This window comes from Dioscorea cayenensis, chromosome 13, assembly GCF_009730915.1.
Source record: "Dioscorea cayenensis subsp. rotundata cultivar TDr96_F1 chromosome 13, TDr96_F1_v2_PseudoChromosome.rev07_lg8_w22 25.fasta, whole genome shotgun sequence".
Taxonomy (NCBI): domain Eukaryota; kingdom Viridiplantae; phylum Streptophyta; class Magnoliopsida; order Dioscoreales; family Dioscoreaceae; genus Dioscorea; species Dioscorea cayenensis.
In genome coordinates, this window is record NC_052483.1 from 2,683,471 (window position 1) to 2,741,899 (window position 58,429).

General features: G+C 35.6%; 8 protein-coding genes and 1 non-coding gene across 10 annotated transcripts; 4 read left to right on the forward strand and 5 right to left on the reverse strand.

Annotated features, from left to right (window-relative positions):
- Nucleotides 1-6,845: 6,845 nt before the first annotated feature.
- LOC120274946 (heptahelical transmembrane protein 4-like) lies at nt 6,846-8,241 on the forward strand. Its single transcript, XM_039281484.1, has 2 exons — nt 6,846-7,105; nt 7,202-8,241. The coding sequence occupies exons 1-2, from the start codon at nt 6,846-6,848 to the stop codon at nt 8,016-8,018; spliced, it is 1,077 nt and encodes a 358-aa protein (XP_039137418.1). The 3' UTR covers nt 8,019-8,241.
- Nucleotides 8,242-9,620: 1,379 nt separating this feature from the next.
- Nucleotides 9,621-10,636, forward strand: LOC120274947 (heptahelical transmembrane protein 4-like). Its single transcript, XM_039281485.1, has 3 exons — nt 9,621-9,773; nt 9,864-9,918; nt 9,998-10,636. The coding sequence occupies exons 2-3, from the start codon at nt 9,880-9,882 to the stop codon at nt 10,634-10,636; spliced, it is 678 nt and encodes a 225-aa protein (XP_039137419.1). The 5' UTR covers nt 9,621-9,773; nt 9,864-9,879.
- Nucleotides 10,637-12,348: 1,712 nt separating this feature from the next.
- LOC120274533 (heptahelical transmembrane protein 4-like) lies at nt 12,349-12,953 on the forward strand. The gene has a single exon (XM_039281075.1). The coding sequence runs from the start codon at nt 12,382-12,384 to the stop codon at nt 12,946-12,948; it is 567 nt and encodes a 188-aa protein (XP_039137009.1). The 5' UTR covers nt 12,349-12,381; the 3' UTR covers nt 12,949-12,953.
- A 115-nt stretch (nt 12,954-13,068) lies between these two features.
- LOC120274948 (heptahelical transmembrane protein ADIPOR3-like) lies at nt 13,069-13,353 on the reverse strand. Its single transcript, XM_039281486.1, has one exon. It carries the CDS (start codon nt 13,351-13,353, stop codon nt 13,069-13,071), a length of 285 nt encoding a protein of 94 aa, XP_039137420.1.
- Nucleotides 13,354-14,459: 1,106 nt separating this feature from the next.
- On the reverse strand, nt 14,460-15,155 carry LOC120274950. Its single transcript, XM_039281488.1, has one exon. The coding sequence runs from the start codon at nt 15,153-15,155 to the stop codon at nt 14,460-14,462; it is 696 nt and encodes a 231-aa protein (XP_039137422.1).
- A 120-nt stretch (nt 15,156-15,275) lies between these two features.
- Nucleotides 15,276-16,510, reverse strand: LOC120274532 (heptahelical transmembrane protein 4-like). Its single transcript, XM_039281074.1, has 3 exons — nt 16,272-16,510; nt 15,984-16,158; nt 15,276-15,884 (listed from the first exon to the last, which is right to left on the reverse strand). The coding sequence occupies exons 1-3, from the start codon at nt 16,457-16,459 to the stop codon at nt 15,645-15,647; spliced, it is 603 nt and encodes a 200-aa protein (XP_039137008.1). The 5' UTR covers nt 16,460-16,510; the 3' UTR covers nt 15,276-15,644.
- Nucleotides 16,511-27,191: 10,681 nt separating this feature from the next.
- LOC120274823 (heptahelical transmembrane protein 4-like) lies at nt 27,192-55,530 on the reverse strand. Of its 2 annotated transcripts, XM_039281357.1 has the most exons (3): nt 28,221-28,421; nt 27,930-28,104; nt 27,192-27,830 (listed from the first exon to the last, which is right to left on the reverse strand). In XM_039281357.1, exons 1-3 carry the CDS (start codon nt 28,403-28,405, stop codon nt 27,192-27,194), a joined length of 999 nt encoding a protein of 332 aa, XP_039137291.1. In that variant the 5' UTR covers nt 28,406-28,421. The 2 variants fall into 2 exon arrangements, with proteins under 2 accessions (XP_039137291.1, XP_039137292.1); XM_039281358.1 differs by lacking the exons at nt 27,930-28,104; nt 28,221-28,421 and adding an exon at nt 55,479-55,530.
- On the forward strand, nt 41,404-42,288 carry LOC120274951 (clustered mitochondria protein-like). Its single transcript, XM_039281489.1, is given in 1 exon segment — nt 41,404-42,288. A coding segment is annotated over 1 exon segment (885 nt).
- Nucleotides 48,388-48,494, reverse strand: LOC120275025. The gene has a single exon (XR_005541051.1). It is a non-coding gene; the product is annotated as a small nucleolar RNA R71 (small nucleolar RNA).
- Nucleotides 55,531-58,429: the final 2,899 nt, after the last annotated feature.

The window sequence follows — 58,429 nt, forward strand, 5'->3', positions numbered from 1 at the left end:
TCCCTATTTATTCTATCAAGTCTTCCAATTCTACCATTTTATTACATGTTCACTATCTCCAATTTACTATTCTTTCCATTCCCAAATATATACTATTTAAGGATTTTACATAAGAATTAAAAATAACATTAATTTTTTTATAATTAAGAGATAAAATGAATCAAATTACTAACAACCCATTTTTTTTTTTTGGAACTATATTTTTTTTCCTTATATTATGAATATGAGTCTACAATTATATGACTAAAAAAAAGATAAAATTAAAAAAAAACAAATAAATATTATTTTGGTATTACAAAATAATAACTATTTTACAAAACAAATTCTCAAAATGACTTATATTTCAAAATGAAGAAATATTTATTATTCCATAACTTCCCTAATATTGAATGTTTTAGCTGATTAGATAAAAGGATGGTGGCAAACCCTTAACCTTACGAGTCACTATCGTTTAATTAATGAGTATTGTAAATATTTCAGTTTTATACAGTCATCATGATAATCTTATATATATATATATATATATATATATATATGAGTTTCGTCCTGGATCCTCACCTAATTTTTGTTGGTGTTATTAACATCACCAAAGTTTATTATTAATGCACAAATGCTTCACAGTTGCTCGAATATTAGAAAAGGCATAATATAATGGCAAGTTCTTGAGTTTACATGACTATGGCCTTTTATGAGTAATATGTAAATATTTCAGCTCTATAGGGTCATCATAATAATTACACATACATGAGAGTTTTGTCAGTCAGCCACCTGATTTTTGCTTGTGTTTGAAACGTCACCAAACCTTATTAATAGTGCAAGAATGTTTTCTTGCTGATAGAATAGAAAAGGCATGATGGCAAATGGCGCAAATCCTTGAGCTTACGCATCACCATGGCATTTCATAGATAATTTATAAATATTTTAATTCTGTAGGGACATCATAGTAATTATACATACAGTGGTTATGTCAAATATCTACCTAAAATATGCTTCTTTTAGAAACATCATCAAATTTTATTATTAATACACATACCATTTTTCACTTTATTGCCAAATCTTTCGGTGAGGTTTGGTTGATCACGAGAAAATATAACCCAAAAATATTAATTAGGTAACAATATCCTGTTTGCTTATTTAAAATGAGAATATCTTATTGTGATAACTTCACCAATATTATTGAGAATGTAATTACTGTTTGAAGATGTGGTAATATCACATTTTATAGGAATTATGACTTTTTTTTTTATTATACTCCTCAAATTTAATATATATCTAAAATTTCGTAGGGATTGTGATTTGAACACCCGATCTCAAGTGCAAGATTCCCAAGTCTTAATTATCAGGCTATAGCATTGCTGACAAAAATCCCCGTGTCATTGGGTGAGGGTGTATAGGCAAATGTTTAATTCTTGATCGACATTTAAGCTACTGTGACAATTACGTTTGCTATTGTTTAGATTAATTGAATAAGTTAGATTTAATTGTTACTTTTTAAAAATAATTAACAATTGAACTCTTCACCTTTTATATGGGAGTCAAATGTCTTACTGTTCGGCTATTGTGGTAATTACATTTGTCATTGTTTAGATTAATTGAATAAAGATAATGATGATTTTTTAATTACGTGTACCAGTTTTCTTTAAAGATCAAAATTATTTTTGATTTTTTTTTAATGGATGAATGAAGTCGAGTAACAATAAAATTTTGTTGAATTAAATTGTTAATCTATGAACGTTTTAAGATCAACCTTAACTTGGATTTTTAAAAGCAAATGTACTTTTAAAATTTGAACCTCTTTTTTCTTTTACCCTAGTTAACGTTTTTAAACCATGGCCATTTTCTGCCGTTAAATGAGAAGAATTATGCTTTTTTAACCCTTCACTATTACAGAGTCATGTATGACATTTTATATTATTTTTACCACAAATGTCTAGTGAGAAATTTATGTAGTCTATAATATATTCCTTCCGTGTTTTTTTATTTATCGTGGTTAACCGAATCTTATATAGCAAGTAATTTAATTATATCACAAAGTTTTATAAAAAATCAGTTATCTTATCAAAATCACCCCTAATGTATATCTCATATTTCACTCTCTTATTTAATTCCAACAAGAGAGTTGAATATTAATGTTAGGGGTAATTTTGGAAAAAATAATAATAAATGCTTCTTGATATTAGAAAATGACAGATAAAAAAAAATGGAGGGAGTATTATAAACATATCAACCATGTATGCCATGTCACCATATATATCTAAAAAAAACTAAATGAATATCTAATATATAAAAGAGAGGTTGTGTCATCTAAGACTTCTATTTAACTGTTAGCGTCTTTTATACAGAATATTAAACAATACTTAATAGTATTAAAGCATAATACTAACAATAATTCTGCACACACTACTATAAATTAATAATAAATGTTAAATCATGATTAAGAACGTTGGGCTAGCCCAATGGTAACTACCCATGGTTGTAAGTGAGAGGTCTCGAGTGCGAACCTCTCAGCTTACAATCCATATTTAGGGTTCCTTGTGGGAGTCCTGTATGAGGATTACCTCTCGTTCTCCCTCCAGGGTTGCATGGCGGGGGAATGTTAAATCATGATTTAATCATTATTATCAAAAATCCTTAGATTTCTAAAAATTAAGAAAACCTTCACAAAACATACAAATTAGTTTGAATCCATATGCTATATATATAATTGATGGTTCCGGTGGGGGTGTGATGTATTAAGTTCACTCAAAAACTCACTCAAGGATTAAACATTCACACACAATCAAAGCAAGATAAAGGAGACAAGCAAATTGGTAACCCAGTTCGGCACAACCTTGCCTACATCTGGGGGGCCAGGCCCGGAAAAACAATCCACTAAAATAGGTATAGGAACAAGGAGTACAACACTCACTCACTCTTTTAATACAAAGAATATCCTCTCAAGATTGCCCGACTGCCACACACTCAACTCTCACCGAAGAGTCTCTTATTTGTTGGCTCCATCCTAAATCTTCGAGCAGGATGTCTTATATAGACGCACCGACGTCTACAAAGTTACCTCTTTTAGAATTTTCCGCGGCTTCCTAACTTGGACACCTTCTAAAGTTAGATGTTGCAACACCCAGTTGCAACATGGCCCACCTTACTGAACATGACTGAGTTCTAGCCAGATGCACCCGAATCTGCGACCTTCAACCTCCCGGTTCCTTCAATCCGCCTCGTAGCAGTTAACTCGACCCGAGCTCCTCCTGCTTGCAGCTGTTTCCTTCCTCACATCACTTCAGAAGTCTCCCTCTCCTGAGGGACGTGCCCACCAAGGCACACGTGACCATCCTACCGAAGATAGCCACCGAAGATCTCCCGATCTTACTTTCCAAACTTGGCCCAAGTTTGGTTTTCCAAATGATTTTCGTTTGACTCATGGAAATATTGTTACTAAACTTGATCTTGTCTTCATCCAAGTTTAGCCTTCAATATCTTTAAGCATGATCTTTAATCATCCATGCTTGGATCTTCAAATCTCTAATCATATCTTATGCAATCTTCAATCAATCTCCTCATATGACTAGTCTCCATAAATAGTTCCGCCCATAGATAGCTCTTGAATCTTCCTTCAATATAGTAATGCTAAATATGGTCTTGATAATCTCCTTGGTATGTCTTTACTTTATTTAGTTTGTGTCTTCAAATAGCTTCACACCAAACTAAATCTTTGTGTCTTCAAATAGCTTCATACCAAGTTTAACTTGTGTCTTCTAATAGTTTCACATAATCTTTATGATCTTGAACTCTTGCCAATAATAGAATATTCCTCTCTCTTCAAATAGATCTTTCTAAAAAAGAGCTCTATCAAAGATATGAATAATCATCCCAGATCTTACCAAGGATAGATAATCACATCAAAAATAAAACTTGCCTTTCTAGAAAAGATCCTATAGTCTTGATGTACTTTCCAAAAATAGTTTATCATCACATGATTGTATTGAGTGAAATATCTATAAAATCTTCAATATAGATCTTAATCAAATCTCCACCTTGATCTCCATTAAATGTCATGATAACATCTTTTGCCACATCATCATCCTAGTCATCTTTTCCTATGATGAGTCACCACATGCCACGTCATCATTCTCTTGCCATATCACCACTTGGCTTGTCATATAATGTCAATCCTACGTCATCAGACTTAACAATAATTATTTAAAGAGTTGTGATTATTATTAAGGATTTTTTTCCTTTAATTGGCCGCTCTCCAATGTCATTTATTTATTTATTTATCTTCAAGCCACTTGACAATAAGCCAAACTATATAAATATTAAAAACTCAAATAATAATTTCTTTTGAAAGAAATAATTTTGTGAATAGGTCTAATCAATTGCATTCTATATCCCTATTGTAAATTTTTTAATTAAAAAATGGGGTTTTTTGCTCATAAAAAATTTGATATATAGACCACCATTACAATAGACGACAGTGCGATTAACTGATATAAAAAAATTAAAGGTTCAATTCTTTTTTAAAATATGATTTAAAATTAAGAATTAACGTGTGGCATTACTTGTCTACCGTGTGTGTGTGTGTATATATATATAAAATTTTTAAAAAAAAAACCTTGAAGTAGTCCTCCGTCAATGATATACAAACAATGAGGCCATTATAAAATTGCTAAGAATCCATCAAAGGTTCATAGTGTGAGCATAGTTTTGTTAACTTGTTCTCATTCAATTTTAGGCTATCTTTGAATTAATTAACAATTAGATTAAAAATACACGAGAGAGCTTTTTTTATTACCGTGTTCTTTCTTTCACATGTTTAAAAATCACAATAAGCAATAGGTATATATCACCATATCACCATAGACTAACTACTCTCTAATTGCACCTTTGTCAAAGAAAACTCAGTAATTGCACAAATAAATATCAATATTAATGTGCTATAAAATATATATAGATTTATATATATATATATATATATATATATATATATATATATATATATATATATATATATATATATATATATATATATATATATATAAATCTCATTATTTGGACTATATGCTACAAAAATCTTACCTCATAATGAAGAATGAAAACGAACAAATTTATAATATATGACTTTGACTATAACTTTTTTTTGTTATATATATATTATTATCAAAATAAGTGGTTATATAAAATACAAAAATTTCATATAATTTAGTGGGAAGAAAATATAATTAATAATTTTCGTCATTGACATTTCTCATTCAAAATTCAAGATTCAAAAAATAAGAAACTTTATTTTTGATGAAATAATAGGGCAACTGGCTCCACAAATCTATATTGGAAATCTTTTAGACTAGAATACTTGAATATGGCTTGTTTCTTTGAAAACATGGGCATTTACCATAGAAATTTATGGCGTTGGACATTGAGCAATTATTTGATAATATTCCAAATAATAATAACGACTTTAGGACATTTATATTGAGGCTTGACTCCAAAAACCTCATCATGTAAAAACTTATCTTTTGTTCATTATTAGATACAGAAATCTTCGGTCTTGCATTAGCGCATGAATGATGCGTGGGGCTAAGGTTTAGCCTTTTAGGTACTTTAATCTTTTTTTTTTATTTCCATAAACTTAACCAACATCATTTTCACCCTATTTTAAATAGAAAATATATCTTTTTTTTTTTTACTTTATTAATTGCAATAAAAGGAATAGAAACTACGGAAAAAGTTTTTTTTAATCTATATTTTTGACTATATCTCTATTTAAAATTTCAGTGGCACCACCAAACTTGTTAGGCAAAGACTTGATTTACTATTTTTTTCTTTTCAGTTTTTTTGATGTTTAATTCTTTTTATTTAACCATTAATTCATATAACTTCTTATGACTTTCATATCAGTTCTATTTTCTAATTATCATGAATTCTATATGAAAAATAATTTTTTTATATGGAATATATGGCTTGGCTGCAAGGGGTGAATTTTTAATTATCTAGTGCTCTTAACTAATACGATCATCTTGAAAATCACTTTATGGTGGTTGTATGTAGTTCTAGAGAAAAAAAAAAAGGTGGAGGGTTTGATTAACTCAATAGAATACAGTTTTAATTTTTTAGGGTCTTGTGAATTGTGAAGGAAATGGGTATATCTTAGGAAGCATAGGTCAAATCAGAGTTCTCACTAGTCACATCATTCATATTTCTTCAAAAAATTCTGGTAGCGGGTATCTTTTTATTTACTATCAAAAGACTCCAATTTCTAATGGATCTTTGTTTTTTTGTTTTATTTTATATATTCTACCTCCATAGTTAATGAACATCTTTTATATTTCTTTTTGTGCTCTATTTACATATTGTTATATTGTATTACATACTTTTTTAGTAATTTATGTGGTTTATCCACCTTCTCAGAACATAAAAAATTAAAAATAAAAAAATAAATGAGTTTGTGTTATGGATTTGTGGAATAAACTTTGTATATATATGATTAATTAGTCACATCTTTGACAAACAAATACACCAAAGATTAACCACTAAAAAATCACTTCACTTTAAAGACTATTTCATAGCCTTGCCGAAAAAATATAGTCAAAACCAAACAAATCATGCATTGATTTTGATTTTTAAGAGTGCAACTTGATTTGGCCTCACTACAGTTGACCATAGACTAGTTCAGTGCCTCCCACCTTCTCACTATAGAACACACTACTACAAAGTCCTCCATTCAAACTTGAGACCTTTTCTTTGTGTGAACACCTTGCAAAGCCTCTCCTTTGTGCTTATAAATAAGAACCCAATTCAACCTTATGTTCTCCATCTTCTTTTCCATCCATTCAAACAACTCATTGATCACCATGGAAAAAACCTCCTTCTTCATCACAGAGAGAGATAATAAAAAATGTTGTTCTTCATCATGTAAAGAAATAAAGATTAAAAAGAAGAGGAGATCACCAAGCAAAGAAGCCAACAAGTATGATCTTGTGGACTATGCCTCCCTCCCTACCTTCTTGAAGCACAATGAGTTCATCCTTAGCTATTACCGTTCCGAATGGCCGATAAAACAAACCATTCTTAGCGTTTTCTCCATTCACAACGAAACTCTGAACATATGGACGTAAGTTCACCAAACTCTTCCGATAAACTCCGTCAAACTACTCATCTTTTATACATGCATGTTACTTATATATTTTGCTTTTGTATTTGATTTCAGGCATCTCGTTGGCTTCTTCATCTTCCTCGTTCTCACCAATTATGTCATCAACTCTTCTCCGATGATCAACACAACCACAACCTCTTCTCTAACTCATCAAGTCATTCTTCACAACAACTTACAAATCATTCACTCAAATGATTCTCAAGTATCACAAACTTCATTGCATGTCAACCAAACCACAACCATGATCAAGAACCAAGAAACATCTGAACCGACAACAAGGTGGCCGTTCTATGCATACATGTGTGGAGCTATGTTTTGCTTGCTGATGAGCAGTGCTTGCCATCTTCTCTCTTGTCATTCCGAGCACACATGCTACCTAATGCTCCGGCTAGACTACGCCGGAATCTCCGGTCTCATCGTCACATCATTCTATCCACTTGTCTACTATTCTTTTACATGTCACCCATTTATACGTAACGTATACCTCACTGCTATCACTGTCTTCGGCATCGCCACCATTATCGTGTCGCTTTTTCCGGTCTTTGAGACGCCGGAGTACCGATCAATGCGTGCCGGGCTCTTTGTTTGCATGGCATTGTCTGGGTTGGTGCCTATCATGCATAAGTTGATGGCTTTTGGTGACCGGCCGGAGGCGGTGGTGACGGCAGGGTACGAGATGATTATGGGAGCTTTCTATGCTCTCGGTGTTATCGTTTATGCGGCGAGGGTGCCGGAGAGGTGGATGCCAGGGAGGTTTGACCTTGCAGGCCATAGTCATCAATTGTTTCATGTTCTTGTGATCGCCGGAGCTTATACACACTATCTCGCCGGATTGGTATATCTTAGATGGAGAGAGATTGAAGGGTGCTAATCTCGAGGCAATGATTTGAACGATTTGAGTGTTTCTGGCCGTCCATTTGTCGGTCAATGTCCAAAAGATTTGTGCATTGACTGAGAGTGTATGGTTTGTTGTTGCCGCCCTCATAAGAAAGTCAAACCGCGGGATAATTGTTTTATAATGATGGTTGGCTTTTGTTTCCATTTTTATTTTTTATTTTTATTTTTATTTTTTTTGGGGTCTTTTGTTTATATAGATGAAAATGTACAAGTTGTTCATTAAGAGAAGCATAGCTTTAAATGTAAAGCTCCAAAAGAAATGCCTAAGTCACATTTATCTTTTATCACTTCATCCAGAAAAATCATTTACCTGAACTGATTTTTGTTTTATATAAAATTTTGTGTTTTTAATAAATAGAGACAAATGGCTGATTCAAACTTTGGATTAACCTTTGAATTAAGAAATAAAAAAAAAACATCTTATGTTTTAAAAACTAATATCAGTAAGATAAAATAAATAACATAAAACTTGTGAATAACTTAAAATGTATAAAGAATCAACCTATTTTTTTGTTTTGTCGTTAATTAGTCTTTTATGTATTACCCATTGTGTCTCAGCTGATCTTTTTTATTTAAAAAAAAAATGATTTATCGATTTTTTTAAGATGAAAAGATATTAATTGTTTGGAGTGTATTTTGCTAATCAAAACTATATATTTCAAAATTAATATAAAATAATTTAAAATAATTAATTAAGAGATATTCAAAGGTTGTTACATTTTGTTTGAAAAAAAATATAAAAAAAACCAATACTGTGAAGTTTCTAGGAAATCTTTGTTTGAAAGAAATTCTCAAAATAATAATATAATAATTTATCTATTCAACAAAATAATTGAACCATTCAACTCAAATACTGTATTATTCATTATTAAACTTTTGAGTACTATTTATTTATTTATTTATTTATTTTTTGCGTTTTCTAAAATTGGAATTTTTGAATTTTAACAAAAATAATCCTACAAACCCATTACTACTTAACTAGTTAATGAAATTATCTACTTAATGAATAATCTTAATCTAATAATTGGCAAGCCCTTGAATGTTTTCAAAGGCACACAACCAAAAATAATTGAGATTTAATGGGTGTATGAAAGTGCGAAAAATAACTAATATGAACTCGGATCCTAACACACCGACTTCCAACGGTCAACCAATCGTTCAGCCCAAATTACCTACCACCGGCCCGCCCTAAAAGACCATTCACTACACGTGGCAACATCTAAACCTTTAAATCCAAAATAAACGGCTAAGATGCATGAGTCCAAGATGGAACACCAACCCTAATTAATACCTCTCTCTGACTTCAACCTACCATGCAAAAAGTCCAAACAATGTTCTTGACCCTTCCCATGTTTTCCTTTTCATTTTTCCACATTGTCAACGCCCACTTCACCATCTAAAACCCTAAAAAGGTCTTCCTTATTCATCTCCTCTGTTTACATTTAACTACTTATTGACACAAGGCTTTCTTTCTCTATAAAAGTACATCAAAAGAGCTTGAAAACACTCATGACTTACAAACAATGACTTTTAAGAGCACCACACTGGTTTCCACTCTCATCCATGAAGGCAAAGATGAGGCTAAGTATGAGTTGGTAGGGTTTGATTCATTGCCAGAGTACCTTAAAGACAATGAGTTCATCCTTGGTTCCTACCGTTCTGAATGGCCATGGAAACAAACCATAGTTAGTCTCTTTTCCATTCACAATGAGACCCTTAACATCTGGACGTACGTAAGAACTAATCAAACTTCTCATGAACTCTAGTTCATATTCCCATTCTTTTCATCTCTCACTCTTTGTGCAACTCTTTCTTTCAGGCATTTGTTAGGGTTCATGTTCTTCCTTCCATGCACTATCATCATTTTTCAAGTGGTAAACATTCGAAGTTAATCAAATTCTACCCAAGTATAGATATCAAAGGAGTTTAATCAATTCCCTTTGTGCATTGCAGGGTATTCAAGAGTGTATAACTACACGTTGGCCACTCTATGCATACTTATTTGGAGTTATGTTTTGCTTGCTAACAAGCAGTGCATGCCACCTTCTATCATGCCACTCAGAGCACTGTGCATACACCATGCTAAGGCTAGACTACACTGGAATCTCAACCCTAATTGTTACTTCTTTCTACCCTCTTGTTTACTACACCTTCATGTGTGACCCTTTTTTCAGAAACCTCTATATTGGCTTCATTACTGTCTTCGGTGTTGCCGCTGTTTTGGCTTCGCTTGTGCCGGTGTTTCAGACACCGGAGTTTAGGTCTGTACGTGCATTACTCTTCTTCTGCATGGGTGTATCAGGGCTTGTGCCTATCATACACAAGCTGATGGTTTTTGGGAAGGAGCCCGTGGCGGTGATGACGGCAGTGTACGAGCTTGTGATGGGTAGTTTCTATGGGCTTGGAGTTGTTGTTTATGCGGTAAGAGTGCCGGAGAGATGGATGCCGGGGAAGTTTGACATTGTAGGCCATAGCCATCAAATATTTCATGTTCTTGTTATTGCTGGGGCATATACACATTTTCTTGCAAGTTTGATGTACATGAATTGGAGAGAAATGGATGGCTGCTTTGTTATGCCTCTCTCTAATTAATTAACAACCATTTTGATCAAGTTCAAAGTTTTGACTTTCATCTTATTGTATCCATGATTTAAATCAATTGGAAAAGAAGTTTTTTGGTTTATGTTATATTTTGTTTAAGCTTTGTTGATAATCTATTAAACTTAATTAATTTCTCGTTGACTTGGAAGTGTTCTGTTACGTTAATTTCCCTATCAACTTACATGTGTAATATCACATCACCTTAATTATGGCGGAGGACAAAGAATTAGTCTTGGATCATACCACCAAATTAATAATTTAACCCTTTTTTTTTTAATGTTGGATATAACCAATGCAAGTAAAAGATCTTATAACCAATTAAATCAAACCTTGAATTTCATTTAAGAAGCCAAAAAATTTCAGTTATAATATTATGTCATTAGAAGACTAAACAGTTGTCCATTATTCAAAAATTCTCTTTCCCTCAATTTCTTCATCATTCTCAATAACAAAAATGCTTCTTGGAACAAACCCTAAACATAACAGTCCCCTCCAAATCCTCTTCTTGGAATTCCCAAAAGATGGCGTTCATTACTTGGATAAAACCTTGTCTCATGCTATGTATTGCTACACATATATATATAAGTTTAAGCATCCACTGAACCCAAATTATCCAAACTCTGCTGCAGCTAATTATAGATGGCTATCAGTACTAAAGATGAGAAGATTAAAAGTTCATGCAATGAATTAGTTAAGTGCAAGCTGATAGATTATTACTCTTTGCCTTCTTATCTGAAGGACAATGAGTTCATCTTGAACTACTACCGTTGTGAATGGCCACTAAAGCAGACCATTTTCAGCATCTTCTCCATTCACAATGAGACGCTCAACATCTGGACGTAAGTATTCATGCATGTATGTATTAATATTATTTACGTCATGTTACTGTAATATATTACCCAAGTCCTTATATTATTAGGTATTCGATCAGGCATGACAAATGCATTAGCACAAGAGGAAAATGACACAACAAGAGTCTATTATATTAGAATTAAAATTTAAAAGTGAATATATTCTATTGATAATCAAAAATAGATTTACATTAATAGATTTGTAAGTATGATAAAAAGAATTCAATTAATGAACTCAAAAACAGTTAGAAGTGGATTAAAAGCTACATTAAAAAATGGAATGATTATTTGTAAAAAAAAAAAAAAAGCTTAAATTTTTTAAAAACATGTTGACTATAGTTCAAGCTATTTAATGATCATTTCTATCTAAATTAACGAATCATATTAGCTTGGATACAACTCAATTAATGATTATATGCCAAGAATTATGGTGAACTTCTAATTGAAGTTGGTGTTTTGTGAAGTATATGTTTTTTTTCGGTTGTGAAGTATAGATGTATATACACAAATATATATAAACTTATTATAATAGAGGCGCATATATCCTAATATCTCATCCTCAAAGTTCACCATGAAATGCAAAATCACTGAATGGTTCTTCTTGTAATCAGCCACTTGGTAGGGTTCTTCATCTTCCTTTCTCTGATGTTTTGCACAATGACGATAATCACCGAAGAACCAAGCTTCAACCTATGGCATGATCATCTCCCATCAAACCATTTGGTATATATAATTAGTATGTATTTTTTCTCATGTTTAATTAGTTACTAATTTTCAACTTTAAAATTATATACATGTTGCATGTCGATGAATTAGGGTTTTACCAAATCATCAACAAAAGAAACGGTCACACGTTGGCCCTTGTATGCATTTCTTTGTGGAGCTATGTTATGTTTGTTTACAAGCAGTGTATGTCATCTCATGTTCTGCCACTCTCAATCATGTTCCTATATCATGCTTCGCCTCGACTACACCGGTATTGCCGTTCTCATCGTCACCTCCTTCTACCCATTAGTCTACTACTCCTTCATATGTCACCAATTCATTCGAACCACATACATAAGTTTCATCACGGCATTTGGTGTGGCAATGGCAATGGTCTCCCTTCTGCCTGTTTTCCAAACCCCCGGCTTTCGGCCGTTTCGATCATCCTTGTTCTTCTGCATGGGAGTGTCAGGGATAGTGCCAATCATACACAAGGTGATGATGTTCAGTGATCAACATCCTAATGCAATGGTAACAACTGTGTATGAGTTGTTGATGGGGGTGTTCTACATTGTTGGAGTGATTATCTATGTTGTTAGAATTCCTGAGAGATGGATGCCAGGTATGTTTGATCTTGTGGGGAATAGCCATCAATTGTTTCATCTGATGGTAATTGCAGGTGCATACACACATTATCTTGCCACCCTTGTTTACCTCCAATGGAGAGACTCAGAATATTCTTGTTAGCTTTCCAATAAACCAAACTTTGTATTTAACAAGTAGAACTAATATACAGAACAAATTGAAGCTTTACATTTTGAATGAATCAAAGAATTATACACATTGTCAAGTATTTATTTGCTAAATTTAATAACACTGGTCCATTTCTCTCCAATTCAAGTACATCACACTTGCAAGATAGTGTGTGTAAGCTCCGGCAATAACAAGAACATGGAAGAGCTGATGGCTATGTCCCACAAGATCAAACTTCCCTGGCATCCACCTCTCCGGAACCCTCGTCGCATAAACAACAACCCCAAGCCCATAGAAACCACCCATCGCAAGCTCATACACTGCCGTCATCACTGCCACCGGTTCCTCGCTGAAAACCAACAGCTTGTGTATGATAGGCACAATTCCTGATACACCCATGCAAAAGAAGAGCAATGCACGTACATGTTAGAAAAAAAAATTTCTTGATTGATAAAACCGAGACCTCCTCTCCGTCTCTTCATCCTCATTTTATTTTTTTCATACTTAGTGCTGTTACATCACACATATTCAGTACAATAATTAAGTGCACTAAATGCACTACTAGACAAACAACATTCAAACATAATATCTGCTTTTACAAACTTCAAAAAAACACAAACATGCTGGCCACTCTCATACTGCCATACTAGCTATACTAACATACCACTTCTTAATAGGACAACCATGCTACTGCAGATACATCTTTGACATGGGCTTCAAACTCCCAATGTTCAGATGGTCGTATCTTTGATGCCAGAGCTTTGTGTTTTCATGACTCTTCACTGTGAAACTAAAATTTTGTATATCTGATACATCAAAAGGAAACATATTGTCTGTAGTTTTGTGAATAGAAATCATCTGTTTCCCTGTCTTCTTATCAACAATTGTGTAGGCTGAATCATCAAAAATGACAGTATAACCAGAATTTAACAGTTGGCCCACACTAAGCAAATTGTGTGCAAGACTTGGAACAAATTGAACATTGTGTAATAATTTAACTTCACCCTGTGTGGTCTTGAGAGAAATTGTACCCTTATCTTCAACTTTTAACTCTTTGTTATCTCCAAGTTTTACAGAATGTTTCTGTGTTTCATCTAAGTCTTTAAACTGAGTCTTTTGGCCTGTCATGTGATTTGAACATCCACTATCCACTAGCCAAACTGAAGTTGCTTCATTTTGTGCTTCAAGCTTAGCCATGAAAAGGTTTGAAGTTCCTTGCTCTTCCACCACATTAGCACTTCTATCCTTGAACCAACAGTCAGCTTTAACATGTCCAAATTTCTTGCAATTATGACACTGAATATGGCTTTTAGAAAACCTGTGATCTCCGTGAGCTTGTCTTTGGCCAGTGTGATCCATTAAAGTTGATCTCTGACCTGAATATCTACCTATGCCTCTGTTATAACTTCTTCCTCTCCAAACTGCTCTACCTCTGCCTCTGAATGATGAAGATTCCTCTCTGTTTGAAGTCTTGGTTTCCTGCTTCACTGAAGAACTCTCAATCTTCACTGCAAGAGCTTACTTTCAGTTTTATCATCCTGACTAATCATCAAAGACTCATGTGCTTGGAGAGAACCACTTAACTCATCCATGGTTAATTTAGTGAGATCTTTGGCTTCACCTATAGCTGCAACCAAATGATTGTATTTAGGCCCCAAACTTCTCAAAATCTTTCCAACAGCTAGCTGTTCAGGCATAGTGTCTCCTAATCCTCTCATCTGATTTGCAAGATCATTCACCCTTGAAATATAGAATTGTACACTTTCATTTTCCTTCCTATGCAGGTTCTCAAAAACTTGCCTCAGTGACTGAATTTTCACTGCCATGATCTTAGGGCTTCCTAAGAATTGTGTTTTCAATCTTTCCCAAGCCTCATTAGCTGTATTTGCAGAAGATATTCTGGAAAATAAAGCTGGATGTACAGCTTGTTGAAGGATGTACAAAGCCTTTGCATCCCTCTTCTTGTTCTCCTTCGCCTTAGCTTCTTCCTCATCCTTTGCATCCTTCCTTTTGCTCTCTTTCATCTTAGCTTCTTCCTCATCCTTTGCATCACTCTCAACAAAGCCTTTTTCTACAAGATCCCACAGATCTTGAGATCTGAAATACGTCTTCATTTTTATACACCAGTGTTCATATCCTTCACCATCAAACACTGGAACTCCAAGCTGAATAATACATCCAGGATTTGAGCTGGTGGCCATGGTATATATATTATATTTTTGTGTGTGTGATTTTTGATGGAAGAACCGAAGCGAAAAAAAAACCTCTCAGTCTCTGATACCAGTGTTAGAAAAAAAAATTTCTTGATTGATAAAACCGAGACCTCCTCTCCGTCTCTTCATCCTCATTTTATTTTTTTCATACTTAGTGCCGTTACATCACACATATTCAGTACAATAATTAAGTGCACTAAATGCACTACTAGACAAACAGCATTCAAACATACATAATATCTGCTTTTACAAACTTCAAAAAAACACAAACATGCTGCCCACTCTCATACTGCCATACTAGCTATACTAACATACCACTTCTTAATAGGACAACCATGCTACTGCAGATACATCTTTGACATGGGCTTCAATCACTGCCAACAGTACAGACCTAAACTCTGGCGTTTGAAACACCGGCACAAGCGAAGCCAAAATAGCCGCAACACCAAAGATGGTAATGAAGCCAATGTAGAGGTTTCAAACAAAGGGGTCACACATGAAGGTATAGTAAACTAGAGGGTAGAAAGAGGTGACAATTAAGGTTGAGATTCCAGTGTAGTCTAGTCTGAGCATGGTGTTTGCACAGTGCTCTGAGTGGCATGATAGAAGGTGGCACACACTGCTTGTTAACAAGCAAAACATGGCTCCAAACAAGTATGCATAGAATGGCCAACGTGTAATCATACTCTCAAGCACATCATCATCTTTCATAATACTCTGCATTGATATAAAGAGAATCTTATTAAGTGCATATTATAATTAGCATTAATTTTGTAACAAATTCATCAAAATTAAAGAGAGAATATAAATATATACCAGGAGATTAATGATGTTGGTTTGGTAGGCTGGAACTTGAGCTCTGAATACTGTGGCAGAAGTAGTATTCAAGATCATAACTTTATCTGATGAGCTCTGACTGAAGGTTAATGGAGCAAAGGCATGCATTGTGCATAAGGTGAGAGTGAGGAAGATGATGAATCCTATCAAATGCCTGAAAAACAAAACAGGTTCATGTTAGACAGAGAAATTTATATTAGATGAAGCTTGAAAGTTTCATATATATATATATATATATGTATGTATGTGTAGAATAATGTTGCTTACGTCCAGATGTTGAGGGTTTCATTGTGAATTGAGAAGATGCTGAGAATGGTTTGCTTCCATGGCCATTCAGAACGGTAGTAGTTCAAGATGAACTCATTGTCTTTGAGGAAAGTTGGGAGAGAATCAAATCCCATAAGCTCACACTTTGCAGATTCTTTGCACTGAAAAGAGCATGTCTTTATTCCCATTGTGGATGATCAAGAAATTTCTCTTTTTCTCTTCTCAAAGCTTGAAGGAATATTGATTACTGAAGTTTAGTATGGAAGTGGGAATGGTTTCAGTTCTTATTTGTAGACTAGAAAATGTTCTTTGATTTCCTGGAGGTTGCTTGTAGCTGAACTGGTCCCTCAGCGTTTGTTCCTTTCAAGACAAGATAGTAGTAGGACTTGGTCATCAAATAGCTGCTGATCTACTTGTTATTTGACTATATGTATATATATATATAGATATTATGAAGTCGTGTTGAATTTAGAGTAAATGTGCTCAGTGGCTGACTGTTAAGAGGATCTGGTCAAGAGAACCATATATACTGTGTCTGAATGGTTATGAATGTCAACGAAGTATGTATATATATATATATATATATATATAAAGCTTTTTGTTTGAGTTCATGAAGGTCAAGTCAAGCATGAAATATGCATCTGTCTCATATGAGTGAGGTTTTAGGTAGAGCTAGTTAGAAGGATTATTTAATGGAAGTGGCTAAATCATGTGTTGTGTTATGTACTAAAATAAAGAGATATATAATACATTTAAAAGGGGAAGAAAAAAAAGAAAGGAAGAAAGAAAGGAAGAATAAAAAAACAGAAGAGATAAATGTAGAAGAAAATTTGAAATTTCACTTTAGCTTTTTGAGTCTTTTAATTTTTTTAAAATAGTAGTTTCTTATCACTACTCTCATTGTTAAAAAATAATAATAATTTATAATTGATTGCTAAACTATAATTAATTATTTTTTAGATTTTTATTTCAGAAAATATAAATTATTTTAATTTTATTTTAAATTAAATATAGGACTTTGTTTTAATCTTTAATTATATAAATATTTTTATTTTTATTTTTATTTTTTAATAACACAAATATGTTAATAAAATCACTTGAAACCCTTGGTTTTTTTTAAAGGACCAATTAATCCCCCAACTTTTAAAAAGAACATTTCAATCAAGAAAAATTAAAGATATATAATCAATGACCAAATTTTCTTTATTCTATAACTAGTTAGTGAACTTTTCTTTCCAATAAACTCTCCCTCTGCCTATTGAGAGTTAAGAGACGTTTTCCTTAAAAAAAAAAAAAATTTAAATTAAATTAAAACAAAAAAACAGAAAAAAATGTTAATCAAGCTCATGCATGACTCATCTCGGGGTGGAGGCAAGCTTAAGGGTGAACTTGCTTATGGTCGAGCAAGCTTGTCTCCACCATTACAAGTTGTGACGAGCTCACCTGGCCACTAGGAGCTTGCTTGGGGGTTGGGTGAGCTCATGTGGCTAAAAATAAAAAAATAGTTGATTGGATATATAATTGGTTGGAATTCAAAAATTCTTTGCAAGAAAATCTCCATGCTCTTTTTCAAAACTTGGAAGAATAATTAGTTTTTCTTAAAAATAAAAAAATACATCATTTTAACTCATTCATGAACATATCAATTAAATTAAAACTTAAAAAATGTATACAGATAAACAAACTATATTTCCATCATGGAAGACAATAAGACCAAAATTACAAATACTTGAACATGTATATATTTTCAACCAAATTTTTTTAAAATTATGAAAAATGGTATTTGAAGAAAATCTGTATATATAAATCCCATCAGTTGAAAGTTCAGCATCAGCCAAGTCTTCTCTACTCACGACACCCAATCCTCATCACCTTTTTCTCAACTTTTTTTTTTTAAATTCAAAATAAGTATAAACAAAATTGGAACTTTTATTATATATAAATTTGTAGAAAAACCTTGAAAACAGAGCTCATTCTTCACTAATTTTGCTTAACAATCTCCATTCCAGCAGCAGCAATCATCCCACAAGGTTCTTCAGATCAATCACAGTGAGAAATCACAAAGATACAAGGAAGAGATCAAGAAGAGAAGGAATTGAGAGAAGAAAGGAGCAATGGTTGTTATTCAAAAAGGAATTCAAGGTTTTTCTTCAATCTTACAATGAGCTCAAGGCTCTGTTATATAGGAAAGAAGATACTGAGCTGCCACTAGTTGTAACTAATTGACAGTTGTTGTAACAAACACGGCAACTGGATTACAGTGTAATAGAGTATGCCATGTGGGCAAATGATGTAACAGACTATAATGGTCACATGAAAAAGTTCCTCAGTTCTTCTTCTTCTTCTTCAAGCCTTCAATGCTTTAATCTTCTCTTCTCCTCTTATCCAATAAAATTAATTCATTAAAGCTTTAGCATATCTCCAACACCCCCCCTCTCTCTCTCTCTCTCTCTCTCTCTCTCTCTCTCTCTCTCTCTCTCTCAAGTTGGACGGTGGAAAGGAACTAAATAACCCCCAACTTGGAAAGTAATAGGTGATGTTGAGGACCAGACATAGCCTTAGGGAAGATGTCTGCAAGTTGAAGCTGTGTAGGTATGTTACAATGTGATTTGCCCTGCTTGCAATTGTTCCCTGACAAAATGGCAATCAAGTTCAATGTGTTTGGTTCTCTCATGGAAAACATGATTTTGAGCAATATGAATAGCCGCTTGACTATCACATTTCAAAGGCACTGGAATTACTAAAGGTACAGTAAGCTCATCAAGTAATCTAGTTAGCCAAGCTAACTCTGAACACACCCTTTGCATAGATCTGTATTCGGCTTTAGCTGATAAAAGTGAAATTGCCCTTTGCTTCTTTAATTTCCAAGAGATTGGAGAATGTCCCAACATTATATAGAAGCCACTTACTGATTGTCTCATTTGTGTACAAGCTGCCCAATCCGAGTCGCAATAAGCTTGAAGAACAAAGGAAGATTCTAAATTCATCAAGAGTCCCTTGTTTGGATTTGTCTTTAAGTATTTCATACATGAATTGTTGCTTCCATGTGTGATGAATGAGGAGCATGAATGAGGAGCTGACATAAATTAGCTTAAATGTTGTAATGCAAAAGTCAAATCTGGTCCAGTGTTTGTAAGATAATTGAGTTTCCCAATTAGTCTTCTATAAAGACTAGCATCTTCAAGAGGTTCATCCATATTGACAGTCAATTTTAAGCTAGGATTCAATGGACTAGATGCTCCAGCAAGATTACTACAGTTGAATTCAGTCAAGAAGTCTAATGTAAACTTCCTTTGAGTTAAAATAAGATTTTGCCCCTCTTGAATGTCTTCTATTCCTAGTAAATAGTGTAGCTTTCCTAGATCTTTGATTTTAAATTGTTGATCAAGAAAAATCTTCAAACTACCCATCTCTGATTCATCATCTCCTGTCATTAAAATATCATCTATGTATATGGCCAAAAAGGTTTTTCCAGAAACTGTCCTTTTGTAAAAGAGTGAATAATCATTTCTAGAATTTTGATAGCTTCTTGTTCTCAATGCTTCTAACATCTTAGAGTACCATTGTCTTGAAGCTTGTTTGAGCCCATACAATGATTTCTTAAGTTTTCACACAAGCTTATCATCTTGTACTGTTAGACTAGGAGGAATTTTCAAGTAAATATCTTCATGTAGGTCTCCATGGAGGAACGCATTATTAACATCTAGCTGCAGCAATTTCCATTGCTTCTTCACTGTCACAACAATTAAGCTTCTAATTGTAATTATTTTCACCACAGGGAAAAAGGTTTTTGTGTAGTCAATTCCCTTTTTTTTTGTGTATCTTTCAACTTCTCTAGCAGCATTATACTTTATTTTGTAAACCTGCTTGGAACTTATTGGTTTCTTTCCTTTGGGAAGAGGAACTAATTCCCATGTATGATTTTCTTCCAAAGCCTCAAATTCATTTTGCATAGCCTTGTCCCATGCAGGATTACCAAATGCCTCCTTATAAGTTTGTGGTTCATGCAATGTGGACATTAGAGTAAGCATTTTTTGGTTTTGATGCTGTAAAGTAGAGAAACAGATATGTTTGTTTGGCAAACAAGTGTTTGTAATAGTGTGAATACAGTTTTCAGGACATGCAAAAGAACATTGTGTATTGTTGGTTCTGGCACTATTATAAATATAATCACTCAAGTAACTTGGAGCATTGTGTGTTCTAGAAGATCTCCTTGTGACAGGATGATCAGAAGAAGAAGAAGGGGTAGGAATTGGATACAAAGAACATGAATTTTGTATAGACTCCAAAGGTGTTGTAAAAATAGTATTTCTATGAAGAGTAGAAGAACCATAGTCTGTAGCCATAAAAGAATTCACTTGAACAGAATTTGGTAAAAGATTTGAAAATAGGGTATCTTGTGGGAACGAATAGAAAGGAAAAATGTTTTCATGAAAGATAACATCTCGGGTAATTGTAATTTCAAAGGAATCAAGAAACAAGACTTTATATCCCTTTTTATCAAAATGGTAGCCAAGAAAACACAAGGTTTAGCTCTAGGATGAAACTTATCTTTGAATTTATTTACATTTGTTGCATTTCAAAGACAACCGAAAGGTTTAAGATGAGAGTAATTTGGAGGAGAATTAAAGAGAATTTCAAAGGGTGTTTTATTGTTTAAGATTCTAGAGGGAAACCTATTTATCAAATATATTACTGTTAGAACACAATCCCCCCAATATTTAAGAGAATCTTGAGACTGAAATAGAAGAGCCCGAGAAGTCTTTAATAAGTGTTTATGTTTCCTTTTAACTACTCCATTTTGTTGAGGAGTATGAACACAAGAGGTTTGATGGACAATGCCTCTTTCAACAAAGAATGCCCTTAGTTCTAAACTTCCACCTAGCTCTAGTGCATTATCTGACCTAAATTGTTTTAATCTAATTTTAAATTGTGTCTCAATCATTTGAATGAAAATTTTCAGACTAACAGAAGCATCCTTTTTAGTTGTCAGTAAGTATGTCCACGTGGCTCTGCTAAAATCATCCACAATAGTAAGAAAATATCTATATCTTTCATGAGTTTCAGCTTGATATGGTCCCCAAATATCAATGTGTATTAACTGAAACATTGAGGAAGAATGTATATGGCTATTAGGAAATGGCAAGCTGTGTTGTCTTGATTGTGGACAAATGTTGCAAATGATATAGGATTCAAATAAGCCACTAGAATTCAGAAATTCAAGCTATTTCATTTTGTTAAAAGGGAGATGGCCAATTCTATTATGCCACAGAATGAAAGATGTACAATTATTGACTGAATGAAAAATATTTGGAAAAAAAGAACAAGTAGAATGTGAACATTGTTCACTGCTAACAGAATCAGAATTCAAAGTTGGTTTGTGTGTTGAATGTGCTCCTTGAGTGAATAATAGGTACAAGCAATTTTCCAACGGAAAGCAAGTTATAATGGAAACTGGGAACAAAAAGAACATATGAAACCAAGAAGTCATATGCTAAAAGTACAGTACTAGAAAAGGAAACAGTTATTTCTTGACCTGTAGGAAGAGTAATTGGGAAAGGTTTAGGCAAAGGTTTCAAGTTTTCAAAGTAGGATTTATCATAACACATGTGGTCTGAGGCTCCACTATCAAGAATCTATGAATTTGAGGAATTTAAACACTCGCTACTATTGCTAAACATGTATGAACAATTTGTATTAAAGAGGAGATCAAAAGGTGTACCTGCCATAGGAACTGAAGAAGAGGAAGCTAAATTTGCACTCCTAGTAGCATTGGACTTATCAGTAACTTCACCTTGTATTACAGCCTTTGATGAATCATTCAACATCATTAACAGTTTGTTAAGCTGAGTAGTCAATTCTGTTAAATGAGTACCTTCTAAAATATGTGAAGTTGGGATACAGTTTGAGATACCTCCTTGAATAGAAGTAGTAAACCTTTTGTCCTTGTTAAATTTTTGATGATTTTGAAACCCATGTAACTTGTAGCATCTTTCTTTTGTATGTCCTGTTTTTCTGCAACAGTCACAGAACAATTTTCTATATTCTATTCTGTCCTTATTTGAACCTTGAGTATTGTTCTTATTACAATGAGTGTTGTGGTTGCTAGAAAAACCAGTATTGAAAGATACAACATCTGAAGTAAATTATCCGCCTGAACCTATTTCCCTTTGATTCTCTTCTTGTATCAGTAAAGTATAAGCCTTTCTAACTGATGGCAATGGCTTCATCATCAGAATTGTTCCTCTAACAGCAGTATAGCTCTCATTTAATCCCATAAGAAATTGCATCAGTTTCTGACCTTCTTCTAGCTTGTGTAATTCCTGTGAAGCTCCACAAGAACATTGTGGTAAATTGCATAAAGTTTGGATTTCATCCCAAAAACCCTTGATCTTGGTGTAATAGGTGATGATATTACTTGAACCCTGAGAGATTTGACTCAATTCTTTCTGGATCTGAAACAGTTGAGGACCATTGAGTTTACCAAATCTTTCTATCAGTTCAAGCCATATTTCACTAGCAGAATTCATATACACAATACTGCCTACAATCTCACTAGACAAAGCATTCAAAATCTAAGAAATAACCATGCTATTACACCTCTCCCAGTTTTGATATTCAGATGAATCTTATTCAAGTTTCTTCAAAGTACCATTTACAAACCCTAGTTTGTTTTTGGCTGTCAAAGCAATCTCCATAGCTCTTTTCCATGAGCCAAAACCCAACCCATTAAAGGGCTTAGAAACCAAGATCATGCTTGGATTGTCCAAGGGTTGAAAGTAACAAGGATGTTGAGGATCATTCGATCCTTTTCCCCTAATTGAAGAACTATCAACCATTAAAAACTTGCTAACAAGATCAAGAACCAGAATAGATCACAAGATTCAAATAAAAACTCAAGAAAACCAGCAGATCTAATAGATCCAATCAAGAACAATGCTAGATCACAAGAACTTCACAAAAGAAAACTAACAAGATCGCTAGCTCTGATACCATGTAGAAAAACCTTGAAAATAGAGCTCACTCTTCACCGATTCTACTTCACAATCTCTAGTCAAGTAGCAGCAATCCTCCCACAAGGTTCTTCAGATCAATCACAGTGAGAAATCACAAAGATACAAGGAAGAGATCAAGTAGAGAAGGAATTGGGAGAAGAAAGGGGCATTGGTTTTCATTCAAAAAGGAATTCAAGGTTTTTCTTCAATCTTACAATGAGCTCAAGGCTCTGTTATATAGGAAAGAAGATACTGAGCTGGCACTAGCTGTAACTAATTGACAGTTGTCATAACAAATACGCCAGATGGATTACAATGTAATAGAGTATGCCATGTGGGCAAATGATGTAACAGACTATAATGGTCAAATGAAAAAGTTCCTCAATTCTTCTTCTTCTTCTTCTTCATCAAGAATTCAATGCTTAATCTTCTCTTCTCCTCTTATCCAATAAAATTAATTCATTAAAACTTTAGCATATCTCCAACACCCCCCTCAAGTTGGACGGTGGAGAGGAACTAAGTAACCCCCAACATGGAAAGTAATAGGTGATTTTGAGGACCAGACAAAGCCTTAGTGAAGATGTCTGCAAGTTGAAGCTGTGTAGGTACATGTTGCAATGTGATTTGCCCTGCTTGCAATTGCTCCCTGACAAAATGGCAATCTTTAATGTGTTTGGTTCTCTCATGGAAAACAGGATTTTGAGCAATATGAATAGCCGCTTGACTATCACATTTCAAAGGCACTGGAATTACTGAAGGTACAGTAAGCTCATCAAGTAATGTAGTTAGCCAAGCTATCTCTGAACACACCCTTCGCATATATCTGTATTCGGCTTTAGCTAAAGAAAGTGAAACTGTCCCTTGCTTCTTTGATTTCCAAGAGATTGGAGAATGTCCCAACATTATATAAAAGCCACTTACTGATTGTCTAGTTTGTGTATAAGCTGCCCCATCTGAGTCGCAATAAGCTTGAAGAACAAAGGAAGATTCTGAATTCATCAAGAGTCCTTGGTTTGGATTTGTCTTTAAGTATATACCAACTTTGAGCTAAAAAAGAGAATACATATATAATTATGCAATATATATATATATATGTATATATATATATATATATATATATATATATATATATATATATATATATATATAACACCTTAGATCCTTATATGAAGAAGTTCAAATGGGTGCCAGCTTTACAAGTATATAAAAGTAAATTCAATTGTAAGGCATGCACAATGATGTAGAACTTACCATGAACATACACATGAACACATAATCTATATATATATGTATGTATTTTCATGTGAAACCATAAAAAATAAAAAAATAGTAAAAGAAACATGGTTTCTTGCAGGTTTACTTTAACACCAATCATGGTTCAAAAACTCCGCAAAGCTTGGGTTTCTAAAGAATGAAAAACATAAACAACTGTAGGTTTTTTGAGCAAGTATAAGTCCACATAAACAATAAAAAATGGTGCAACTCTTCATGCAAACATAATCATAAAAACAAACAAGTTCTCATACAACAATGCCATGAATGGAGAGTTATGCTTTCCATCAAGGTGGACAATCATCGGTAACTACCTTTAGGTTTACTGATAAGTTGGCAATGATGAGCTGCTCTCCGGCTTAATCACTGTCACTACTATGCTCCGGCAATGTTCCTCACCCTTGAAGCTCCTAGTGGAGAAGCAATGGTAACCAAGGAGAGGAAAGAAGCAAAAGAGTGGGGAAGAAAGCAAATGGAGAAGAAGAGCATCAATGGAGAAGATGGAGAAGTAGGAGAACCATGGATTTAAAGACTTGGCCAAGTGGAAGACAAGGATGTGATGGAGCCAGAATTTCCTTCGGGAATTCATCATCCCAGCTAAACACCCAAAGCATGGAGATAAAGAAAGTGGGATTAAGGACAAATCAATAGCTTAGCATCCTAAGCATACTTTAATGCATGGGTGGGGTCCACATCATCACCTCCTTCTACCCATTAGCTACTACTCCTTCATGTGTCACCAATTCATTCAAACCATATACATAAGTTTCATCACAGCATTCAGTATGGCAATGGCAATGGTCTTCCTTCTGGCTGTTTTCAGAACCCCTAGCTCTCGAATGTTCCGATCATCCTTGTTATTTTGCATGGGAGTGTCAGTGATAGTGGCAATCATACACAAGGTGATGATGTTCAGTGATCGACATCCTAATGCAATGGTAACAACTGTGTATGAGTTGTTGGTGGAGGTTTTCTACATTATTGGAGTGGTTATCTATGTTGTAAGGATTCCTAAGAGATGGATGCCAAGGATGTTTTATCTTGTGGGGAATAGCCATCAATTGTTTCATTTAATGGCAATTGCAGGTGCATGCATGCACACATTATCTGGCTATTGTGATGGTGGATAAGGCATTAGCGCCAAAGTCATTTGATTCTCCAGCAAAGCACGTGCGACGGAGCACATCCAGTGAATTGGCAAGTTTTAAAGATGCCATATTAACTAATAGAGGGACTTAATAGTGGCCAGGTGGACAAAGGAGCAGAAGGAAAAGAAGAATGAATTCCAGGCTCGTGGGTTATGTTAAACCTATGAGTGTGGCAGAGGGAAATAATGTGAGTGGTGGAATGAAGGAGTTAGTTATGTTCTAGCCCAATGAGAGTATAATGGCAACTGATAAGAACGAAGAATACGTGTCGATCACGTAATAATAGTGTGTGTAAAGCAAAGTGTCGGTCCAGAAGAAAGAAAGAGAATACTAGTAATAGCCCTAATTCTGAAAATTAGCCTAATCGATCGAATGATGTGTGTGTGAACAATAGAGAGTAAAAACAAGAAATACGAAAATAAAGCCAGAGAGAAATTAGGGGAAGAAATGATTTCCGGGCATAGTCTTCTTCTAGTGTTATGAAGTACAAGACAAAGATTTCTAAGTATGCAATCTTATTTGAACGGAGAGGTTTCCAGAATTATACTAAACCCCCCTTTCGAGGGTGAAGAGTAACTTAATCAGTGTAGAGTTGATTCAGACATCCACATAATCACATTAACACTTTATGAAACCTCACTGTGAGGTAATGATATCTCTTAAATAAATAATCTCCTTTGTGAAAAGAGATTATCGCTAATCTGAATACAAAGTAGAGATGTGATTTATTCTAAAATCTACTCCACATGATTGCAAAGAGCACGTAGATAATCATTAACTCAATCGGGAGAATTAAGGAAGACAGAGTCTTCAAAATACCCTATACCCAGACTTACTAACAATTCCTTTTAATCACGGCATGTCTATGCTAAGTGGGTATTTTTACTCGTCACAAAGCACACCAAGTATGATAGTTAGGGCTTTCACCTCGTTAAAAATCAAGCATTCAAACACGCGATTAGATTTAAATAGAATGAATTATAATAGGGAAACAATTAAATTATGAATATGTAACAACCAATGTCAAAAAGTAAACTCTAGAGTTCAACTATGCCCAAACATCTAACAAATTAGCCCTCCATTAATGGAGAGCAAGCATATAAGATATAAGACACGAAAAGAAATATAAAAAATATGGAAACCCCCTTCTTAATCGTTCCGTACAAGAATCGCCAGAGAAACCCTAATAAAGCTTCCATGCACGCCACCAAGATGAGCTTGACAACTACAATCTTCAATTCCCTTGAATATGGATCCAAATCTCCCTTAGAATCACCCCTTGAGCCCTGGAGATTCGTCATCTGATGGTAATTACAGGTGCATACACACATTATCTTGCCACCCTTGTTTACCTCCAATGGAGAGACTCAGAATATTTTTGTTAGCTTTTCAATAAACCAAACTTTGTATTTAACAAGTAGAACTAATATACAGAACAAATTGAAGCTTTACATTTTGAATGAATCAAAGAATTATACACATTTCCAAGTGATTATTTGCTAAATCTAATAACACCGGTCCATTTCTCTCCAATTCAAGTACATCACACTTGCAAGATAGTGTGTGTAAGCTCCGGCGATAACAAGAACATGGAAGAGCTGATGGCTATGTCCCACAAGATCAAACTTCCCTGGCATCCACCTCTCCGGAACCCTCGTTGCATAAACAACAACCCCAAGCCCATAGAAACCACCCATCGCAAGCTCATACACTGCCGTCATCACTGCCACCGGTTCCTCGCTGAAAACCAACAGCTTGTGTATGATAGGCACAATTCCTGATACACCCATGCAAAAGAAGAGCAATGCACGTACAGACCTAAACTCTGGCGTCTGAAACACCGGCACAAGCGAAGCCAAAATACTCGCAACACCAAAGATGGTAATGAAACCAATGTAGAGGTTTCGAACAAAGGGGTCACACATGAAGGTATAGTAAACTAGAGGGTAGAAAGAGGTGACAATTAAGGTTGAGATTCCAGTGTAATCTAGTCTGAGCATGGTGTATGCACAGTGCTCTGAGTGGCATGATAGAAGGTGGCACACACTGCTTGTTAACAAGCAAAACATGGCTCCAAACAAGTATGCATAGAATGGCCAACGTGTAATCATACTCTCAAGCACATCATCATCTTTCATAATACTCTGCATTGATATAAAGAGAATCTTATTAAGTGCATATTATAATTAGCATTAATTTTGTAACAAATTCATCAAAATTAAAGAGAGAATATAAATATATACCAGGAGATTAATGATGTTGGTTTGGTTGGCTGGAACTAGAGCTCTGATTACTGTGGCAGAAGTAGTATTCAAGATCATGACTTTATCTGATGAGCTCTGACTGAAGGTTAATGGAGCAAAGGCATGCATTGTGCATAAGGTGAGAGTGAGGAAGATGATGAATCCTATCAAATGCCTGAAAAACAAGACAGGTTCATGTTAGACAGAGAAATATATATATTAGATGAAGCTTGAAAGTTTCATATATATATATATATATATATATGTATGTATGTGTAGAATGTTGCTTACGTCCAGATGTTGAGGGTTTCATTGTGAATTGAGAAGATGCTGAGAATGGTTTGCTTCCATGGCCATTCAGAACGGTAGTAGTTCAAGATGAACTCATTATCTTTGAGGAAAGTTGGGAGAGATTCAAATCCCACAAGCTCACACTTTGCAGCCTCTTTGCACTGAAAAGAGCATGTCTTTCCCATTGCAGATGAGCAAGAAATTCTCTTTCTCTCTTCTCAAAGCTTGAAGGAATATATTGATTATTGAGGTTTAGTTTGAAGAAGTATGGAAATGGGAATGGTTTCAGTTCTTATTTATAGACTTGAGAATTTTCATCGATTTCCTGGAGGTTGCTTGAGCTGAACTGGTCTCTTTTTTTGACCTTTTAAGACAGGATAGCATAGTGGGGCTCGTCATCAATTAGCTTCTGATATATATATATATATATATATATATTATGAAGTGTCGTTGAATTTGGAGTTAATGTGCTCAGTGCCTGACAGTTGAATGGATCTTGTCAAGAGAAGCATACTGTGTCTGAATGGATGCGTATGTCAACCAAGCTTTTATATATATATATATAGGTTTGTTTGAGTTCATGAAGGTCAAGTCAAGCATGAAAATATGCATGTCTCATATGAGTGACCTTTTAATTAGGTAGAGTTAGAAGGGTTGTTTAATGGAAGTGTGGACCCCACCCTTTATACCTAATAGTAATATTATTATATTTATTATTTGTTTTAATTTAAAACTTTTAATTAACTTTGAATTTAAATTTTAAATTTTAAAAAAAATCATTACAGTTGCCGAAGGGTATGTGACCTAGCGGTACCCTAGGTCTGTTTGGGAGAAACGCGAGTTCGATTTCCCCCTGACCGTGCTTCCTAGTTTCAAAAGAGTGAGGACATGTGATAATTCCCCTATTTGACGTATACCCCTGAAAGTTGGTGATTGTCACCCTACCTAAAAAAAACTTGAGACCAAACCTATCTTCCTCTTCTTATTACATGGTGATGCCGGTGGTGACGATAAGAAGACTTTCCCTACATCGAAAGCTCAATTTTTATCGTCGAAATAGGTTGCTTGCATCCTTTCTATCAATTTATTTAAATCAGGGTAAATTTGTTGGTGAGATTCATAATTGAATTCTAATAGAATTTTGTGATAACTGTTGTCTACTGGCTGGGTTGGCGTTATTGTTAGGGTATATATTGTAGATCAATAGTTGGTATATGATCAGTATACATGCATTTAAACTTTGTATCCAAACACATTTTTATATAGTGTATGTTCTGTATGATTTGTTGATGTCATTCAAGCCATATCTGTTACCAGCTTATGTGTTAGCATCATATTAGAAGTACTATGATTGTTTTTCATCACGTGTTGGATATTACTGTTGGGATGTTATCAAGTCTTTCCTTTGCTTGAGCTGAAGATATCTTCATGAATATTTAATGCAAATTCTTATCATTGGAGAAGAAATGTTATATAAGAAAAAAAAGATATATTTATATATATATATATATATACAGAGAGAGAGGTTATGTACTCTAAGAACCTCCGTTTTTAAATCTACTAACTTAAACAAAAACACACCCACTTTCAAATTATTAGCACCAACGGATATAAGAAAAAAGGAATATATTTATATATATAGAGAGAGGATGTATACTCTAAGAACATCCATAGATTTTGAATCTACGAATATAAACAAAAACACATCCACTATTAAACTGTTAGCAAATGCGGATACCTACGAGCCCCCACAAAATCCTTTTATATATATATATATATATATATATATATATATATATATATATATATATATAAAAGTTGGCATGATGTGGAATGGATTAGTGCTTTAATGAAGTTGGGGTTTTAGTAAAATCTCACTGTACAACACTTCCGAGTATAAGATATCACATTTTCTGATTACCTAATTCCCCATACTTTTGTATGTATGTGTACCTATGTAATTTGTAGTATTTTTTCTAAGTTCTAAGTATTAACCATAAATTATGGTTATAAGTTTATAGATGGTAGAGCTACATAGTTTGAAATGGAGTTAGGTTATTTTATCATCAGTTCTATGTTTGAGTTGAATTTATGTCTATAGGTCTTTTTTACGGAGGGTTGATTGAGTTCGATTTGGGTTTAAAAATTTTAGTGGGTACCAAGTAAATAACCACATATAAATCTTAGCATATATATATGGTTATAAAATTTTAGTTTTTCTGTATTTCCAAATTTTTCGGTCTACCTAATCTTATTAATTTATTTTTATCATTTATATATCATATATTGGTCATTTAATTATTATTTAAATTATTCCTTAAAAGTTCTGATTATTATATATAGTTACATATTTGATTATTCAACTAGCTATTTGTTATTTTATAAATTATTTGTTAATGTTTGAACTACTATGTTTATAAATTGTTTTAAATATTACTGGATTATTTTTACTACAAAGAAATGTGATATTGTGTATATTTGTATGTTTGCTCGACAAATTATTTAGCAAATTCTGTTCTGCACTGACCTATCTGGAATCCTGATATTCTGTTTGATTTTCAGATAATAAGTTATTTTGACATAAATCTATTCAGTCTCCAATTAACTATACACTAACCCTATCTTTGGGGATTAAACACTGACTATGTTGTCAGTGAAAGAATAACAGTTTCTGATAATCTGACTCGGGTCACAAGGGTAAACAAATGAGCTTTGAAAATCTGACTCGGGTTACTGAGTTTAAATAAATTATCTCTGATATTTTGTTTTGTCCTTAGTGATTGGGAGACATATATTTTTGTCTGTTATTAAATTGTATTTTGTTGATCCACTTTGATTTTATAAACTTTATTTTTGATAAATATTTGTAGTATCTGATATAGTTTGTTTTGTTTCTAAATTGTTAAAATTTCACATGATCCCAATATGTTTAGTAGGTTACTTACTGGCCGAGCTATCAAGCTCATAATTTAGTTGTTAATTTTTTTTTTTAGATTAAGAGTATATAGCTTAGTGGGAGTAAACAAGTAGCAGATCTGTCCTTGGTCTAGTTGGAGACCAAATTTTTGTCTGTATCGAAACTTTGAGATTTGGATTTTGTAAATTTTGTATATTTTGGATTTTGGGTTTTGAAATTTATAGTTCTATTAGATTGTATGTTTTGTCTTGAGGTAGGTTCTAAGTGTTAGGTAATATCGCAAAAATTAAATAGTATCATCAAAAGCATGCAGAAGCAATAATAAATTTGTGATATATTCTAATTGTTTTAATGAACACCGTAATTTAATTAAAAGGCATAGAAAATTAACTTTTAATGATTTTCCTTTGATGTGCCGAATTTGTCCCTCGGATTGTCGTTGATCTCTTAGCGCCCAACGAAAGTTCCACGTCTCTAGATCACACGCCAGAATAGAGAAGCAATCTCCTCTTCTTCTCCAAATAGTGGCTAGGGTTAGAGAGGAAGAGAAAACTTGGGCATTTTTCTCACTAGAGAATTAATTGATTGATTCTATGGTTAGAGATGAGTCATATTTATAGAGACTTTATAAAACATGATAAACATATTCAATTATGAGTTCTATTCGAAATATGAACCTTCATAATATGATAAACATCATTCAGTTATGAAGTCCTATTCAAAATATGAACCTTCATAATATGATAAATATTATTATAGAAGTTCTATTAGAAATATGAGTCCTAATGTAAACCACTTTTGTCTTTGAGTTCATATAATTTTGATTATATATCTATTTGACTCCATCGAATTTAAATCAAAATTTAAACTTAAGACAAAAACCCTAGACCAATTTATAATTTCACTCATCCCATGAAGTAATTATAAATTGACAATTTTACCCATGCACTCAAAATAAGACTGATTTGTTATCCCTTTAAGGGTGACTCCCTAAGTTCATTCTGATTGGCAATGAGAGGATACCAAAGAACATGGGTGACACCTAGCCAGCCCTGTGGCCCCACGTTGTAACCCAATTGAACATGAATTAGTAGATCATTACGAACCTTTCCGATTATGATTACCTTATGTGTATAAACCCTTCGTTCTTGTATTACAACCGAATGAGAGCCATGGTAATTGTCAAACTCACTGAACTCGATCGTATGCTAATAAATATAGTAGAGTAAGATTACCAAACTAACCTTCGCGTCCCACACGATTAGTTTGACTACTTTGGCCACGGCCTTCTAATCTCACATACTTATAATCACATAGGATACTAACTTGTTTACTTCCGAGATAACAAATTCCTTCTTGGTGGTCACTCACAATTTCTACTTGCCCAACATAGTCGCACTTCGAGGTCGACCCTACCAAAAGGTAAACTGAGCCTAACAACTTTAGTAACAGACTAAACGTCACAAGTACATTGTGATCATGAAACCTCAGGTCTACGGTCCACTCATATGATCATAATCAACAATCTCAATCATTGACTGTCAAAGAGTAAATCCTATGTGATTAGATTGTTGCAAGTCATATTTGAATACACCAATCCCAATGATGTATTTATGACATATGCTCCCACTATTCTATAGTGTTCAACTAGCACTCTTTGTCAAAGTATATGTCATACAAATCCTTACGAACTTTTAACGCCCAATTAAAGATTGTCCGATTTGCAAACTATTTAAGTGTATAAGTACCAAACCCTTCTAGTGCTCTCTTCTTTATCTCACAAAGAGTAGAAGGTTTAACTTAATACACATGGACTATGATATTCAAAACTAATTATAATGCCATTACAAGATTTATAAGAACATAAAAAATAAATGCCTATTAATAATAATAATAATGTATAATATAAATGAAATGCCCTAATACAAGTATTCTCGTTGGCATGAGGGCATAATCCTAATACTGAGTCCTTGTATGCCTATTGTGCTATGTACTATGAGTGTGTGGCCGTTTGTTGGCGCATCGGGTGTGACAAGCAAGGTTCAGGGCGTGACAGGAAGTGGCTAATTCATGTGTTGTGTTATGTACTAAAATAAAGAGAGAAATAATATATTTAAAAGGAAAAGGAAAGAAAAAAAAAGAATTAAAAAACAAGTAACACTATTTAGGTCGAATTGATAGTTCGAATGACATGAATGTGATTTAATTGAAAAAAAAATAATTTTTTCTTTATAATTTAATCCCTAATACCCAAAAATTTTAAACCCAAATATTATAAAATCTTATATCTAAAATTCGAAAAACCTAAACCCTAAACCCTAAACCTTAAGGTTTGTAATTTATCGTTTAGGGACGTAAGGGGTTTCTAGGTTACAATTTACACTAAAGTTTAGATGATAAAAAGAATTAAGCTTTTTTTATTAAAAAAAAATAGAGAGAGAATGATGTGGATGATGATATTAATGCCAACTTGGCATCACGTCATTCGGACTACTAATTCATCCTAATTTTATCATTTAGGGACGTAAGGGGTAATTTATCATTTAGGGACATAAGGGGTTTCTAGGTCACAGTTTGCACTAAAGTTTAGATGATAAAAAAAAAATTAAGCTTTTTTTTATAAAAAAAATAGAGAGAAAGAATGATGATATCGATGCCAACTTGGCATCACATCATTTGGACTACTAATTCATCCTAAATATCATTATTGTTAAAAAAACAAATGAGAGAACTGTTGAAGAAAATTTGAAATTCCACTTTAACTTTTAAGTCCTTATTTTTTAAACAATAGTTTATTATCACTGCTCTCATTGTTAAAAAATGATAATAATTTATAATTGATTGCTAAACTATAATTAAATATTTATTTGGATCTTTTAATTTCAAAAAATATAAATTATGTTAATTTTTTTAAAATTAAATATAAGGTTTTTTTATCTTTAAATTAAATAAATATTTTTATTTTTATTTTTATTTTTGACTAGCATAAATATGTTAATAAAATTACTTTAACCAATTTTATTTTTTTTTAAAGAACCATTTAATCCTCAACTTTCGAAAATAACATTTAAAACAAGAAAAATTAAAAATATAGTAAATGATTAGATTTTCTCTCTGCTATAACATGTCAAATTCCCTTTCCAACAACCTGACACTCGGTCTATAGAAGGTCTTGAACTCGTAAATTCCGAAGATGTTTTCTTTAAAAAAAAAACAAAAACAAAATGTTGATTCCAAACAAGCTCATGCATGACTCACAGGGCAAAGGCAAGCTTAAGGGTGTCCTTGATTATGGTCGAGTAAGTTCATCTCCACCACTACAAGTTGAGATGAACTCGTCTGTCCACTAACAACTTGCTCATGGCTAGGTGAGCTTGTAAGGCCAAAAATAAAAAAATTAGTTGATTAGATATCAACTGATTGGGATATAAAAATTCGTTGAAAAACAAGTTTCTATGCCCGTTTTCAAAAAATTGGAAGGATAATAAGTTTTTTTCAAAATTGCAAAAAGAAAAAAAAATCACATGTTATTTGGCCATAAACCATGAAATGCATCATTTTAGCCCTTTCATGAACAATATCAGTTAAATATAAATATATATATATATATATATATATATATATGTCACTACAAAAAAAAAAAGTGTTTTTGAGGCGGTTTTCAAGCCCTATAGAGGCGGTTTGTATCAAGCCGGCTCTACACTTTAGAGCCGGTTTGTACCAACCGTTGGGGTAAATTTTATCTACGGAAGCGGTTTTTAATAACAAGATTAGAGGCGGTTATAACCGCCTCTATAACTACTAAGTTTTCATAGTTTTAGAGGCGGTTATAACCGCCTCTATAATATAAGTTTTCATTACTATTTAATAGTTTTTAGAGGCGGTTATAACCGCCTCTAAAAAAATTTATTAGTAGAGGCGGTTATAACCGCCTCAATAACTATTAAATTTTTCATTAATCCTCAATAGTTTTTAGAGGTGGTTATAACCACCTCTAAAAAAATTATAAATGGTAAAAGGCGGTTATAACCGCCTCTATTGTTTATAATTTCTTGCATGTTCATACTTTTAGAGGTGGTTATAACCACCTCTAAATTTGTTCATTTAATTAAATTGAATTTTATTTTTTTCCACTATTAATAATAAATAAATTTGCTTAACCTGTAAATCAAAAACATAAATTTTCATTACATTCAAAAATATACTAAATTTAATTTCATTGAACATTATTGACATGTTATGAATTAAACTGTAATGTATTTTGAGTACTAGCAAAATGTAAGAATTTTACACTATTTGTGTACTTTCATTACAAAATATTTTTTGAGTTAATTACACAAAGTAAAAAAAGCTTCATGTATACATTTTCACCTAAGATTTTTTAAAAATTATGAAAATAATATTTTGAAGAAAATCTGTATAATCCATCAGTTGAAAGTTCAACATCAGCCAACAACCAGTACACCCGCCCTGCCAAGTCTTCTCTACTCACGACATCCCAATCGCCATCACTTTTTTCTCAATTTTTTTAAAAATTCAAAATAAGTATAAATAAAATTGGAATTTTTAATTATTATATAAATATATTTGGACTGAATGGGAAATATTATGAAGTGTGAGATGTGGAGCAATATATCTATTTGGTCAATGACATTTAACGCACCCATGTCCAAAGACTACAAATTTGGAAACAGCCATATTAATATGTTCGGAGGACCAAAGACTTGTAACTCATTTGAAGCATGTGTAACAGTGCATGGATTTGTCTTTTTCACCTCATTTGATGTAATTTTTTTTACCATAAAATGATATCATAAAAATTAAATTATCACATAATATATAATTTATTTTTTCGAACAATTACTGATATCATAATCAAGTTTTTTTTTTTTGAAAAATGGATACTAATGCATTGCAAAAAAACTAAAAAGCAACAAACAACAAATTTCCTTTTTCATGCCTTCTTTAAAATTTTTTAATTATATAATATATATACATACATTTTTCTGCTTAAAGTTATCACCTTCAAAATGATTAAAAGATTCAAATATAAAATACTAAAGATAATAAAATAGAAGATAAAAGAAAAAAAATGACCCAAAACAATCTGCACAGGGATCAAGCTCAATTAGCAGGGATCATGGTCTTATAGTTCTTGGTGAATGCTAAATGAATTGTCCTTATTTATTATTTATTATTATTATTATTATTATTATTATTATTATTATTATTATTATTATTATTATCATTGTTTTATTTTTATGGAGGTAAAAAGTTAATTGTTAAAATTAGCTTCATCACGGGTGCACCTACGTGGGACTCGCTTGGTATAATGAAACACAAACAGTTGCATGCACTCATGCGACTAGTTTATGCATTAATGTTTTTACATATGTAGCAAGATAAAGGTCAGTGGCTATATATATATATATATATGAATAAATCTTTATAACAATTTAAGTACATTAACTTGCATACATTGAGGAAATCCTATTTAATGTGTTTAATCAAAGAGATGTGTGACCATTATATGGTACTATGATTTAAGATTAATTCCATCGTTAAGTCATAAATCTATAAACTAATTTTACCGTAATACCAAAATAAAAATGCGATATTAAATGGAAAAAAAAATAGAAGAACATATATATTTACAATATTTAATAAGTCTATTCATTTCTCAAAATTACAGAATAAAAAAAAAATACTTTACATCTAAAAAAAATCACATTATTTTTTTGTAGGTTTGCTTTAACACCAGTCATGGTTCAAAAACTCCACAAAGCTTGGGTTTCTAAAGAGCACTCAGTCTGGAGAGCATAAGCAGCTTCAAGGAGTGCAGTTTCATCCTAGGTTTGGCCCATAATGATCTTAGTATAGGGTAATTACTGACCAAGGGGTATTCTGTTGTGTTTAAGGGTGACATATGCATCATTAATGATGATCATACGAAGGCCCAAGTCATCTCAATTCAAAGGTCGAAGAACAATATGCTTCCACTCAATGTGACTCATATTGGGAGGTTGAATATTGCAGTAAGAAGCCAATCTCAAACTGAACTCGAGCACCTATGGTATGGACATTTAAATTATATGAGCTTGAAACTCTTGCTCAAAAGAAAATGGTGCATGGAATGCCTAAAATGAAGGATAGTACTTAGTGTGAAGGGTGCACTTTGTCCATGCAAACAAGAGCTAGTTTTCTTTTTGGTGCATCACGAAGAGCCACTGATTATCTTCAATTGGTGCACATGGATCTCTATGGACGCATGAGTGAAGAAACTCTGGGAGGAAACATGTATTTTTATGTGATTGTTGATGATTTAAGCAAGTGGTGTGGGGTATTCTTTCAAGAGCAAGTCTGAAGCTTTCAAGAACTTTCGATACTTCCATGCTCTTGTGGAAAGACAAATTGGGAAGAAAGTCAAAGCAGTAAGGAGCGATCGTGGTGGGGAGTTCTCCCCACTAGAGTTCCAGAAGTACTGTGAGAATCTCGACATTAGAAAGGAATTCACAACACCCTATACGCCACAGAATCTCGGCGTGGTGGAGCGCAATAATAGGGCATTGGTCGAGATGGCTCAAAGCTTACTCAAGTGCGGCAATCATCCACTCAAGTTCTGGGGAAAGGTGGTTTCAACAGCCATATACATCATCAACAGATCACTGACTCAGGCAGTGAGTAACAAAACTCCATACGAGGCTTGGAATGGAGTTAAACCAACTGTGAGTCATCTCAGAGTATTTGGGTGTGTTGTGTTTGCTCTTATACCTTCTCACAAGCATCAAAAACTTAATGAGAAGTCTGAGAAATGTCTGTTTATTGGTTATTGTTCAGAATCTAAGGCCTGTAAACTATTTAATCCAACCACTGGCAAGGTGATTATTAGTAGAGATGTTATTTTTCATTAAGGTAGTTGCTGGAAGTAGGAGACGGGCAATGAGATTGAGCCATAAATTGCGGTAGAAGGTGTGTTGGAAGACTCTATGATCAGCACCAGAAATTCATATGGCAATGGCGGTACGAGTGATGAGGCAAGATGTAAATTATCTCATAGTCACAAATCAACTGAAAAAAGTTCAGTCCCTAAAGTAGCACCAACTAATGGTTCACCACCAAGGAAGATCTAACTGCTGTCGGATGTCTATAATACATGCTCATTTGTATTGCATGTTGCTGACCCTGTGGATTTCAGTGAAGTTGTAAAGGTGAAAGAATGGTAAGAGGCCATGGATGCAAAGATTGCATCAATTACAAGCAACAACACATGGGAATTATGTGAGCTTGATGAGTATACAACATTCATATATTTTATATCACTTTGTACATTCATTTGGCATGAATTAGAGTCATATTGTGGAATTTAATGCTAAATATAGTGTGGTTCACATTCTCAGGCTTACAGTAGCATTTCAGGATGAGGGAAAGCTAAAAGAAGCATCTTAGATCTTAAACGATGAAGTTGGAGCTCTCTCGACATCATTTGAACAAAGACAAGGCAAACTGGGTGGCCTACGGGAATCTTCTGGCTAACCTAACAACTGTAAGTCAATTCCAGAGAACCTTGGGGGCATGGTTATATATGCTCATAAGAGAGATCTAGAGCCAAATTAGAGAACCTTACGGGTAAGGCTTACGCCCGTAAGGATGCCCGTAAGTACCATCCAAAGGAGTTTAGGACCACAGCTTACGACAGTAAGGGCAGTCACAAGAAGCAACAAAGTGAAGTTAACGATTCAGTGCTTACGGCCATAAGCTGGACCGTAACACAAATAGAAGACCTTATGGACATGGCTTACGATCGTAAGTGGTCCCGTAAGGCTTGCGACTATCTTCTCTAGCTCCCTTACAGGTGTTTATGTAAAAAAATTGCATGTCGTGACTCAAATCGAATAAAAAAATTATTACATACAAATCATAATCGAATTAAGACAACATATGGTTCAAATAAATAAATTTCATTATATTTGGATATATTCAAGATAAGTCTAAAAGACATTTTAGAGATAATCTAAAACATTCAAATGATAAGATCAACCGAGAGCACAAATCTCGAGGTGATCTAAAATATTTAAATCACAAGATCAGCCGAGAGCACAGATCTCAAGGCGATCTAAATCATAAGATCAGCCGAGAGCACAGATCTCAAGGCGATCTAAAATATTCAAATCACAAAATCAACCGAGAGCACAGATCTCGAGGCGATCTAAAATATTTAAATCACAAGATCAGCCGAGAGCACAGATCTCGAGGCAAAAATACCAAATTACAAAATTGCCTTTGAGAACATATCTCAAGGCATAAATGCAAAAATACAAAATATATATATATATATATATATATCCTTGAGGACATATCTCGAGGTAAAATGAAAATTTAAAAAGAGAAAATTTTTAAAGAAAAAAAATTGCCATTGAGAACATATCTCGTGGCATAAATGCAAAATTACATAATTGCCCTTGAGAGCATATGTCGAGGCATAAATGCAAATTATAAAATTGCCCTTGAGAGCACATATCTCGAGGCAATCGCAGATTTTAGGATAGCCAAACATATATCCCGAGGCAATCCTAAATTTCATAAAGCCTGAAAACATATCTCGAGGCGATTTGAGAAAGTACAAATACCGAGACATCCAAACACATATCCCGAGGCAAATTGGATTTCAAAATAAATAAATAAATAATAATAATAAATAATGATAATAATAATTAAAATAATAATAATAGTAATAAAAAATAATTTTAACAAAAAATTAAAATTAAAATTAAAATTTATATTTTTAAAATAAAATCTTATCCTCTTCTGATTTAGTCCAGGTTATGATTATGAGGGGATCTCGCGTGAAAGAAGGGGGACAAACAAAAAAAAAATAAAAAATAAAAAAATTTATATTTCAAATTTCGAATTTGAAATTAATTAAAAAAAACAATAAAATAAAACGAAATAACAAAAAAAATAATATAATAAATAAAAATAATAATAAAAAAATTAAAAATAAAAAAATACAAAAATTAAATAAAATAAATAAATAATAATAATATTTAATTAATTTTTTTTAAAAAAAATTATTAAAATAAATGTTAAAAAGAAAAAAAATTTGAATTTCAAATTTCAAATTTGAAATTAATTAAATAATAATAATAATAATAAAATAAAACAAAATAAGGAAAAAAAATAAAAATAAATAAATAAAAGATAAAAAATAAATAATAATAATGATAAAATTTTCTTAATTAATTAAAAAAAATTAATTAATTAATTAAAATTTATACATATAAATTTAAATTTAAAAAAAAATGAAAATCTTATCCTATTTCGATCCGCTGCACGGGTTTGATTTGCTGGGATTTCATGGGAGGTTAGGGTAAGAACGAGATGATCGGGGGATAATGATAAGAAGGGAAAAAATTCTTTTAAAAGGGGGAAAGAAAAGAAAAAAACTGAGATCGCTCTTAAAAAAAAAAGCTTGAAGGTTCTTATCTTTTCCCCTATGCTACCACATATAGAGATATATATATATATATAAAAATATTAAAAAGGAGAAGAGAATTTTTCATGTCGCTCGCGATCGATGTCGCTCACTGCCGCCTATCAAAGAGGTCGCGGACATGGTTGAATAGCTGAAATAATGCTGCCAACCATGTCCAATATTCACTAATTCTTACTGCCTGCCGTCGCCGCCGCTTGATGATGTTGTCGCTTGATACTATTGTCACTGCATTACCTGTAGCCGCCGCTCACAATCATGGTGGCCGTGCCGCCGTTGAGAAGACGCAGGAGTTGCAGATCATAGGAGCTATCACATGAACCTGGAGAGAAGAGGAGGCTAGGGAGATTGGCAAAAAAAAAATAAAATAAAATAAAAGAGAAGATTTTAAAAAAAAATCAATCTGAAAAAAAAAGAAGGAAACGAGGACAAAAAAAAAGTAAGAAGAAAAGTTGATGTTACTGCCGTTGATGTTGCCAACAGTGCATGATGTTGCTGCTGCTTCTTCGTCATGCCTCCCCGTTTCTCTCAACCCAGATTGTTGACAGAAGGGATAATGTTGTGTTGCATTCAGACCTTGTTGGATGGACACCAGAGTCCTAATGGTGAAGATATTGAAGCCTTGTGCAAATTGATGAGTATTATTGGTGATAAGATAGACCATCACAGAACGAAGAAACGTCTTGATGCATATTTTGTCATTATGGAACAGTTGTCAACTAGTCAAAAGTGATCTCATCGGATTAGATTTATGTTCCCACTACGCAAGAGATCTCATGGATACAGGAAAAGCTCGATTGGCTGAAGGAATGTTAAGTGAAGCATATGTCCTATTCTCCGAAGCCTTTGCACTATTTCAACAAGTTACTGGACCCATGCATCGAGAAGTCGCTAGTTGTTGTAGATATCTTGCTATGGTTCTCTATCATGCGGGTGACATTGATGGGGCCATCATGCAACAGCACAAAGAGCTAATCATAAACGAACGCTGTCTCGGTCTTGACCACCTTGACACTGCACACAGCTATGGAAACATGGCTCTATTTTATCATGGCCTCAATCAAATAGAATTAGTGCTGCGGCACATGTCTCGCACATTACTATTACTTAGCCTATCGTCTGGACCTGATCATCCTGATGTTGCAGCGACTTTTATAAACGTTGCTATGATGTACCAGGATATCGGGAAAATGGATACTACACTCAGGTACTTGCAAGAAGCACTGAAAAAGAATGAACGGCTTCTTAGCTCAAAGCATATTCAAACTGCAGTTTGCTATCATGCTCTTGCAATTGCATTCAACTGTATGGGTACCTACAAACTCTCTCTCCAGAATGAAAAGAAAACTTACGATATACTTGTTAAGCAACTTGGAGAAGAGGATTCAAGGACTCGTGACTCAGAAAACTGGATAAAGACATTTCAACTCCGAGAGCGAGAGGCAAATGTCCGTAGGCGAAAAGGGCAGGCGGTGAATGCAGCTTCTGCTCAAGAAGCCGTAGATTTCTTGAGGGCTCATCCCGAGCTTGTATAGGCATTCTAGGCTGCGTCTCTGGGTTCTGGAAGGCCCAATAGGTCATCAGTCAACCAATCCATTAATTCATCTATGATCAACAAGGCTCTTCCCCGTGGAAGGGGAGTCGATGAACAGGGCGACTAGAGTCGCAGAGACAAGTACTGAAAGAAAGCGAGCAAGAGGCCACCAAATGCGCCCAACTGTTCCTACCCAAGCTTTGCCACAACTTGCACATCCGCTCAACATTATCAACCCGGGAGCGAGCACAACCCAAGCTCAACCGAACGAACATGACAAGGAACCTAGTACTCGGATCGGGATCGGGATCTACATCAAATGGTACTCGTGCCGACAAATGAATCAGTCAATAGTGCACGTGTAGGTTTAGGGACCGGCTTGGCATCACTCGGACTCCAAAGCGTAAAAATGAAAACCAAAGGCTAACACCTAAAAAGCAATTGAATAATAAAAGCCTGCAGTTTTTGATCATAAGAACCGTCTTGCGGTTATACCGGTAGATGTCATCAAAGAATTAGTAGATGACAAGCAAGTGAAGGGCTTCTGAGATAGTGAAGATACATTCTTGATGAATTTGACTTAGAAGGTTGAATTTAAGTAGGATTTTCTATACACATTAACATGCCATTCGAGTGTTCATTTGCCGGCTGCTGCTCTTATTTTTTTTTTCTTCAAAACTAAGAAAGGCCAAAGTTTGTAAAACAGGATTGATGTAAAGCTATTTTAGAAGATGTTAAAATAAGGGCATTTATTGGTATTAAAAAAAAACTTTCTGTTTGCTATAAAAAAAATTCAGAATTTTGATATACGGGTTTGTGGATGACACGCTTATGTATTTAAAAAAATATAAAAATAAAAAATAAAAAAATTCAGTGCCACCATTTAAAAAGAGTAAATAAATCTCAATGTACGAGTAGATAAGCATGCATGCATATTAATGATGCTCGATGATGATGTTAGGATGATGGTGGCGGTCTAAAAAAAACAACGTGCAGGGACGCATGTATATGAGATGAAAAGCAAAAATAAATAAATAAATAAAAGAAACATGCATGGCATATAAAAATGATGAATGAAATAATGAGAAGCATGCAAACAAAAAAATGGGAAATGATGCAAAAAATAAAATAAAATAAAATGAAAAGTATTAAATATATTTGAGAAAACATGTCGTATGAGCATTCAAATATACAGACATGCATAAAGAGGTGGCCACTATTAAAATATATATATATATATATATATAAAGGCATGCATAGTATACGTGCATGAAAACAAAAAATAATAACAATAAAAATAGCAAAATGCCTACGTTCATGAAATGAGAAACGAAAAAAGTATGGAATAAAAATATAGTGGGCCCACCATAAAAAACATATATACATGCAAAAATAATAATCAAAATAAATAATCAAAAAAAAAATATGGGCCCATCATGAAAAAGACATATATGTAAAAAAAAAAATAATAAATAAAAAAATGATGAACGATGAAGAGTTTGCATGCAAATTCATGAGGAAGCATGCAAATATATATATATATATATATATATATATATATATATAATGAGAAGGCATGCATACATGTCTGGCAGAATGCATCACAATGCATATGAGAATACATCCCAGAGTGCAGGCCTACCATAAGAGAAAGAATACAAGTACGTATATATATATATATATATCAGGCTTGGTATTGTTCAGTATTTGAACAACATTTCCTTATATCCAAAGTAGCATCAGGGGTTAGTCAATGATTAAAATTTTCAACCCAAAGGCAATAATAAATTTCAAAGCGATAATGAGATGCCTACCGCATACAACAGCAAAGCATGTAATGCGATGATAAGGCATAGATAGTAGTGACTTATTCATTTCAAGACGGCAATAAGCCACGCAACGCAGTGACAAGGCACAGGCAGCGGTGATAAAAAACAATATATATATATATATACATATAAGTGATGTAATAAATATATTTATATAATAAAATAACAGGTTTTATAATTCGCAAATCTTCTTGCTCTTACTTGTATTTTTTTGTCCTTAATCGGAGGTTCCTAAGATTTCTAATCTAGGGTAATTAATAATAGAGGCTTGACTCTATTAGGAATGAAAGAACCCACACAAAACAAATATGATATTTGTGCTTTGATATATTGTCTGGTGTCTTTTCATGATACTAGACGCGTATTTTCGATCCCACAACAGGCACGTCCTTACCCTTGTAAGTAGCCCGTAAGCAATTGGGTATAAATAGAATTGATGAGGATTTTAGTGCATCTTTGGTTTTTCTTTTGGGTGTTTCTTGGACGCAAAGTTTGGAAAGATAGGAGCCAGATCTCCAGCACTTAAAGGGCTATTTGAAGGGAGATTTGGATCCACATTCAAGGGGATTAGAGATTGTAGCCATGAAGCTCACCTCGGCGGCGTGCATGGAAGCTATCCTAGGGCTTCTCCGATGATTCTTTATTGGCACAATTGAGAATGGAATTTTTATGGCTTTCATGTTTAATTTCCTCCTATTATTTGTATCTTGGATGCTTGTCCTCCATTAATGGAATGCTAATTTGTAGATGTTTGGGCATAGTTGAACTCTAAGGTTTATACTTTTGACATTGGTTGTTGGATCTTTGATGCTTTGATTGTTTTCTTAATTGCAATCATTTCTATTTGAATCTAATTGCGTGTTTGAATGCTTGGTTGCTATTGAGGCAAAAGCTTTAGTTATCATGTTTGGTATGCTATGTGACGAGAAGAAATTCCCACCTATCATAGACTTGTCGTAATTCGAAAGGATAGTGAGTACACCTATAGTTAGGGTACTTTGGAGATTTTATCTCCCGCAATCTTTCTGAGTGGGTTTGTGATGATCTCCGTGCTCTTTGCAATCATGTGAAGTGGATTTTAGGAGAAATAGCATTTCTGCTATGTACTCGGATTATGGGTAATCTCTCTTTAGAGGAGATTATCTACTTAAGATATTGACATTAGCTCACAGTAAGATTTCTTAGAGAGTTAATGCGATTGTGTGGATGTCTGTATCAGCTTTGCAACAATTTAGTTACTCTACGCTTGAGAAATCAGAGTTTAGTATAATTTTGGAAACCTCTCGGTTTGAATAGGATTACAAGCATAAACAACATTTGTCCTACACTTTATAACTCTAGAGGGATGTTATACCCGGACATCGCTTTCTTCCTTCACTTCTCTCTTACTATTTTTCCATATTTCTTATCCTTTCTTGCTTTTGTTTAGACACACAATATTCGATCATTTAGGCTATATTTCGGGTTTAGGGTTACTACTAGTATTCACTTTCTTCCCTGTGGACCAGCATTATGCTTTTACACATACTTTGTTACGCGATCGGTATGTACACTTGCATCCCTATCAGAGTTGCTAATTGGGAAGAAAGCAGTAGGTCTGAAATGGATATGCAAGACCAAATTTGATACAAAGGGCTAAATGTAGAGACTCAAAGCACTGGTGGTAGCCAAGGGTTACTCACAACAACTTGGAGTTGACTATGATAAAGTGTTTTTTCTAGTAGCAAGGTTAGAGATAGTCAGACTTGTGCTTGCACTTGCTGCTCAAGTAGATTGGAGAGTGTTCCATTTTGATATCAATTCAGTATTCTTGAATGGTGAGATTCAAAAGGAGGTATTTGTTGCTTGATAAGTGCTTGTGCAATAAGAATACGAAGTGTTCTTTCCTTGTGTTGAGCATTACTTTTCTCGGGTTTTAACGCTAATATGTGTGTATTTATGTTACTTTCATGCAGGTAGGGTTGTGAGACCGATTATGAGAGAAAGAAGCCAATGTGGGTCATAATGCACCAATTTGGAGGAAATCTTGTTAAGGTTCAAACGCGAAAACATATGTCGGGTTCGAGATGTGGGAATGTGTGCCAACCTCCTCGTATTCGAGTGAGCACAACTATTTGGAGGGCACAAGGGCAGTCACATTCAAGCATTCCGACTTGTGCATATAGAACAAGATCTCCACCAACATGTCCATTATTGAAGACGCAAAGCAATCCACGACGTAAACATGTGCTCGTTTGCGTTACCTCGATGAAAGCATGGATTCGGGAGTATTTTGGGCAGGTACTGTAGTAGGGTACTGTAGCAAAAATGTGGCAAGAATACTGTACCAGCACTGTTCACAGCCGGCCGAGAAAACAAGAAAACAGAGAATCCACACGGGCGTGTGGAAATTCCACACGTCCGTGTGAAAAATCCACAGGGGCGCTCACACAGGTGTGTGGATTCCCGATTCCAGCCCTTTAAAAGCCGATTTCAGCCCCGATTTCAGTATTTTTTCCCCATCTTTTCCCCAACTTGAGAGAGGGCGGCGGCTAGGGTTTTGAGAGGTATTGGCTAGGGCTTTGGAGAGGTTCTACGGCTTTGACATTGCACGCCGTTTGGAAGAAAGTTAGTGGGAGAGCTTTCGTCGGCACCGATCCGGCAAGGTGTATCCTAGGCCGGACAAAGGGACCCTTGCGACGAGTAGAGAACTCTCCACAAGACCATCACCATGACTAACGAGGGGTTTTCTATGGATGCTTTATTTTTACATTCGATTTCATTGATTGTATCTAGCTCCATGAAGAGCTAAACCCCTAGTGGGTACTTGGGTATTTGTGAACCCTAGGATGTATTCGTTTCATTAAACCTCTTTATTATGCTTTCAATTAATTGATGCTTATTATGAATTCCAATCTTGGAGACTTGATTGTTTGAATGCTCCCTTAGAGTGACACTAGGGTTGAGAGTTCTTCTTGGCAACTCTTATGAGTGAGTGACACACCATGAGAGTTAGACAAAGCTAGATTGGAGAGGGTTGAGAGGGTGAGTCGAGAGGTAGCGGAGCGTCCCCTTTCCCTTCCGGTGTGATCTATCCTACCTCTACATTCCAAGAGTTCTTTGCGGCCATAGTAGAGTGAATGGTCTAAGGGATGACCTTCCGCTGGGGCTTAGTTGTGAGTGCAACGGAGCGAAGCGTTGAAGTGATTTTAGTATCTAAGGCTTAATTGTGGCTAGGGATCTTTCACCTGGACCAAAGGGTTAGGTTTATACATAGGAATATGGTTTATCACTTGGAATCCCTAGAGCTCATTGCAATTCTATGCGAGTGCGAGGTTGAGAGGTTATTCAATCTTTCCTCTGGGACATGTATAGAGTTAGGCATGGTTGAACTTAGATTTGGGATCATGTAATTAAGGATTTTCATGACTCATTATTGCATCAATTAGGAAGTATAACAGAGGGTTCTTGCACTTGAAACGATTGTCTTAAGCGGATCAATATCCGGGTACCCCATATTTATCGATTGCCTTACCTTCTCCTTTACTTGTGCCTTCTATCTTCTTGTTTTTATTTTCGTTATTTCATATTTTGTCAGACTTATCACTATTCATTTTCCACATTAGTTAAGAAACAACTCAAGTGTCTTTATTCCCTACTCTCTGTGGATACGATACCCACTCATCTGGGATTATTACTTCGACACTCGTGCACTTGCAGTTTACACGCATATATGGACGTGTCAAGTTTTTGGCGCCGTTGCCGGGGAGTAGGCGTTTAGAGATACTTTGCACTTTATTTTCTTAGCTATTCATTTATTCATTCTATTTCATATTTTCTTATTCTATCATCGTTCTGGTTTCTTTTTCTTTCTTTTTGGGTGCAGCTCCAGGTTATGACCCGAGGAAACCCCTCCATACTGATTGAAGGAGATCCCGAGCTTGAACATACACTTAGAAGAAAAGGGAAAGAACCTGTGCAAGAACAGTCTAATCTAGCTGATTTGGAAGTAGAAGAATCTGAAAACATGGCAGAAAAGAATGAGCAGCAGCGGACATTATCCGATTATGCCAGACCTTCAGTATTGGGGACACAATCGAGCATTGTGCATATCCCCGATTACAGCTCAGAACTTCGAGCTGAAGCCGCCATTAATCCACATGTTGCAGCAATCCGTACAGTTCAATGGTTTGGCCGATGAGGATCCAAACAGTCATATAGAGAACTTTCTTGAGGTGTGTGATATGCTGAAGATAAATGGGGTAACGGATGATACCATCAAGTTGAGAGCCTTCCCATTTTCCTTGAAAGGGAGAGTGAAGCAGTGGCTACACTCATTACCTAAAGCATCAATTACCACATGGGAGGAGATGGTAGAAGCTTTTCTTGGCCGTTATTTCTCTCCCGAAAAATCCGCAAAGCTTAGGAATGAGATCTCGTCCTTTGTACAGTTGGAATTGGAGTCTCTATTTGAGAAGTGGGAAAGGTTCAAGGAGCTCCTGAGAAAGTGGCCGCAACACGGATACTCGGAGTGGATGATTGTTCAAACCTTTTACAACTATCTGAATCCTAGTACAAGGCAACTCTTGGATGTGGCAGCAGGAGGTACCTTAGGTAACAAGACCCTCGGTGAGGCCCGTCAATTAATTGAAGAAATGGGGTTAAACAGCTACCAATGGAATGCCAGGGAGAAGAAAAAGGTGGCCGGTCTCCATGAGATAGATGCAGTGACTTCATTGGCGGCTGAAATGGAATTATTGAGTAAAAAGTTAGATCTTTTAACTTCGTTGGCGGCCGTGATTACTTGCACCGGGTGTGGTGGAGGACATGCTCCCTCCGATTGCCTGATATCTATTGATGTTGCATCTTCGGTTAAGAACGTCGATTTTGTCGGTAATGGCATGAGGAATCAAGGAAATCCATACAGCAATACCTACAATCCGGGTTGGAAGAGTCATCCTAATTTCTCGTGGAGCAACCAAGGTCCACAAAAGGCCATAGGGCCACCGGGTTTCCAACAACAATAGCAAGCCCCAAACATGGAAAACAGAGTTTCCGGTTTGGAGACCCGAATGAACGATTAGGGGAAGACCTTAACTAGGTTTGTGCATTCGTCAAATACAACATTTCAATCAGTTGAGGCTAAACTTCGCAACCATACAACCTCTTTGCATAATCTTAAAAATCAAGTGGGGCAGATTGCGAAGTCTCTATCGGAAAGGCCACATGGAAGCTTACCGAGTAATACCGAGACCAACCCTACAGAGCATGTGAAAGCGATCACTTTGAGAAGTGGTCGTGAGGTTGAGGGTAAGTTTCCGAGTGAGAAGCCAACTGAACATGCACCCGAGGTTATAGAGGTTGAGAAGGGAGCAAGTAAAGAGAAAGAGGTGGCACCCCCACCTTTGAATCCATGAATCCCTTATCCCTCTAGATTGAAGAATAACTAAGGGGATGAACAGTACAAGAAGTTCCTGAGTTTGTTCAAGCAACTCCACATTAATATTCCTTTTGTTAAGGCATTGACCCAAATGCCTAAGTATGCAAAATTCTTAAAAAACTTGTTGACCAACAAAAGGAAGTTAGAGGAGAGTGCTTCAGTGATTTTAGATGCATCTTTCTCGGCGGTTTTGCAAAAAAACATGCCGAACAAGAAGAAAGACCCGGGAAGCTTCATCATTCCGTGTAATATTGGCAATCTAGGTGAAGAAATGGCATTGGCGGACTCAGGGGCCAGTATCAACGTCATGCCATACACCTTTTTTTAAAAGCTAGGCTTGGGCGAGCCTAGGCCTACCCGGATTACTTTGCAATTGGCGGATTAAACGGTGAGACATTTGAGGGGTATCATTGAAGATGTGCTTGTCAAGGTGGACAAGTATATATTTCCTATAGACTTCGTAGTCCTAGACGTCGATGAGGATACGGATGTACTCTTGATACTTGGGAGGCCGTTTTTGTGGACTTCCAAGGCATTGATTGACATGGACGGCGGAGAGCTAACTTTGAGAGTTGGAGATGACAAGCTCACATACCTCCTTGCTGAAGCCATGTGGCATTCTCTTGATTTTGATGATACTTTGTATTTTCTAGACGCTACTGATGAGATTGTTGCTGAATACATGCAGAAAATGTTCAATCCGGATCCATACGAAGGCTTGTTCGACCAAGAATAGGACAATGAAGAAATAATGATGCTTTGTTCGACGGAAGAAGTACCATCTACTCCGGGGATCTTGAAGAAGGTGCTCCGGAAATTGAAGAGTGCTAGGAGACGCCACTGGAAACGCTCCAAGGCTGTTGGAGACATGCGTGAACCGAACAAACTGGGTGAATCATTGCTAGGCGGTCCCAAGCCCCACAATTCACCCTCTAGCCTCAAGAGATTTTTCTTATCATGTTTCCAAGCCATGGGTAAGAGGGCAACTTTCATCTATGAGCCCCCGTGAGGTAAGACAAGGTACGTCAAGCTAAGTGACGTTAAACAAGCGCTTATTAGGAGGCAACCCAAGTGTTTACTATTTTCTTAATTTGGTAGTTTAGTGTTGCTTGCATAAATTGTTGAGTGTTGGTGTCTTAATGTTTTATATTTCTGCTGTGATTGTATCGTGGGTTTTCAAGTTCATTGTGTGTTTTCATGTGAATTTGGTGAAGTTTTGGTCGTTTGAGCTATTTCTCATGCTTTTCACTGGTTTAAAGTGCATATTGGGGTAGGCTCTGAGTGTGTAAACATGTTAAGAAATTTTCTGCAGAGCCTGCAGAATTTTCTAAGGCATCCAGAGAAAACACACGGGCGTGTGGAATTAACACACGCCGGTGGTATTGTATTACGAGCTCATCCAAAGAAGGCACAGGGGCGTGGACTTGCCCCTGTGAACGACCATGCAATCCTCACACGCCCGTGGGTAATTTCCGCACGGGCATGTGAATTCCTGTAGAGATTGACAGATTTTCCCGAAAGCACACAGGGGCGTGGACTCGCCCCTGTGGGCGACCTTGTGAAAATCGCACGGGCGTGGGTAATTTCCGTACGCCCGTGCGAATCTCTGTAGAGGAGCTCTGTTCATCCCGAGAAGTCACAGGGGCGTGCGCTTGCCCCTGTGAGTTGGGCGTAAGAATGGCCACGCCCGTGCGGAATTTTCACACGGGTGTGCAGAACACTTAGCAATTTTTTTCGGATGTCCAGAGCAGCCATAGGGGCGTGCGGCTGACCCTGTGGGTCGGGCGCACGAGCGTGGGTATTTCTCACACGCCCGTGTATTTGCGTTCAGAGGTAGTGAGTGTTTTCCCTATAGCACACAGGGGCGTGCACCTGCCCCTGTGAAGCTTTCCTATAGAGGTACACGGGCGTGTGTAATTTCCGGACAGCCGTGTGGTACAGAACTCCAAGAGGCACGAGTCCTTTTAAAAGGATTATCGTTTCTCTTCACCCTAATATCCTCTAATTGTCTAAGAGCACTCCTACATTGTTTCCCGACCTCATATCGTCAATTTGGAAGGATTTTGCTTGGTTTTCCGGCCATTTTTAAAGCTTTCTCATCTCAACGGTAAGCCCTATCTTTGATTTCCTTCACAAATTCATGATTTTCATCGATGAAACTAGTCAAGAATACTTTATTTCTTCAATTAGAATGATTATTTTTATTTAGAACGAAGTAAAAGTGTTGTAATGGTGAATTTGTGGAGTTTGAAGCGTGGTCGTGCGTTTGTTCACGGCTCGTCGATCCACACGGGCGTGAGGAAATTCCGCACGACCGTGTGGATTTCTACAGCTAAGTTTAATTAACTGGTTTGATCAATTCTCTTTCAATTTTTGCAGACTAGGGCACTCAGGTCAAAGAAGCAAGCTGATAAGCGTCCACGAGAGTCATCTCCTGAGTCCGAGAGCATGAGATTCACTATCCCCGAGCATCAGGTTTGTTTTGAGCGTCTGTCAAGATTTCGGTTCGGACAGACTCGATTCTTGGACACGAGTATATTGAGATATTTGCAGCAGGGGGATGAGTTCGCTGATGAGGTCGAGGATCTCGTTTCAATGGGTGGTTGGAGGCAGTTATTGTCAATTAGAGAGCCAGCCATCCGGGAGCTTACACTGGAGATTCTGTCATCATTAGAGTTCTACAGATCCTATGCGAGATTCGACGACCTCGACATAGTTCAGTTCAGAGCACTTGGACATCACTATAGTCTGAGTATCACTCAGTTTTCAATTCGGCTCGGCTTGTACGAGGAGGCATTTACAGATACTGAGGAGTACTCTCAGTTACTGACAGATTATCCTGGAGCTCTGACCCCACAGAGAGCTTACAGAGTATTATGTGGTTAGGGCCAGTATGAGCCGGGGGTGTCCAAGACCATGTGACTTTCTCGACCTGCGTACCGATATCTACATGCCATCATGAGCAGGTCGGTGAATGGCCGTGGTGATAGCACTGGCGTTCTGAGCCGGCAGGAGCTTCTGTACTTGTATTCGATGATGCAGCACACACCGATCCATCTAGGGCACATCATCGCTGAGTACATTCGACATCAAGGCCACTATGCCAGATTGTGAGTGATCTTCTCGGGTCCATACATTACGAGATTAGCTCTGGGTATAGGTCTCTTGGGCGTGATTCGCGGGGCCGAGAAGACGAGTATACCTACGCCCCTGAGCCTAGAGACGATGAGATTGATGGGCATGGTCCGTAGGGTTCAGACGGGGGTTTATACTCTGGTTCTACCAGTCCCAGAGATAGCCGAGGAGGAGGAAGATGATGCCGAGGCTTCCTAGCCTGCCCCCGAGCCTCAGTCAGCACATATGGAGACCGAGGCACCTCCGGTGACAGAGGACCCACCTCTCATGTGCATGTTTTCACCATCTCGATCCCAGGATCGCTTTGAGAGGCTCGAGAGCGCTGTGGGGGTGATACGGACAGAGGTAGTAGAGGCCCGAGCAGAGATTGCCGATATTTAGGCTACCCAGGCTGCACAGTATACGGAGTTCATGGCACGTCTCGACACATTACAATAGATCTTAGAGTGAGACATCGGCTCATCATTTGTCCTACGGCCGAGGACTCCTCAGGTCCCATCGGTTTCTCTGGCACCTTCATCCCCTATTCCGGCACCAGATGACCCAGCATGTACTTCATCACCAGCATCAGCAGCAGCAGAGCCAGAGCGCGACATCGACACTTGATTTTATTTTCCTCGTCTTTTACTTCCGCATTTTATTTTGGACTTGTATACTCATAAAGGACTTTCCTTCTGAGTTTATTTTCATTTTGTATCTCTAGTTGTATTCATTGTCTTATCTTTTATATACTCCAGTTGTGTTTGTTTTTATTGAGCTTCACTGAGCCCCCTCGTGTATGCGTGCAAATGATCTTGTCATCATGGGAATTGAGACTTTGTCATGTGCACGGCCAAGGTGTTTCGGCACTTGGCCGTGTGAGCTTCACAACCCGTTGGAACAACACTCCCAAGGACTTAACTCCATCAAATGCAACACTAGGAGTCAGTGGAGTATTGTTTTGAGTGCTTCTCCCACATCTGAATTTAATTGATTTACATTATGAATGAGCTTGCATGTGTACATTGGGGACAATGTACAACTTAAGTGTGGGGGGGAGTTTCATAGTGAACACATCTCTTTTATACTAGTTTTGATTGATATACATGCTCACATAGCCAATGGCGGTTCACCTTAATTGCATTGATTGTATTCTTGAGTTTAGGAGAATTTTTAACATTGGATGTTTTCATGCTCTAGTTTTTACTTGAATTTCTAGGAATTTTTGCCCGATTGACACTTGTTGCACTACTCACTCTTTGAACTCTTTTGGAAACTCATGTTTGATGTATAAGGGACTAGTTATAGTTGTTTCTTGTGTTAAAACAAATGGAAAAATGAAAAGAAAGAACAAAATAGCTTTGTTGTTTAGTTGTGCTTGTTGGGAGGAAAGAGCTACCACCTATGATGTATGAAGCTACTCTCATAAGTTGGATACTAGTTATGCCCTAATGAGAGAAATAGCTATCTCATGGGATGTGTGAAAGCTACCACCCCGGTAGAAAGAGCTATCACCTAGAAAGTGTGAAAGCCACCTTAGCGGCCGCTTTGGAAAGGGCTACCTTAGAGGATGTGTGAAGCTACTACCCTTTTTGAATTTTTGTCACATTTTGTAGATAAATAAGTCGCTTGTACGTAGAACTTTGCCGAGTATACTTTGAGTTGACTTGAGTGAGTTCACACACTTACACGATTTCGGGTTTGTCGTCCTTTTTGATTCAAGTTTTTAACTAGAGCATTAATTTTTCGTATTTAGTGTTGAAATTTCCCGTACTTGTAGAATGCACTCTTTGTATACTTTGCTGAACCTAAGGCCAAGCACTTCCAATGTCTCCTTCATCTATGCATTTAATGTTTTAATTTTTGCTTGAGGACAACCAAAAGCTTAAGTGTGGGGGAGTTTGATAAGCGCTTGTGCGATAAGAACACGAAGTGTTCTTTCCTTGTGTTGAGCATTACTTTTCTCAGGTTTTAACACTAATATGTGTGTATTTATATTACTTTCATGCAGGTAGGGTTGTGAGACCGATTATGAGAGAAAGAAGCCAATGTGGGTCGTAATGCACCAATTTGGAGGAAATCTTACTAAGGTTCAAACGCGAAGACATAGGTCTGGTTCGAGATGCGGAAATGTGTGCCAACCTCCTCATATTCGAGTTAGCACAACTATTTGGAGGGGTACAAGGGCAGTCACATTCAAGCATGTGCATATAGAACAAGATCTCCACCAATATGTTTGTTATTGAAGAAGCAAAGCGATCCACGACGTAAACATATGTTCGTTTACGTTACCTCGATGAAAGCATGGATTCGGGAGTATTTCAGACCAGTACTGTAGTAGGGTACTGTTGCAAAAACTACAGCAAGAATACTATACCAGCACTGTTCACAGCAGGCCGAGAACACAAGAAAACAGAGAATCCACACGGGCGTGTGAAAAATCCACATGAGCGCTCACACGGGTGTGTGGATTCCTGATTCCAGCCCTTTAAAAGCCGATTTCAGCCCCGTTTTCAGCATTTTTTTCTCCATCTTTTCCCCAACTTGAGAGAGGGCGGCGGCTAAGGTTTTGAGAGGTATTGGCTAGACCTTTGGAGAGGTTCTACAGCTCCAACATCGCGCGCCGTTTGGAAGAAGGTTAGTGGGAGAGCTTTCGTCGGCACCGATCCGGCGAGGTGTATCCTAGGCCGGACAAAGGGACCCTTGCGACGAGTAGAGGACTCTCCACAAGACCATCGCCATGACTAATGAGGGGGTTTTCTATGGATGCTTTATTTTTACATTCAATTTTATTGATTGTATCTAGCTCCATGGAGAGCTAAACCCCTAGTGGGTACTTGGGTATTTGTGAACCCTAGGATGTATTGGTTTCATTGAACCTCTTTATTATGCTTTTAATTAATTGATGTTTATTGTGAGTTCCAATCTTTGAGACTTGATTGTATAAATATATACCAGGAGATTAATGATGTTGGTTTGGTTGGCTGGAACTTGAGCTTTGAATACTGTGGCAGAAGTAGTATTCAAGATTATGACTTTATCTGATGAGCTCTGACTAAAGGTTAATGGAGCAAAGGCATGCATTGTGCATAAGGTGAGAGTGAGGAAAATGATGAATTCTATCAAATGCCTGAAAAACAAGACAAATTCATGTTAGACAGAGAAATATATATATATATATATATATATATATATATATATATATATTACATGAAGCTTGAAAGTTTCATATGTGTGTGTGTGTGTGTGTGTGTGTGTGTGTGTGTAGAATGTTGCTTACGTCCAGATGTTGAGGGTTTCATTGTGAATTGAGAAGATGCTGAGAATGGTTTTTTGCTTCCATGGCCATTCAGAAGGGTAGTAGTTCAAGATGAGCTCATTGTCTTTGAGGAAAGTTGGGAGAGAATCAAATCCCATAAGCTCACACTTTGCAGCCTCTTTGCACTGAAAAAAGCATGTCTTTATTCCCATTGTAGATGATCAAGAAATTTCTCTTTTTCTCTTCTCAAAGCTTGAAGAAATTTTGATTACTGAAGTTTAGTATGGAAGTGGGAATTGTAGATGATCGGAACGGCGAGAGTAGAGAAGAAACGAAGGTGTTTGACAAAATGTCAATATAAAACAAGGTGTTTGTGAAAATGCTCTAGTATATTACTCTCTGAGAGTTTTCAAAAGTAATTTTCAGCCAAGAAGAAACATTCCATTTACTACTAATATATAGTAATGTATTACAGACATCCAGACAAAACAAAGCCCATTCATTAGTTGGAGCCACCCCTAAGCATCCCATTGGATGCCCTTTTTCTAATACTACATCACCATTGGTTAGTTGCTAAACACTAGAAATTGAGCTTAATATAAAACTCTTTTCTCTCAATAAATTACAACTAACTTAACTAACTTAACATAAACTAAAGAGAACTCATCTCTTTAACAGCTGCAGGCTTCTCCATCCCGGTTCAGTAGACAACCATGCTTGTACATCTTCTTCTTTCTATCTTGCCACTCCGTCCTGAACTCCACTACACTTCCAATCCTCCACCCATACCGTGATCCTTACTGGCTCTGCATCTCCATTTCTTTTACCAGTAGGTTGCCTTCAATCACATCTTCAACAGGAATGGTTTCAGTTCTTATTTATAGACTTGAAAATTTTCTTTGATTTCCCCGAGGTTGCTTGTAGTTGAACTGGTCCCTCAGCATTTTTTCCTTTCAAGACAAGATAGTAATAGGACTTGGTTATCAAATAGCTGTTGATCTACTTGTTATTTGACTATATGTATATATTTATATGTATACATATTATGAAGTCGTGTTGAATTTGGAGTTAATGTGCTTAGTGGCTGACCGTCAAGAGGATCTGGTCAAGAGAAGCATATATATTGTGTCTGAATGGTCTCCCTTCTGCCTGTTTTCAGAACCCCTGGCTCTCGAATGTTCCGATCATCCTCGTTATTCTGCATGGAAGTGTCAGCGATAGTGCCAATTATACAAAAGGTGATGATGTTCAGTGACCAACATCCTAATGTAATGGTAACAATTGTGTATGAGTTGTTGATGGGGTTTTTCTACGTTATTGGAGTGGTCATCTATGTTGTAAGGATTCTTGAGAGATGGATGCCAAGGATGTCTGATCTGGCTATTGTGATGGCGAGTAAGGCATTGGTGCCAAAGTCATTTGATTCTCCAGCAAAGCATGTGCGAGGGAGCATGTCCTGTGAGTCAGCAAGTTTTAAAGATTCCATATTAACCAATAGAGGGACTAAACAGTGGCCAGGTGGACAAAGGGGCAAAAGGAAAAGAAGAATGAATTCTAGGCTCGTGGGTTATGTTAAACCTGAGAGCGTGCAAGGAGGAAATAATGTCAGTGGTGGAATGAAGGAGTTAGTTATGCTCTAGCCCAATGAGAGTATAAAGGCAACTGATAGGAACACAAGCATGCGTGTCGATCGATTAATAATAGTGTGTGTAAAGCAGAGTGTTGGTCCATAAGGAAGAAAGAGAATACTAGTAATAGCCCTAATTCTGAAACTTAGCCTAATCAATTGAATGATATGTGTGTGAACAATAGAGAATAAAAATAAGAAATACGAAAATAAAGCCGGAGAGAAATCAGGGTAAGAAATGATGTTCGGGCATAGTATCCTTCTAGTGTTATGAAGTACAGGATAAAGATTGTCTAAGTACATAATTCTATTTGAACTAAGAGGTTTCCAGAATTATACTAAACCCCCTTTCAATGGTGAAGAGTAACTGACTCAGTGTATAGTTGATTCAGACATCCACATAATCACATTAACACTCTATGAAACCTCACTGTGAGCTAATGATAATCTCTTAAGTAGATAATCTCCCTTATGAAAAGAGATTATCTTTAATCTGAATACATAGTAGAGATGCGATTTCTTCTAAAATCCACTCCACATAATTGCAAAGAGCACGGAGATAATCATTAACTCACTTAGGAGAATTGAGGGAGATAAAGTCTCCAAAGTACCCTATACCCAGACTTACTAACAATTCCTTTTAATCACGGCATATTTATGCTAGGTGGGTATTTTTACTCTTCACAAAGCACACCAAGTATGATAGGTAGGGCTTTCGCCTCGTTAAAAATCAAGCATTCAAACACGAGATTAGATTCAAATAGAATGGATTGTGATAGGGAAAATAATAAATCATGAATATCTAACAACAAATGTCAAAAAGTAAACTCTAGAGTTCAACTATGCCCAAACATCTAACAAATTAACCCTCCATTAATGGAGAGCAAGCATCCAAGATACCACATAGGAAAGAAAACATAAAAAGCATGGAAATCCCCTTCTTAATCGTGTCGTAGGAGAATCGCCAGAGAAACCCTAATAAAGCTTCCACGCACCGCACCAAGGTGAGCTTGACGGCTA

Coding starts and splice junctions, on each gene's coding strand:
- LOC120274946 (XM_039281484.1), top strand. CDS start 6,846: ATGGAAAAAACCTCCTTCTTCATCACAGAGAGAGATAATAAAAAATGT. Junction 7,106..7,201: donor GAAACTCTGAACATATGGAC/GTAAGTTCACCA, acceptor ATTTGATTTCAG/GCATCTCGTTGGCTTCTTCA.
- LOC120274947 (XM_039281485.1), top strand. CDS start 9,880: ATGTTCTTCCTTCCATGCACTATCATCATTTTTCAAGTG. Junction 9,919..9,997: donor CTATCATCATTTTTCAAGTG/GTAAACATTCGA, acceptor TGTGCATTGCAG/GGTATTCAAGAGTGTATAAC.
- LOC120274533 (XM_039281075.1), top strand. CDS start 12,382: ATGTTATGTTTGTTTACAAGCAGTGTATGTCATCTCATGTTCTGCCAC.
- LOC120274948 (XM_039281486.1), bottom strand. CDS start 13,353: ATGGGTGTATCAGGAATTGTGCCTATCATACACAAGCTGTTGGTTTTC.
- LOC120274950 (XM_039281488.1), bottom strand. CDS start 15,155: ATGGCCACCAGCTCAAATCCTGGATGTATTATTCAGCTTGGAGTTCCA.
- LOC120274532 (XM_039281074.1), bottom strand. CDS start 16,459: ATGGGAATAAAGACATGCTCTTTTCAGTGCAAAGAATCTGCAAAGTGT. Junction 16,159..16,271: donor GAAACCCTCAACATCTGGAC/GTAAGCAACATT, acceptor TTTGTTTTTCAG/GCATTTGATAGGATTCATCA. Junction 15,885..15,983: donor CCAACATCATTAATCTCCTG/GTATATATTTAT, acceptor ATATCAATGCAG/AGTATTATGAAAGATGATGA.
- LOC120274823 (XM_039281357.1), bottom strand. CDS start 28,405: ATGGGAAAGACATGCTCTTTTCAGTGCAAAGAGGCTGCAAAGTGTGAG. Junction 28,105..28,220: donor GAAACCCTCAACATCTGGAC/GTAAGCAACATT, acceptor CTTGTTTTTCAG/GCATTTGATAGGATTCATCA. Junction 27,831..27,929: donor CCAACATCATTAATCTCCTG/GTATATATTTAT, acceptor ATATCAATGCAG/AGTATTATGAAAGATGATGA.